Source organism: Mauremys reevesii, linkage group 1 (assembly GCF_016161935.1).
Source record: "Mauremys reevesii isolate NIE-2019 linkage group 1, ASM1616193v1, whole genome shotgun sequence".
In the NCBI taxonomy this organism is placed as follows: domain Eukaryota; kingdom Metazoa; phylum Chordata; order Testudines; family Geoemydidae; genus Mauremys; species Mauremys reevesii.
In genome coordinates, this window is record NC_052623.1 from 4249203 (window position 1) to 4307511 (window position 58309).

Sequence of the window (58309 nt, forward strand, 5' to 3'; positions counted from 1 at the left end):
TCAGGGGTCGTTTTATATCCTCTGCCCTGTGAATGGAATTTTACTGTCCCAAAGAAAGACGACTTTCTGTTTGTGGAAAGTGCCATGAACACAGAGCTGTCTGGCCTTAGTGTAAATTTTACCTGCGGAAGTTACCCAAAAATAAAACACTTGTATACGATTCTGTGTTCATAGATCAAGATGATAGTGGTGAGGGAATAAACTGCTAGCTTGCAAAAGTTTCTCTGGAGTCATCCAAACAGCTTGGGGGTCATCAATCCTCCTGATGTCTCTTCCAACCCTAATCTTCTATGATTCTACAAGAGCTTCCTTGAGAGAAATCCAGACCAGAGAAATGAAGCAGGAAATGAAGACAAGATGGAGATGTCTCAGGTGTTGTTGCATATCCTCTGTCCTGTGCAAGGAATTTTACTGTTCCAAACAAAGTCCACAGCCAAGGGGCCTGGAAAATTACTGGTCCAAGTGGAAGTTCAACATCACATGATCATGTCACATGTCAGAACAAGAGAGAATAAGAAAGGTCAAGACTCAGAGTCCAGGTCCATCCCAGCCCCCCATATGCCCAGCATCTGTTGCCATGCCAGGTGCCCCAGCAGGTGGACCAGAGGGAACAGCAAGTGTCATCTCTCTCTGCCTCCCATCCCATCCTCTCTCTCACAGAGGCAGAGGACACCATTCATTACATTTCCCATCCTGGCCATTTTTATGGACAGCCACTTTATGAATTTTTCCATATCCCTTCCCTTTTATTTATATAGTCCTATAGCAGCCTCCTCTCCCACCTCCTCAGAGTTCCAGTTGAACTGTGCGCTGTGTGAAGAGAAGAACTTTTGTATTTTTTTTTGTTTTAAACCCTTATTAATTTCATTTGGTGACCCCTAGTTTGTGTATTAGTATAATAAGAATAAAACTTTTCCTTAGCCTTTTTCTCAATCACACTCATATTTTTATATATATCCCTCCCCTCCCTCTTCTCTCTTTTCCAAGCTGAAGAGTCCTCCCTAGCCTAATTAATCGTTCGGGACCCCCTCTCCAAACCCCCCCTAATTTTTTAGCTTTCTTTTCTGAAACTTTTCTAGTGCTAGATTTTTTTTTTGAGAGGTGAGGAGACATCTACACACGGTAGTCGAGTAGGCGTGCACCCATGGATTTTATATAAATAATATAATATATATTCTCTCTCTCTCTATCCCCTTTTTAATTTCCTAACATCCTTTTTTTTTTTTTTTGCACTCTCTGCACACTGCGTGGACATCTTCAGAGAACTATCACGATGACGCAAGATCTTTTTTTTCCTGACTCGTTGTAGCTAAATTAGCCCCCATCATGTTGTATGTATAGTTGGGGTTATTTTTTCCAATGTGCATTACTTTACATTTATCCACATTAAATTTCATTTGCCATTTTGTTGCCCAATAAGTTAGTTTTGTGAGATCTTACTTGCTTTGATGACTCACAAAGGCAGCTACTGATCCTATTCTTAAAGAGGTTTGTTTCTTCTATGGCCCATTTCTTGATGGTCCATCTACACAGCTATCTGGCCTTATCCATCTGAGGGATGTTACCCAGGAACACAACACATGTGAACATTGCCAATAATCATAACTTCAGACACAACGTTGATACATGCATATAAACAGGATAATCATACTTAACAAATCGTGACTTTCCCATTGACACCTGGCAGCACATACTTTGTTCAAGATTTGTAGCAATTGTACAACAGTGGTAGCAACAATGATACACATGGTCATATTCAATCACTCAGCATCACACTGTGTTCTTCTCCCACAACGTTGCTTTACAGCTGCTAGCCACCTAAGGAAGGGGCATTGCCCGGGTTCTAGCAGAGCAAGCAGTGGGGACGCTAGAGCCACTGGAGGACGGGAAGAGCAGATAAAAACCTCTTTTGCCGCAGGGAGCCTGTACCTTGTACATAGAAAGGAGGAAAGGGTTCTTTAAAAGTGAGAGGTGGTCGTTCATTAACTTGACTGATTCCACCAAGATAGAGAGCCAGCCCCTTTGCCTTTGAACAACCTTAACTTGTGTTTGACTAAAACATCTTCCAGAAAGGCGTCCAGGGCTAGATCCACAAAGGCACTTAGGTAGATACTGACCTTAGGGCACCACTGCCCTTCTCAAACCCCGACTCATCTCCTGCCTGACCCTGCAGTTGCCTAAGGTTCTGCCAATAGCCTGCACAAGTAACTTGAGCACTGACTCTTCTGCACCTCTAATGAGCTTCTCAGAGTCTTCACTCAGACCTCAGTTCTGGTGGGATTCTCCAATGAGGTGTTCAACACCTAGCTCTCACAATTAGTATTGAACAAACTCAGGCATAACAGGGAGACCTATGGGGATACTGTTTCTCAGCTAACACCTGTAAACAGGCTCAAAGCTTGTCACAGAAGGGAAACCATAATAAACCTGGTATGTTGTGTGGAAAGGGAACTGAGGCACACCATCTCATGGTCTTGATCAATATCTGTGTTGTGTTATAACCAGCTGGAAAAGCACAAGGGTTGAGAATGCTGCACAGGTACAAAGATAATTTTTCTAGTGACCTAGAGAGGGCACATTTCCTGACTTGTGAGATCACTAGTTTGAACAACAAAGTTTTAAAAGGTATACAAGAAGTTTGCAAGAACACCTGTGGATAACACTACAATGTTTGCAACACTTGGGAGTTGTATTGTCAAAACCTAAAGAGAGCCTTGGGTAAGCTGCCTCCTCATTAGTCAGTGATTAACACTCCTGCAGTAAAATGAGGGGAGAGGTGTGACATTCTATGCTCCAAAGAAACACCCTGGCACCCTTTAATTACCATGGTGATATGATTGTGTTGTGTTTTATACAAAGTATATCATGTAAGTTACCAATGGAAAAGTTATGTTTTGCTGAATATGATCACCCTATCTCTATGCATGTATCTTTTTTGTACCTAAAGTTATGAATATTGGCTATGTACCAGTATTTAAAATGTATTTGCTCCTGGGTAACATCGACAGTAGTTTACATGCAGTTTTGCCAGCATGTTGTAGATGAACCATTCAAGGTAATGGGCCATTAAGAAACATGATAGGCCTTGGAGGAAACTATCCCACCCTGATGAGCATTCTAGGCAGAATATGGGTAACATTTCCTGCTATGAATTATCAAAGCAGGCAAGGGCATGTGACCAGACAAGATACCCTGTATCACCTCTTATAATTGGAGATATTCCTATCTCATAGAGCTGGAAGGGACTTTGAAAGGTCATCAAGTCCAGCCCCCTGCCTTCACTAGCAGAACCAAGTACTGATTATGCCCCAGATTCCTACATGGCCTCCTCAGGATTGAACTCACAACTCCGGATTTAGCAGGTCAATGCGCAAACCACTGAGCATTACTCTCTGTACTTTTCCACTAACTGTGCTGGGGGCTTTTGCTTGGAAAAATGAAGCTCCCGCTACATGGCAGAAGCTATAAAGGGTGGACGCGACATCATCATTTGGCCTCACTCTCCCCCAAAACTCAACACCTGGAAGCACCTTAGGAACAAGGACTGAACTGGGGCTTTTTCCCAATCTGAGTGGACTTTTAACTGGGTATGGAAGATTGGTGGACTGTTTGTACCAGGGTCAGACACTGCATGATTCAAATCCTGTCTAGGGTATAATACTTAGATTGAAGTTTCGCTTATTTCTAAGGTAATAACTTTGATCTGTTACTTATAATGACTTAAAGCCTAACTTCTATACTTAATATATCTGTTTTATATTTATATTTTCAAATGCAAAAGGGAATCTTCTCATGAACAGGGTCTGATACATTGTCCTGTCCACGATGAGGGAGGAGTGGATTGGGGAATAAACTTACACTGCTCAGGCTTTTGACCATAGAAAGACGTTCAGCTTCCCAGGCTAGGAACCAGGAGCTCCAGCTGGGTATGTCTCTACCTGTGTATGGCTGTGTAAGTACAAGACCTGGCGAGAACTGCAGCTTGTCACAGTCTCATAGTGTGAAAGGGAACCCAGTTTGGGATGCCAGAGGGCTCAGGGGTACCCCAATTTCAGGTTGCACTCCAGGGAAATCCATCATGTATACCAAACAAACAGGCCCTGCTAGACCCTGAGTCCATTTCCTTCTCATCGTGTGCAGTGTTACTGAGACTCTGGTTTAAAGTCAGGAATTCAGGACTCCTGTCATTCTCTGTGTGACCTTGGCCAAGTCAGATCCCCCATGCCTCAGTTTACCTAGCTGTATAATGGGGATAAGTTCATAGCGACTTTCCTTTCCTAGGTGTTTTGAAGATCCTTCAATGAAAGGTGTTGTGCAGTATGATGATAGTTACTGATGAAAATTATTGATTGGTGATACCAAAACAATAGCCCTGTATATCTGCAGAAATGCTCACTTCTCCCCTCAGGCATCTTTCTCCAGATCTGTCTGTCTACTATCTACCCATCCCACTTGTGCATTTACAGGGTATCAGACCCTATGGAGGTCTAGACATTATCCCCAGCTTTCTTACTAATCAACTATAACATTTAAATATACATAAATACACAAAACAGCCAATTCCTCTCTGACTCAGCACAGAGCCCAGCAGTTCTCATCTCCCTTTGGGAAGATCCTTTAATTACTATTTATTCCTAAAGCTGGAAAAAAAACACAGAAGCACAGAGATGGAAAAAGAGACATTAGCTAGAGTGTCTCCAGTCTCTAGCTTGTTTACATCCAGATGCTGCTTCTCCCCTAGAGGCTGAGCGAACCCCACTGGGATTGCACAGAGCTATATTATAAACAGTGCACACCCCTGGGTCAGCTCTTGGCATGGGATGCTGCTGCAGATGCTGGGGTGAGAGAAAGGTGGGACACAGTTACCTGAAGGGGATTCCCAGGGAAGTCACTTCGGTCTCAGAAATCACAGGTACCCATCTCCTGCTGAGGAGCTCACCTGTTCGACAAATGCAGTGCAACATGTGTGTCATGGGATAGAAAGTAAGTCTGTGTCCTTTCCACTCTGAACAACCATTAAAAACCCCAAGGCCCTTGTCAAAGAGGATGAGTTTGCTCCAGTATCATGGGCCAAAATATCACTCTTGGCTATGCACCCTTGTCCGGCTGAATGCCTCTAGCCCTGAGGTTTCACCATTTATGAGTGTGTGGCACATAGTTTGCTCAGGCTCCACTGAGGCAAAACTCCTCTTGGAGTCAGAACTGAGTAAAGACCTCAGGACCCAGCTTTTTGTGAATGCACAGAGACTGTCACCTCCTCCTTTTGCATTTAAGGGCTCTGGCTGTTAACATTTATCTGTTGGAAAGCATGGAGGTGCAAGGGTTCCTCTCTGGAATAATTAAAATGATTTTTCAACATGGGCAAGATCCCTTCTGTGATAGATTAATTTGAGAAGTTGGCTAAATTCTTATATCTGAAACTTTCAAAAAACAATTCAGCCAGAAGTAAACAACCAATGTGTTGGAAATTTCTTTCCAAACCCTTGGAGTTTGGAAAACTTATAAATAACTGAAAATCAGGTCTTCTCCAATGGCCAATCGATATGTGAATCTCATTAGCTTAGCTCTTCACTCTAATAATGACTGTGTCAAGGAGTTCCACAAGCAAAATATCATGAAATCATAGAATCATAGAAGATGAGGGTTGGAAGAGACCTCAGGAGATCATCCAGTCCAATCCCCTGCTCAAAGCAGGACCAACCCCAAATAAATCATCTTTTGCTTTGACTACTGGCACAGTCCCTATTGTGATACAAACACCTCACTCTCCCCTGAAGTATATTTTATAAGGGAAATTGCAGGGGAAGAAGTACCAAATACTAGGATCTTTTCTTGGGTGGGTGGAGGTGAGTCCCCACTAGAAGTCATACTGCAGAGACCATTGCCAAAAACGTTGTGGGAAGTAGTGTTTAGTAAATATGGGACGCCAAGAATAATGGGCCACATTTTTTAGGAGAAGTTATTAAAAGTTTATTAAAAAGCTTTAGGAGTAAACCAATGACTGCCTATCCCCTATCATCTTCAATCGTCACGGACAGTAGAAAGGATGAATCAAACTAATAAACAAGTTCTACGCAAAGTAGTGCAAGAAACTGGCAAAGATTGAGATGATAAATTGTCAATGGTGTTGGCAGCCATCCAGAGTAGTGATCGATTGCGCACTGGCTACCAGCCTTATCAAATTCTCTCTGGAGCCCTTTATTATATCCAGGAGAAGAAGAAGCAGAAGAGGAGGTGTCACTTCTTAATGAGTAAGGGAGTTACTGACAGAACTTAAGAAAATAGAGTTAAACTGACTGATGCCATTGGAAATGCAAGCGACTATGTGGATTCTCATGTGCCTGAGAACAGTAAATTATGGAGAATTGGAGATTGAATAATGTATTTGAAATTAATATAGAAAAAACATGTCCTGGTGTCTTGGTGGGTTGGAACATTTTCTATCATGAATACAATTTCTCCTACTGTAGTGCAGATTAATAAGCGGGAAAGGGGTCAGTGGGCCTACACACCACAATTTCCTTGCTTTTTCTTTTAGTTTATCTTACAGAAGGAGTAGATACATTGCTACAATATTTGTAATTGGCTTATTGCTTACAATTGCTTTGCTTTGCACTTTTTGCTTAGTAGAAGAATTGTGTTGTGTGCGCTATATTTCAGGAAGAAAACATAATATCAGAGCTTGGGAGAAGAGAGAAGAGGTTAGTATAAGTATTTAGAATAACACAGCTGGAAGCATCGGACATTATTTCTATGTAATAATAGTCATAGCTTCAAAATTGAGGATCCTCATAATTCAAAAAGGGTGGAAATATGCTTTTTGGCATTTATGTTTTTTGAATATTTGGGGAAGTTTAGGGGTACACTGATATCCTCTAAGATGGAGATATGAATCAAAGGGGATAATATATTTGACTGCTCATGGGACAGAATGGGAAAAACAGGATGAAACAAAACCAAATGTGAAGAAAAATCTTTTGAGGTAAAATTTGAAATATGGTGCAAATGTGACAAAAATGTAACATGGGAATATGTAAAGCCAAAAGATTTGGAAGAGCAACGGAGGTATTTTTACATAGTAAGAGAAGGTCATCTGATGTTTAGATGTAATTATGATGAGAATAAGCTGAATATTTGTACTCTGAATTTTACCTTTTTGAGTTTGGGATTTGATGTAGTCACCCTAGATGTGAATAATGAACAAGAATTGGCTAATACTCATGTGAGATAAAAAGAGTCAATGTCTCTCATATTATGGAAATATGGTGGAATGGATTGAGTTGGTTCAAGAAAATTAATGGTGGAATATATTTTCAGGAATATGGTATTTTTATGTTTATTAATCAGATATCAGTAAACAAAACTGCACCAAGAATCATGGCAGACAAGCACCCATCTAGGAGGGGAGAAGTAATTGAAGCCCCAACTATTGTGGATCAAACAATCTGCTTGGAAGGAGCACAAGTAAACATAAGTGCACAACAACCGGAGTGTATGTCATATGCCTGACCTCTTTTACAAGTGTGGCAACAACAATGGGGAGATGGTACTATACAAAATAATAGAAGTAAAGAGGAATATATTGTAGATGGCATTGGTGCTGGAGGTGAACTTTAAATTAATTTGATATTGAGACATAACAAGGGAAAATGTCAGCCTTGGGTAAGATTTTGGGGGCTATACAGACATATGTGACATATAATTTTGGTGCATTATCAGAACAAGGAATAAGAAGTGTGGAACTCCAATTGAAACAAGGGCAAGCCATGAAAATGTCTCTAAATCTTAATCTATTTGGTGTATCTGATGTTGACAACAAAACTATACTAGCAATAGGATGTGTACAGATGCAAACGTATGGTATACAATACATAGAGAGAATGGTTAATCTGTTAAGGCAATTGCGTTTTGAGTGGTTCAAAGATCCTCATATATGGAATCAACAAATTTCAGGATGGAAGAAATATATGGAGTTTAACTGGAATCAAGCAATCACGAGGGGAGAGTGGAAAGGCACAATGATGTTACACAACACAGGGAAGCAAAGAAAAGCAGCAGTGGCTTGGGTGTTGCCAAAATTATTAATGGAGAGTTATGGCAAATTGAAATAAGTGGGACACACTTGATTCAAGAAGAAAGGGATTATAAATTAGTAGAATTAAGGGAACATTGTGAAGAGTGGGGACAAAGTAAATGGGTGTGCCCACAACTAACTTGGTCCCTGGAGGGATGCTATTTGAACCATTCAAGTGGACAATGTACCATGCAATATTTAGCCTCTGGTGGCACAAAAGTGTTTGATTTAGGCAATGGGCATATTTGTGTGGTAACCACTGAGAAACATGTATTTTGGGGAAGTATGACAGAAAAAGGCAGAATTCAGTCATGTAATTGTGACGTAACAGACGTCATTATTAATGGATTATTTACCGAGGTCCTATCTTAAAAAAAAATAGTTTGGGAACCAAAAGATGTAGACTGGTTCTTTGATTTGGGGATACGTTGGGAACAATGGGAAAAATTGATTGATGAAAGTGAAAAAGATATGTAAAAGATATATCTAAGTCTGCTCAGCTGGGAAAAATAAACATTCTGATCCACAATGGTCAAATATTAAAATTAGGGGAAGAAGGAGAAGAACTGGCTATTTTTCATTGGTATGTTTTTAAAGGATCGTCTCCCAGTTTCACAGCTCTTCTACATTTAATTTTACATCCTATCATCATATTATTTGCATTAATGATTTTGTTAAAATGTATTATGCTACCGAATTAGAAGTAACAAAAAGTTGTGGACCAAGTGATATATAAAATTGAATTGTTTGTAAAATTATAGGTGATACAATAATTAATGGTATTAATCATATATGAAGGGGGTGAATGTTGGTATCTATCTATCTATCTATCTATCTATCTATCTATCTATCTATCTATCTATCTATCTATCTATCCACACAAATAATATGTTATAGGTCATCGAGGCCTGCTATAAATAATGCATGCTTGATATGAATACATGCATTGTGACTTGGCAACTGAAGCAAGAACTTAAGGTCAAGAACTATTAGAACTATGTGTGCAAAAACAATCTTATTATGTTCTGGGGAAAATATGGAGAATCAGTAGAAAAGGAAACAACAGCAGCTGGACTGATATAAAATTGTATAAGAATTGGAGGAAATGGCACCCCTTGGATCATGGCAGCCTGCACAGGATTGTCTCTTTGGAATTGTGTGCATAGAAGGCCTAGTATACAAAAGCAAAGAACTGATGAAGAGACAGAATGGACTATAAATGGTTACCTATGATTTCTGCAAAACCGAGCTGTTTATTGATCCAGGGCCTTGTGTGGATATAGATGACGTTTAGCCGGCCTCCCACATGTTATGATTGGAAAGAATCTCAACTGGCCATCTGTGGACTCTGTTTTTGGGTATAAATGTGCAGTGAGTCCAGTTTGTTTTTTGATCAATAATGCATTTAGAGTATTATATACCAACACTGCTCCCCATTCCATAGGGAGATCTCTATTGAGAATCTAACATTGGTAGAGTGTCTCATTCACATTCTCTTTCCATCCAGGCATTTGTATTGCGACCATCAGCCTAAACCCTGGGCATATACAGGAAGTCAGGGGAACATACGATACATGCAAGAGACCTTGGACCAGGAGAGTTGACACCTTCTCCCCTACTCCATGTCAGATTTGAACACCACCGGCTTCACCAGCCCCTCCACCTTCATCCTGCAGGGCATTCCTGGCCTGGAAGCGGCCCATGTCTGGATCTCCATCCCCTTCTGCGCCATGTACATCATAGCCATCTTGGGGAATGTCATCATCCTGTTCATCGTGAAGAGGGAGCCGAGTCTCCATGCCCCTATGTACTATTTCCTCTGCATGCTGGCTGTCACCGACTTGGTCTTGTGCATGTGCACCCTTCCCAAAACACTGAGCATCTTCTGGTTCAATTCCAGGGAGGTAGATTTCAGTGCCTGCCTCACTCAAATGTTTTTCATTCACTGCTTCTTTGTGTTGGAGTCTGGCATCTTAATGGCCATGGCTTTTGATCGCTATGTGGCCATCTGCAACCCCCTGAGACATTCCACCATCTTGACAAACTCTGTGGTTGCCAAGATCAGCGTGGTCGTGGTGCTGCGTGGCTGCATGATCGTACTGCCCTGTCCCTTGCTGGCGAGGCAGTTGCCATATTGCAGAACCAACATCATCCCCCACTTGTTCTGTGAGCACATGGCCGTGGTGAAGCTGGCCTGCACGGACATCCGCATCAACAGTTATTATGGCCTCTTTGTGGCAATCTTGGTGATTGGTCTAGATGTGTTCTTTCTGGCTGTGTCCTATATCCAGATACTAAGGGCCATCTTCAGACTCCCCACAAAGGATGCCCGGCTCAAGACTTTTGGGACCTGTGGCTCCCACCTCTGTGCCATTTTAGCCTTTTATATCCCAGGTCTGTTCTCCGGCCTCACATACCGGATTGGCCACAAGGTGGCCCTGCATTTCCATGTTCTCTTTACTAATGTGTGCCTCCTGGTGCCCCCCATGCTAAACCCCATCATTTTTGGTGTGAGGACCAAACAGATCCAGGACAGGCTGCTCCGACTCTTTACTCATAAAGGGACCTAAAGTTTTCTCCGGGTGCTCTGGCTCTCAGACCGAGCTCCAGGCAGAACTGGCTGGTGACATGGTGTTGGGTCCCCTTCCTTGAATCCCTGACTTAACGAAGTGAGGTTTTTTTATCCACAAAAGCTTATGCCCAAATAAATCTGCTAGTCTTTAAGGTGCCACTGGACTCCTTGTTGTTTTTACAGTCAGAGAGACATTAATCCCTTTTGTGACTTTACTGTGTAGTGTCAGTATGACAAACTGGGGACTCAGTCTATGTGCAACTCATTGAATTGACACCTTTCTAATTGCTGGTAACTGGACCCTCAAGGCCCCACCCCATCCCTACCTCCTCCACCAAGGCCCTGCCCATGTCACTTACTCCTCTACTTTCCTCCCAGTACCTATACAAAAGAAAGAAATATAAATAAATATTAGATCCACTCAGTTCTGGTACTAACATGCTCTGGCATCCTGGGGCAAGCAGGGACAAGGGGAAGAGAGTACAGGGGTGCATAGTGGGGATGTATTCACAGATTGTTGGAGGGTTTTTTTGGCCTGTTTTGGCCTTGTTTTGAAATGGGAATAGCTTCATTTTTGGCTAATTGTTAAATTCAGGGTGCTTATTTACAGCATGAAGAAAATCAGAAGAACACCAGAATGAAGAACATCAGAATCAACATACTGGGTAAGAGCAATGGTCCATCTAGCCCAGTATCCTGTTTTTTGACAGTGACCAATATCACATGCTTCAGAAGGAATGAAAAGAACAGGCAATCATCAAGTGATTCATTCCCTGTTACCCTCTCCCAGGTTCCAGAAAATAGACCCCGTGGACATGCAGAACATGGTGTTGGATTCCTACCCATCCTGGCTAATAGCCATTGATGGGCCTATTGTCCATGACCTTATATAGTTCTTATTGGAATCCTGTTATAGTTTGGGCCTTCACATAGTCCCCTGGGAAAGAGTTCTGCAGGTTCACTGTGAAGAAATTATATCTTCTGTTTGTTTTAAATCTGCTGCCTAATCATTTCACTGGTTGAACCCTAGTTTTTGTGTTATGTGAAGGAGTGACTAATATTTCCTTATTCAATTTTTCCACACTAGTCATGATTTTATATCATATCCCTCCTTCGTCATCCCTTTTCCAAGCTGAAAAGTCCCCATCTTTTTAATGTCTCCTCATATGAACGCCATTTCATACCTCTAACCATATCTGTTGCCCTTCTCTGTACCTTTTTAAAATCCAATATATCTTTTTTGAGATGGGGCAATAAGATCTGAATACAGTATTCAAGATGTGGACATACCATGGATTTATAAAGGCAATATGATATTTTCTGTCTTATTATCTGTCCCTTTCCTAATAATTCCCAACATTCTGTTTGCTTTTCTGGTTGCCAGTATATATTGCACACATGTTTCCAGAGAACTATCCACAATGACTCAAAGATCTCTTTCTTGATGGGTAACATCTTATGTAAGCCCTATAGTTTTGTATATATAATTGGGATTACATTTTTCCATGTGCATTACATTGCATTTATCAACACTGAATTTCATCTGCCATTGTGTTGCCCAATCACCCAGTTTTCTGAGATCCCTTTGTAGCTCTTTGCAGTCTCCTCTGGACTGAAAAATCTTGAGTAGTTTTGTTTCATCTGCAAATGTCACTTGCCTCTGGATCCTTTCCAGGTGGTCTACATCTTTCCCGACCAGTACCCTCTAGACTGGTACTGTCACCTCCCATGACTCCTTATGGCTCTGATAATGCAATCAAAAATTGCATTTACTTTTTTTTGAAACAGTAAAAACTCCTAAGAGATCTAGCTATACCAACCCAACCCTGGGGTAGACAGCATGAGGTCAGTGGAAAAATTCTTCCATCGACCTCGCTGCCACTTCTTGAGGAGTTGGATTACCTGCGCTGACAGGAGAACCGCTGCCGTCATTGTAACTACATTGAAGTGCAAGTGGAGCACTGCTGCTGTGTTTTAAGTGTAGACAACCCCTCAAGCTGATCTTCCAGAAAAGCATCCAGTCTGGCTCTGCAGACATGGGGAGTTGGAGAATCCACCATTTCCCTGTGCAGTTTGTTCCAATGGCTAATCATCCTCAATGTTAAATATTTGGCTCTTATATCCAACTGGAATTTGTCTGGCTTCAGTTTCCAGACATTGCACCTTGCTCTGCCTTTCTTCACTATGTTAGTACACATAGCTTTCTGCCCAGTGAAGTCTCCTCTTGAGAGTTTTTTTTAGATAAGAATAATAGATGAAGCTCTTCAAGTCTTTCTCTCTCTATCAGGCATTTTTTCCAGGCCCAAATAATTTTTGTGGCTCTTTTCTGCACTCTCTCCAATATTTCACTATCCTGTTTGAAATGTGCACCCTGGAACTGCACACAATCGGTTTCACCAATGCCATTGGCAGAGGTAAAATCTTTCCCCTGCTCCAACTCAACACTTCCCTGTGTATATACCCAAAGATCTCATTAATCCTTTTGGCCACAGTATTGCACTGGGAGCTCACGATGGGTTGGTTGTCCACAATGACCCCTAAATTCTTTGCAGGGTCCCTGCGTTCCATATACAGTGCTATCGTTTGTAGGTCAGGGCTGCATTCCCTGTTCCAAGAGGACAACTTTGCATCTGACTGTATTAAAACATGTGTTTGTATGGACCAAGCTCACGAAATGCTCCGCATCAATCAGTGAGTTCTCTGCAAATTTTATCTGCAATGGTTTTCTCTTTGCTTCTAGATCATTGATGGAAATATTGAAGAGCATAAGGGCTAGATCTGATCCCTGAAGAACCCCACTAGAAACAACATCATTCACTGACAATGGCCAATTGACAGCAGCTTTCTGAAATCTGCCAGTTTTTAGTCCATTTTACGTGGACTAAAATGTTATTTTACAGTGTTCATTGTTTTTATCTGCATGTTTTCCCCTACTTAATCAGACAAATCAAAGTCTTTTGAATCTGCTCAGTTTCCATGATCAACCAAATGTGTAGTCTCATTAAAGGATGAAATTGTGTTTATTTGACAAGCCCTGTTTTCCATAAACTATATGGTTGACTGGCATTCATTATATTCCTAGACTTTTTTTTAACTAACCCTATATCTGTTTTTCCATTGTTTCCTTACCTAGACAAATATTTTTTTATACTTTCCTTGCATTTGCCCTTATTTTTTTTTCTTTTTTTGGCTCTGCTGCTGCCTGATTGCCTACTTGTTCGTACCTCTAAGGTTCTACTATAGCTGCTACTTAACATCTTCCTTGACAGCTAATGGACTGGAAAGTATTTCATCACCTCATGTGGTATGAGTACCTCATACTGATTCTTTCCAAATACAGAATGAAAATGTTTCTTAAACAATTCTACTTTTTCTGAACATTAACCATTTTCTTCTCTCCCTCTAGTAATTGGCCTAAATATTTTCCATAATTTATTTTGTTCTCAATATGCTGAATAACCTCCTTTTTGTTTAACATCCTTAGCCCCACCAAAGCATGGATTTTTCCCTTCATGTCTTTAATGTCCCTTATCAATATTCATAAATTCCAATTTGTATTTTTCTGCCCTCCCTCCACCCATTGCTGCCTTCACTTTGCTACTGAACTGGATTTTGTCCAAAGCTGTCAACTTTCTTCACTGTGGGATCACGGCTTTTCGGTTGTCTAATAACCTCTTATTAAAGAACTCCCAAATTTCCTTCCCATTTTTTCTGTCTAAATTATTCCTCCCAATCAGTTTTGCTGATAATGTTCTTGACCTTTGAGCAATTAGCCATTTTGAATGACGAAGTGTCTACATATACTATTGGTTGGGAACTGTTCTCTGTTTGTCCATTTGAATGCAATCAGTTCCATTCTTTATTTTGCTCTCCCCTATCATATCCCCCTCGTTTGTCTTTTCTTTAAAATAAACAATCCCAGACTTTTCAGTCTCTCTGCATATGGCAGCCTCCCCCACTATCATAACCTGCCTTGGAAACTCCTTTATAGAAACTGGGAAACCGATTGAATTTCCAGAGAAAGTTATTCTCCATCCCATTCCTTAGACAGCCAAACATTGCCTTTGATTTGGCCTCTGCTTTGTGTTAGAGGAAGGAGCAGGCTGACCCAGAGGCAAATTTGAGTAGGGCTTCTTTATTGCGATACATGTTGCCCTCGAACCAATTGTCGAGTAAGCACTGGATTAGTTACAGCACACTCTTTTTATCTAAATTATATGTAAATGCCTACATCCGTCACAACCCCCCAAATCCTTATTAAGTAATAGAAACACCCATACGAAACTACCGCTTTAGAGGGTCAGAAGGTCATCCCATCCAGTATCTCTCAGCCACCAAGTGCAGGTGCGAGCCAGGTGCCCTAACAAGACATGAAAGGCAGATCTGATCTCTCTATCTCTCTCCCATCATCCATCCTAACAGAGGGTAGGGACACCATTAGGGACACCCCTGACATAGCCATTTATAATAGCCATTTATGGACTAGCCACCATCCTTTTCTTTTTTTTTATTTTAAACATTCTATAGTCCACAACCTCCCTCAGGTAAGGAGTTCCAGTTGTTGAATGTGCTGTGCTGAAGAGAGAACTCCTTTTATTTTTTTTAAACCTGCTGTCTATTAATTTCATTTGTTGACCCTTGTTCTTGTATTATGGGAATATAAGTAAATAACTTTTTTATCCCACTTTCTCAACATCACTCATGATTTTATATACCTCTATCATGTCCCCTTAGTCTTCTCTTTTCCAAGCTGAATCCTTTAATCTTTCCTCATATAGGACCCCTAAAAAAACCCCTAATCATTTTAGTTGTTTTTCTGAACCTTTCTAGTAGCTAGAATATCTTTTTTTTTTTGAGGTGAGAGACCACATACACACACAGTATTGTATTCAAGATATGGGATTTATATAATATTATATATAATATCTCAATCTCCTCTTCCATCCCCCTTAAATATTCCTACATCCTGTTTGCTTTTTTGCGCCTCTTGCACACTGTGTGACATCTTCAGAAGAGAACTATCAATAACTCCAAGATCTTTTTCCTGACACGTTAGAAGCAGCCCCCCCCCTCATCATGTTGTATAGTAGTTAGTTATTTTTTCCAATGTGTGCATTATTATTTACATTTATCCACATTAAATTTCATTTGCCATTTTGTTGCTTCACTTAGTTTTTTTTTGATTTTTTTTGTTCTTTCACAAATCTCTCTTTCTCTCTTAACTATCTTGGAGTTAGTATCATCTGCAAACAACTTGCCACCTCACTGTTTACCCTTTCTCCAGATCATTTATGAATAAATTGAATCTGAGAACCCTGGGAACACACACCCCTCTCTACTTACCCATCCTTTACCATTAATTCCCCCTCCTTTGTTCCCTGTCTGTTTAACCAGTTCTCAATCATGAAAGGACCCTCTTTTATCCCCATGATGACTTAATTATAAGAGAGCCTTTGGGAGAGGACCTCAAAGGCTTCTGGAAATCTAAATCTACACTATGTCCACTGGATCCCCTCCCCACATGTGTTTTGACCCCCAAGAACTCTAATAGATTAGTAAGACACGATTTCCTTACTTTACAGAAACCATGTTGACTATTGCTCAAGAGTTTTTTTTTTCTATGTATCTGACAATTTTTTTCTTATTGTTTTTTTCTATTTTGCCCGGTACCGACGTTAGACTTACCGGTCTGTAATTGCCGGGATCACCCCTAGAGCCCTTTTTAAATATTGGGTTACTAGTATACCCACCCTTATCTATTGGTCACAATATTACACATGTTATACAGGCATTTTTACCTAGAAAATACATTTCTTTTCAGTAATTTGTTGCTACAAGTTCCCTTAATCAACAGTTCTCAGGGACAGGAGGAAGAGGCCATGACCCAGGGCTCGCTTGTGTAGCTGGGAAAGGAAGGGAGGGGGAGATGATATATTTGTCATACAGCTGCAAGGCTAAACAATTCTCAACAAAAAACAGGGAAGGGAAAAGGATGGCAACTTATTTATCAAACAAAGAAACACTGCCTGCTTATGCCTTTATCCCCTAATGCCAGGTCAGCACACCAGCAGCCTCCTAGGTTTTTACTTAACCCTAACATCTCCCAACACTTTGAAGGAGCAGGTGTTTCTGGTGAGTTACTATCACTGTCACCCAGATCTTACCCATCAGGTGTATACTACTTGGGATGTTTCCCCCTTGCACATATCTTTGCAAAGCTTTGGGTATTTTTTTCCACTCAGATTTCCCTGCGTGAATGGGAAATTCCTTACAGCATGGACTCTCTAACTTGGCATTCATTGCATTAATGAACAATGATGGAGGTACTCAATGCTTTTTTGCCTCTGTCTTCATGAACAAGGTCAGCTTCCAGACTGCTGCACCGGGCAGCACAGTATGGGGAGGAGATGACCATCTCTCTGTGGAGAAAGAAGTGGTTCAGTACTATTTAGAAACACTGGACAAGCACAAGTCCATGGGGCCAGATGCGCTGCACCCGAGGGTGCTAAAGGAGTTGGCGGATGTGACAGCAGAGCCATTGGCACACCCAGCTGAGTTACATGAATGCTTTCACCAGCCACTCAGGAGCCAATAATATAGACGCTCTAGCCAATTCCCTCCAGCTCCCCAGCATAGGGCACCAGAGCTGTGTCATCTTGTCCTGATGAGAAGCCTGACCAGTGAGAGTGTGTTACTCAGTCTGCTCATCCCTCAGTTTGGATAGTACAATGCACCAGTCCCTGCAGCTGAGCAGATTTTTCTTTACACTTCAAACAATTGTTAAGGGTAATTAGCATGAGCGACTCCATTTTGTAAGTTCCCTTATTTTGTATCTATCATTAACTAAAAGCGAGCATATCACGTACACGGCTCCCAAGGGCAACATTAAAGAAAGATAAAGCCAGAAACAGGAAAGAAGGTAGGAAAACAGCTGCAACAGCATAATTAAGGAAAAATTCTAGTATGCAAGGTAATGGCTGAACTGTGCACTATCCAGCACGAGGACAATGATTAGCTGTAATAGGTGTGGAAGCCAGTAAATATTTTGAGAGATGAATGAATGTTAGTTATGCATAGAGTTTTTAACTGTGACCCCCCTGGTGTGTGAGGAAGCAAGATAATGTAAAGAGTGAATTGTGTGAAAGTTATTACGACCTTGCAATATGAGTGAGATAAGCAGAAATTATAAAAAAAAAAAATGTTTTGTTTTTTTTTTCTCTGTATTATTTTTAGAAATTGTCTGAAAAAAAAATAATATAAAAGATGATGTAATTGTTTACCAGTTGAGAGACCTGTCCAGGACCCTGTGTCCTATGGCTCTCTCTCTCCATTGTAATTACTGGAGAAATAATAAAGTATTTAATTTCCAAACAAGGTCTTCGTTTTCTTGGGGCTCAGGGGGATGTGAACGCCCAATACCCCGGACCCACCTCCCACCCCACCCATCACCCCACTACGGAGGTATGAGACCCACTGATGACTGTTATGATGAGTATGAGGGAGGAGATGAGGATCGGAGGTCTCTCTTCTGTGACGCCATCCATCTGAACTGATCTGCTGTGAGGATCAGATGCAAAGGCAGACTGGGAGGGGGAGAGTGGAATTGGTAGTTAAAGACTGCTGAGTACTGTTACTTTTGAGCAGGAAATGCAAAAGGTAATGCATAGAGTAATGCAATAAATGCATATAAGCAAAATGAATAATGGTGCTGGAGGGTTTTACCTCAAGAGTGGAGGGGTTGCAGGGGCCCTCATCAGGGTGTCCGACGGTAAAGAGATGTCATGGTTTAAAAAAAAAAAAAAAAAAAAAAAAAAAAAAAAAAAAAAAAAAAAAAAAAAAAAAAAAAAAAAAAAAAAGAAAAAAAGAGTGTGTGTGTGTGTGTACACCAGTGTGTGTGGTGTGGCTGGGCTAGCCCGTAGTGGTGTGGATCTCTAGGAGAGATCCCTCCACGGGTGGCTGACTCAGCCTGGCGGTAGTCCCCGGGTGAGGAAGCTGCCTGGGGAACTGGTGTGAACTTCCCTCCCCTCCCCTTTCCTTGTGTCTCCTCTGTGAAGTGGTGGAAATGGATAGACTGTCTGAATAATATTCCACCCCCCCCCCCTAAACCCCCCCAGCATATTACATGTACGTATGGTCCTAAAACCTGCAGGTATTTAAATTGGAATCTGTACTGTACACGAAAAAAAAAATTTTAACCAATCATATTAGAGAAGGTACCTTCAATCTAGATAAGATCATATATCTCAAGCTACAATCACAAAAAACTGCTGTCACAGTGTGAGCATTTGTCTAGGGATGGTTAATTTGAAATTCTGGCTTAGCTGAGATAAAAAGAGAAGTTGTTTTGTGTTCATTATTTAGTACGGACTATGCTATGCAAAGGAAAACTGTTTTCTACCAGAAGGGTGGGGGCTAGTTGAGTGGCCCACCCTCCTAGCTAAGAACTGATAAGAAAATGGCTTGTTTATTGGCTAAGGCTTCCGATCCACGAGGGTAGCATGCACTCCTAAAAGGTATATAACTTCTATGTAACCTGCAGCCTTGGTCTCTGACTAGCAGGGAGACACCACGTTCGAACCAAACGGTGCGTGGCCTACAGGTATAATTCACAACACAATGCATTGATTTAGGTAAAATAATATAAAAGAGATGTATTAACTACAGAAATATTTTAAGTGGTTATAAGTAATAAGTGTACAGATCAAAGAAGATTACCTAAGAAATAAAACTAAATCATAATCTGAGTTCTATAAACTAGACAGGGTGTGAATCAACCAGTATCTAACCCTCGGTGCAAAAAATTCACCAGTCTTCCATACACAGGCCACAAATTCGCCTTTCCAGCCTCAGACAATCTCCCCATTCAAAGTCTTTTCCCTCTAACTGTGATTTCAGGTGTTGACTTCTGTGAGGCCAAGTGGTGATGTATCTTCCCCGTTTTGGGAACTTCATTGTCCCACACTAATCCCCAAGCACACTTAGTGGAAAATTTCAGGCACAAAAGATGGAGTCCAGTGTCACATGAGCTGGTCACATGCCCATGCCTGCTTCGATGAGTCATAGCAGGGGCTATAACCCGTATTCTGGTTAGAATCATAGAAGATTAGGGTTGGAAGAGACCTCAGGAGGTCATCTAGTCCAACCCCCTGCTCAAAGCAGGACCAACCTCAACTAAATCATCCCAGTCAGGGCTTTGTCAAGTGGGCCATATAAAGCTCTATGAATGGAGATTCCTCCACCTCCCTATGTTCACAATAGTCCATGTGCTGGATAGATTGTGTATAAACTACTTTTTGGAAATTACCATAGAAGGCAAACCAATTTAAATACAGATAGAAAGTCAATATTCATAACTTCAGATAGAAAAAGAGACATTCATACTAATAGGATAATCATATTCAACAACCATCGAACTTTTTAACTGGCACCTCACATGACATATTTTGTACAAGATTTGTTGCAACGATATAGTAGTGGCAACTATGCGGTGCCAGGGTGTTGTTTTGTGGTACAGAATGTCTTAGTAATATGTCTATAGAACTAGATCTAATTTTGTATGTTTATATAAGACATTCATCCATATCCTCAAAAAGCACTGCATTCTAGACTGTACCTCAGGGGGAAAGCAAGTGGAGAGACAGAGCAGAAGACCATGAAAGAATGTTTTCCCTGCTACCCATTATACACCCAATACCGGACTGCTACCCATTATACACCCAATGTCCTTCTCATTTTCCTTGTTTAGTGAGTGTCACCTGCACTTTCTGTTTTTCAGACCTCAGCTTCACACACATTACTGGATTATCAGATGTTTTGCCACAGTATCTGGGCAGCCATTCATCCCATCAGTCATCATCATCATCTTCCTGGCAAATCCCAAAGGAATGTAGCCTCAATGCAAACTGAGCACGAGCAATATTCATAAGGTGGTCTGGTTGTATATTTGTGCAGTGGCAGTCGTGTAGCACTGCTGCAGCTTTTGGCAAGCATGTGGTCATAGAATCATAGAATATCAGGGTTGAAAGGGACCTCAGGAGGTATCTAGTCCAACCCCCTGCTCAAAGCAGGACCAATCCCCAACTAAATCATCCCACCCAGGGCTTTGTCAAGATGGGCCTTAAAAACTTCTAAGGAAGGAAATTCCACCACCTCCCTAGGGAACCCATTCCAGTGCTTCACCACCCTCCTAGTGAAATAATGTTTCCTAATATGATTGGCTCTGTAGTAGCATTCCTTAATATGACCATTTCAGAATTTGCTGGTCTTTCACTCTAGTAATGTGTCCCCATCAAGAAAGCGGCCAAAACTTTCTCAGTGCTGATATGGAAGGTTGCTGGTTTCAGCTTTGAATATACTCACTCCTGATCTTGGGCTGGTCCTTTATACGTAACAGCTGCTGGAGACCATGAGCATTAAAAATGTCAGCCTGGAGTTCCTCAGCCTTCCTCAGCCCCACATTTTGAATCCATCCACTGGAGCTGGGGTATCCCTTGTTCTGTAGATCTGCAGCTTGGTAGCAACCCTGCTGCCACGGCATCCCCACGAAGGCCATGGAAAAGAACAGGGCAGCAGCTGCTGCTTTATGAATGCCTGTATCTTTCAAGCAGCCTCCAGCCCTATCTGTGAAGCTTCACTTGCCCTGCAATCCCTCCAGACAAGTTAATGCAGAGCTGGTTACAATTTGCAGATGCAGGCTGCTTAATGGTAATGGACAGGACCTTAGCTTTAGCTGGATTAAGAAAAAAATTAATGCGCACTGCATCTTGCCCAGCCAGATCAGCTGTCAGATGCATCAATTCCCAATACTACACCTTCAATTCCCTCTGAAGTTGATGGAAACAGCCTCTTGAGCATTTGTAACTGGCACCTAAACTGGGATGCACTTTAGACGTGGCAGGGTGTATGTGTGTGTGGGGGGAAGAGTGTCAGGTACAAAGGAAAGGGAGAGATGGACCAAAATGCAGATTGTGAGAGCAAGAGGATGAAATCCACTAGAACAGGGATTTCCTGCCTCTGCCATTCTGACCCCAAGTCAGGACTTCATGGTTCAGGAAACATTTCCTTCATGGAAACTGGCTGGATCAGTCCTGGAACCAGAGCACTCAGGGAAACACTGATGGGAGAGGAGCCACATTTGGGTGAAGAGAACATCTTGTGGACTCTTCTGTGACAGCCCCACTCCCCTTCTATTCACAGTCCTCTAGCATCCGAGTAGCAGCTCCAGGTTTGCTGTCACAGCCCTGCTCAAGCTCTTGTGGCTGGACACACACCAGGTGGCTGTGTTTGGGTCACACAAACTGGATCCATGTGCTTTTGAATTGCAGCAGAATTGAGGCCTTGCCTCTGGCTCTGGGTTCTAAGCCCACTCTTGGAATGCAGGTTCCAGTCTAGTGTATTTCTCTGGGAGTGGAGATCTGAGCAAAAAGACACTGAAACTAGCTTGGCTCCTCCAGACTCTCCAGTTGGTTCAGCCCACCGTTCCTGGAGCTCACTTTTGGGCACATGATCCTTAAAGCAAAGAGACCCAGGCCTTGCAAAAGGGGTTGATAAAACAATTCATCTGCTTGAGACAGCACAAGAGATACCCAGATCCAGGTAAACAAAATACAACACCTGCACGCCATTCCCTGCCTCTGTGCCCATACCACTCTGGAGCCTTTATTGGGATTTAGTCAGAGCCCTCCAGGGTGTCCAGGATCCACCTCCTGCAGTTCCTAGCTTCTCCACCTGCTGGACCTGTCTCTGCTGCAGCCATAGCCCTGAAACCAAAGAGTCCCCTCTGATGAAATTGTGCCTCTCTCTTGCCCCAGCTTCTTCTGACTCAACCAGTCTCTGTGTTTTAAAGGGCTGCACCAACCCCTCCTCTCTCTGTTCCCCCTTCTGGGGAGATTCCATTCCTTCCATGTCCACCCCACTGCAGAAACACTGGGGAAAACAGGTTTTATCTAGAATGCAGTTACTCCTCTCTTCTCTCTGGGTGAGATCTCATTAGGAGCCAATAGTCTTTAATGACCAACTTATTTATAGACTGAGGCCTCTGTCTCAGCCTCTGCCTCTGAGCACAAGGCGTGTGAGTGAAGAGTACAGGAAAAGACCAGAGAGATAAGGATAGAGACGGTTGATACAATCAACTGTGAATTAATAGGGTTGCCACCATCTGGGTTTTACCCATACACTCTTCTGTGTCCGGGTGCCATTTAGGGTTGCCCGGTACTCGGTTTTCAACAGAAAAGTTTAGTCAAAAAGGGGACTTTGGTTTGGTGTTTTGTTACTATAGGGCAGGGGTCGGCAACCTATGGCATGCGTGCTGACGGTGGCATGCTAGCCGATTTTTCATGGCACGTGGGGCGGGCTGAGCTGCTCAGCCCACCGCCGCTCTGGGGTTCCTGCTGCTGGCCCTTTACCAGCTGGGGTCGTGCCCGGTCCCACTCAGCACCCGCTGCTGGCCTGGGTGAAGGAACCCCAGGCTGGCGGCAGACTGAGACCCCAGCTGGCAGGAGCCGGTGGTGGAAACCCCAGAGCAGTGGTGGTCAGCCCACAGCTGCTCTGGGGTTCTGGCTGCTGGCCCCTTGCCAGCCGGGGTCCCCGCAGCCCCACTCCCCTTGCTTCCGGTTGGAGTTCCAGCACAGGCCCCCTGCCAGACAGGGTCCAGCCGCTGACCTCCTGCCAGCCGGTTATCAGCTGATAACTCAGAAGCCTGCGTGCAGCTTAAAGTATCTAAATATGAGCCACTAGACACTGGAAAACTCAGCAAGGGAAGGCAAGGGCAAGGATCACACGAAACTGATAAGATCTGCATTTTAATTTTGTAATTTTAAATAAAGCTTCTGAAACATTTTGAAAACCTTGTTTACTTTACATATAACAGTAGTTTGGTTATATATTACAGACTGATAGAGAGATCTTCTAAAAAACGTTCAAATGTCTTACCGGCATGCGAGGCCTTTAATTAGTGTGTGTCCATGAAGACTCGGCACAGCACGGCTGAAAGGCTGCTGAGCCCTGCTGTAGGGCATTAACTCATGGCAGCCCCTGCTCAGCCAGCAAGCAGGGTCCTTGTCATGCTGTAGCAACTCCCGTCCCAGACCCAGAACAGAGAGAATCCAGGTCAGTGGAGGAAGAGGGAGATAAAAGAATGTGTGGTGTAGGAGGGGAGGAGAGAAGTGAGAAACAGGGCTGGAATCTTGGGGCAAGATCTGGGGAAGAGGGCTGGGCCTACAGGGTTGGTGCCTTGTTGGAAGATGTGGAGCAGGGGCTGTCTCTTGTGGGAAGAAGCGGGGCAGAGGTGGGGCCTCAGGGATTCAGTTATCACCAATTACAAAGGTGTCAACCCTATGAGTCAATAAGTTGTGCACGGATGGATTCCCCAGTTTGTCATTCTGGCATGGCACACTAAAGGTAAGAAAGGGTTTAATGTTTTTTTTTTGACAGTCCAGTAGCTGATTCAGGGAAGAGGGTCCAGCACTATGTTACCAGCCAGCTCTGCACGGAGCTCGGTCTGAGAGCCAGGGCACCAGGAGAAAACTTTAGCTCCTTTATGCGTAAAGAGCCAGCGCAGCCTGCCCCGGATCTGTTTGGTCCTCATCCCATAGATGATGGGGTTTAGTGTGGGTGGCACCAATAGGTACACATTGGCAAAGAGAACGCGGAAATGCAGGGCCACATTGAAACCAAAACGGTATGCGAGGGAGGAGAAGATAGTTGGGATGTAAAAGGCTAAGATGGCACAGAGATGGGAGCTGCAAGTTCCAAAGGTCTTGAGCCGGGCGTCCTTTGTGGGGAGGCTGAAGATGGCTCTGAGGATCTGGGTATAGGACATGGTGATCAAAACCACATCCGTACCTGTCACAAAAGATGCCACAAAGAGGCCATAATAACTACTGATGCTGATGTCCGCACAGGCCAGCTTCACCACATATATATGCTCACAGTGCGTGTGGGGGATCATGTTGGTTCTGCAATACGGCCATTGCTTCACCAGGAAGGGATAGGGCAGTGCGAGTATGCAGCCACGCAGCACCACGGCCAGGCCAATCTTGGCCACCACAGAGTTTGTCAGAATGGTGAAATGTCTCAGGGGATCACATATGGCCACATAACGATCCAAAGCCATGGCCACAAATATCCCAGATTCCATCACTGAGAAGCCATGAATGAAGTACAGCTGGATGAGGCAGGCACTGAAATCGATCTCCCTGGAATTGAACCAGAAGATGCTCAGCATTTTGGGCAGGATGGACGTAAACAGGACCAGGTCAGTGACGGCCAGCATGCAGAGGAAATAGTACATGGGCCCATGGAGGCTCGGCTCCCTCTTCACAATGAAAAGGATGGTGAGGTTCCCCAAGATGGCTATGATATACATGGTGCAGAATGGGATGGAGATCCAGACATGGGCCATCTCGAGGCCAGGAATGCCCAGCAGGATGAAGGTGGAGGGATTGGTGAAGTCGGTTGTGTTGGAATCAGACATGGAGTAGGGGAGATGCTGTCCAACGCTGAGGCTGAACGGTGTCTCCTTCATGTATTGTACCTTCCGCTGACTCTCCGAATGTGCCCAGGGCTGGTCTCAGTACAAATGCCTGGATGGAGAGACAATATGAATATGAGACACTACATGCACTACTGAAGGCTGATCTCATGGGTGAAGCAGATTGGTGGCTTGTAATACACTGAAAAATTACATTTTCATTATTCAGACAAATTAATTATGAACCATTGACCCTACTAAAGCCAATTCCATATTTTATTGCGTTCCATGCTTCACCCAGGCTAGAGAATGGTAACAGCTAATTTAGAGCCCATCATATTATATGTTTATTTGAGATTATGCCTTCCAGTGTGAATTACTTTACATTTATCAACATTGATTTTCATCTGCCATTTTGTTGCCAAGTCACCCAGTTTTGAGAGATGCTTTTGTAGCTCTTCACAGTCTGCCTGGGTCCTACCTATCTTTAGTAATTTTGTATCCTTTGAAAATTAGCCCCCTTACTGTTTACTCCTTTTACCAGATCATTTATGAATATGTTGAATAGGACTGGTCCCAGAACAGCCCCACTATTCACCTCCCTCTATTCTGAAAACTGACCATTCATACTTACCCTTTGTTTCCTGTCTTTGAGCCTTTGGTGAGAAACCTTGTCAAAGGCTTTCTGAAAATCTAAGTACACTATATCTACTGGATCCCCTTTGTCCACATGCTTGTTGACCCACTCGAAGAATACTAATAGATTGGTGAGGCATGATCTCCATTTACTGAAACCATGTTGACTCTTCCTCAACAAATTATATTAATCTATATGGCTATAGAGGTTCTAGAAAAAAAGCCACAACAATGATTGGAGACTGGAGAAAATGCTCAAGAGAGGGAGAGAGACTTAAAATATGTCATCTATTTATCTTATCAAAAACAGAATTATGCAGGGAGAAAACTGTGGCTAATAACAGGCTCTGCTTTCTAGTTTAGAAAGGCAGAGCAAGGTCCAGTCATTGGAGCTGAAGCCAGACAAATTCCAGTTGGAAATAAGGGCCAAATTTTTAGTACTGAGAGTGATTAAAAAATTGGACAAACTGCAAAGGGATGTGGTGGATTGTCCAACTCCCCATGTCTGCAGACCCAGACTGGAATCTTTAATAGAAGATCTGTTTAAGGATTTGTCTACACTTAAAATGCTGCTGTAGAGCTTCAGTGTAGACACTTTTTACACCGACGACAGGGGTTCTCCCTTCAGCATAGATAATCCACCCCTCCAAGTGGTGGTAGCTAGGTAGATGGAAGAATACTTGACCTCAATCTGTCTACACAGGGGTTAGATTGATATAGCTACATCTCTCAGGGGTGTGAATTTTTTTGCTGTTGCAAAAGAAGCAGATGCAGTTTTGAGTTCTATTAACATAGGCATACCATGATAGTTCTGGCAGGTGAAACTACCACTCTATTTGGTGCTGGTTAGTCCTCAGCTGGAGTATTGTGACTAGTTTGGGTCACTAATGTCTAGGAAGGATGTAGAGAAACTGGAAAGGATTTAGAGACGACACAAAAATAATCAAAGGAATGGAATAGAAGTCATATGAGGAAGTTGAAGGAACTGGATATGTTTAATCTGGAAAAGAGGAGATTGAGGGTGGACATGACAGTGGTCATCAGATACTTGAAAGGCTGTAATAAACATATGGAGAAAAGTTGTTTTCTCCTGCCACAAAATTAAGGACTAGAGACAAGGGGTTTAACACTCAGCCCTACAGATTTAGGTGAAAACTCAGGAGAAACTTTTGTAACTGTAAGAACTGGGGGACAGTGGAACAGACGCCTCGGTAGGTCATGGAAGCTCCTTCACTGTGGGTTTTCCAAAGGAGGCTGGATAGTCATCTGCCTGGAATGGTATAGATGCAACAAATCCTGAATCTTTACAGGGATTAGGCTAACTGACCCTTGCAGTCCCTTCTCATCCTGTGAGTCTATGATTGTATGAAATAATATCATTGTGCACACCAGGCTTTAGTCAAACACAAATTATGGAGCTCAAGATAGGAGTAACTGTATGAAATGTAATGGCCTGCTTTATCCAGGAATTCAGACTGGATGATCTAATGGTCTTTTCTAACCTGAAACTATATGAATATATCCATAAAGAAAGTAGAAGCATCATTTATATTTACTGTGTCTCATAACAGACGAACAAGGGAATATTCAGTTACACTGAAAGCCTGAACATACAACACTAATAAAAGAAAGTTATTTTCATAATACGTATTTGGCCTGGGGAACTCCTTGACACAGACATATTGGAGCAAAGCACTTAGCTGAATGGGGTTCACAAATGGATTAGCCATTGTAGGTGGTACTGGTGGCATCACCTTTAGGTAAGGCTGTCTGACACCTTCCATTAGGACACCTCATTTTCAGTTTCTTATAAGCCTGCTTCCGACTGATTTTTTTTTTTTTAATTTCAGACAATACAGTTCAACTGACTTCTGAAATGTAATTGGGAGAAAACATGCCTTGCCCATGTTGAAAAATTCTTATACTTGTGCCAGAGAGGAGCCCTATCACCTCCATGTTTTCCAGCAGATAAAAGTCAGGTAACCACCCCATCCCCCGCACCACATTAAGAGATAGAGCCCTGAGATGCAAGTGGAGGTAGTGATAGTCTCTGTGCATTAACACACAGCTGGCTCCTGAAGCCTGTACTTGGTTCTCACTCTAAGGGGAGTTTTGCCTCAGGGGGGTCTGAACAAACAACATGACACAGCTTCAGAATTTAGTCTTGTATTTTACATTTACTAACACCTTTTATCCTGAGGGATCCATTCTGCAAATGAAATGCAGCCACCTCATGGCTCAAAGCTATCAGCTGGTTTGGGCAGGGGTGTACAGTATAGAGTGACATTTTGCTCCATGTTAGCAGAGCAAACTCCTCACCGTCACAAGGGCCTTGGGATGTTTAATGGCCGTGTGGTGAGGACCAAAGACCTATTTTCTATCCCATCACTCACGTATTGCCCTGGGTGTTCAAGCAGGTGAGCTCCTCAGCAAGAGACAGGTACCTATAAATTTTGAGATGAAAGTGTCTTCCCTGGTAATCCTCCTCAGGTAGCCGTGTCCCACACTTCTTTCACCTCAGCATCTGCAGCAGCATCCCACGCTGAGAGCCGACACAGGAGTGTGTTCCATTTATAATATAGCTCAGGGCAATCCCAGGGGGGGTTACCTCAGATTCTAGCATGGAACTGGTATCTGGATGTAAACAGGCTGGAGACAAGCCTGTCTGCACCTCTGTGCTTTTTTATCCAGCTTTAGGAGTAAACAGTATTTAAGGGACGACCTTCCCAGAGGATGATGAGATCTCTTAGGCTCCCCACGGAGTCAGAGAGCAATTGGCTGCTCTGTGCATTTGTGTATATTTAAAAGTTATAGTTGGTTAGTAAGAAAACTAGGGACAATCACTACGTCTCCATAGGGTCTGATACCCTGTAAATGCCCAGGATGGCTGGAAAGATAGTAGACAGATAGATCAGGAGACAGATGACATAGGGGAGACCGAACACTTTCTGCAGGCACATGGTGCTGTCGCTAATCAGAGATCAGTAATTCTCATCACTGTGCAGCACCTTTCATTTAAGGATTTTGAAAACATCTATCAAAGGAAATTCACTATGAACATATCCCCATTATATGGATAGGTAAACTGAGGCACGTGGTGAGATGAGTGGTCCAAGTTCTTACAGAGGTGGGATTCAGAGGAAACACTGGAAGAGGGATCCTGAGCCTTCGCCATCCTCTCAAGTTTTAAGAACTAACTGGAGTTTGTGAGCTCCTCACTCCTGTGAGGTGTGAACTCCGAGACTCCACTTCTGCTCCCTCTCAGAAACCTGCCAAGGTATCACAGTCACTGGGGTCACTTTGGGGGGACAGACTTAGTAAAAGCAACACCAACACAATATTGCTGTGGATAGAGAGCTGCCAGGGGCTTGTTCTGGGGACAGAGGCCTTCCCCTCCCCCAGAGCTCCCATGGAAGAATGAGTGATGCCCTGTAGGCAGGACAGAGAGTGGACTAATGTTTGCATTGGATTAATTCTCTCCCTCTTGGTTCATTTCCCCCTAGTCTCTCAAAGGTGGAATTGAAATCGAATGTTCCAGGCTGTGTCAGACTTTCCAGCACTGCCCCAACTGGAATCACTTGGATTCCCACAGCTGAATTCTCTGCCTGCTCCTCGAGGGAATGAGAGTGAATGAATTCTCCTATCCAAGCCAAACAGGGGCACCATTTCCACCTATATTCAAGTTACTAACACTCTGTAGCTGGCAAAAATGGTCTTCCCTTCATCTGTAGTTAAAAACGAAAGGGGTGGCAGGGGGCTAGGCCCTGATTTGGCTGGATTATTTTGTTTATTAACTATCATCTTTATTTGTATTGTGGAAGCTCCAGAGGCTCTGCTGCAGTTAAGGGCCCTTTGTGCTGGGCCCTTTACAAATGCAGGAGAAACAGCCCCTGCTCCAAGAAACTCACAAATCAAATTAAGATGATGATAATCAAATGGAAGGGGTCAACAAGCATGTGGACAAGGGGGATCCAATGGACATAGTGTACTTAGATTTCCAGAAAGCCTCTGGCAGGGTCCCTCACCAAAAGCTCTTACATAAATTAAGCTGTCATGGGATAAAAGGGAAGGTCCTTTCATGCACTGAGAACTGGTTAAAAGACAAGAAACAAAGGTTAGGAATAAATGGTAAATTTTCAAAATGGAGAGGGGTAAATAGTGGTGTTCCCCAAGGGTCAGTCCTAGGACCAATCCTATTCAACTTATTCAAAAATGATCTGGAGAAAGGGGTAAACAGAGAGGTGCCAAAGTTTGCAGATGAAACTAAACTGCTCAAGATAGATAAGACCAAAGCAGACTGTGAAGAACTTCAAAAAGACCTCACAAAACTAAGGGATTAGTGCAACAAAATGGCAAATGAAATTTAATGTGGCTAAATGTAAAGTAATGCACAGTGGAAAAAAAATAACCCCAACTATACATACAATATGATGGGGGCTAATTTAGCTACAACGAATCAGGAAAAAGATCTTGGAGTCATCGTGGATAGTTCTCTGAAGATGTCCACGCAGTGTGCAAAGGTGGTCAAAAAAGCAAACAGGATGTTAGGAATAATTAAAAAGGGGATAGAGAATAAGACTGAGAATATATTATTGCCCTTATATAAATCCATGGTATGCCCACATCTCAAATACTGTGTACAGATGTGGTCTCCTCACCTCAAAAAAGATATTCTGGCACTAGAAAAGGTTCAGAGAAGGGCAACTAAAATGATTAGGGGTTTGGAATGGGTCCCATATGAGGAGAGATTAAAGAGGCTAGGAAAGGAGGAGACTAAGGGGAGATATGATAGAGGTATTTAAAATCATGAGTGGTGTGGAGAAAGCAAATAAGGAAAAGTTATTTACTTGTTCCCATAATACAAGAACTAGGGGTCACCAAATGAAATTAATGGGCAGCAGGTTTAAAACAAATAAAAAGAAGTTCTTCTTCACGCAGCACACAGTCAACCTGTGGAACTCCTTGCCTGAGGTCAACCTGTGGAACTCCTTGCCTGAGGAGGTTGTGAAGGCTAGGACTATAACAGGGTTTAAAAGAGAACTAGATAAATTCATGGAGGTTAAGTCCATTAGCCTGGATGGATAAGGAAGGGTGAGCCTGATCTATGAACAGACTGGCTCTGGAAGTGGCCACAGTATGACCGTTCTTATGTTCTTAAGATAGGACACAGCTATTGTGTGTCTCAAACCAGAAAGAGGGAAGGTGGGGAAGTAGGGGAGTAAAAGCATACAGAATAGGTTGTTACATGGGCTGCTGGGTGGGTGTAAGAGAGGTAAAATCACAGCCCTGCCCTTTCTGTTAAAAGTATGTGCTGGGCCTTTAAGAACAGAGGATATGTTCAGGGGAACTGTATTGGGCCTAGTGAGAACAGGTCCCAGCAGATCGAGAGAAGTGATTATTCCCCACTCTTCAGCACTGGTGAGGCCACATGTCTCAGGCTCTAGGTGGCAGGGCCCTTTTCCCAGCGTCAGTCTCACTTAACAGGGTTACGATTCCCCTCCAATGATGGCCTGCAAGGTGTTTTGTCTGGGGACACCAGTCTGCTTCGGTCCCTCTGCCCAGGGTCTCCCTTGCTCTCCCCAGCTGTACACTGAACCCAGCTCCAGACTGCTCCAGCCCTGACCCCAATGCTGCTGCTGCTGCTCGGCCTCCAGCTGCCTGGGCTGCTTCTCTGGCCCCTCTGGTTAGGGCTTCTGCAGCTCTGCTCCCAGCTCAGCTCTCTGGGCTGCTTCTCTGGCTCTGGCCGGCGTGTCTCTGCTCTCAGCTCTGCCCAGGCCCCTGCTGTCTCCTTAGCTCAACCCGCTCTGGCTCAGGCAGTCCCAGCTCACACAGAGGGTGGGAGCCTCCTGATCCCCAGACTTCCTCATTGGCCTGCCCACCCTGTCAATCAGCTGGCCCTATAAAAGGCCAGTGAGCCAGGAGCTGGCAGAGACTCTTTCTAGCTTTGAGGGGGAAGGGCCTGGCTGCAGGGAGCTGAGAAGGTACCTGGAGTGGAGCAGGGCTGGGGGAAGGCCAAGGGAGCTGGGAAGCTCTGGCCTGGAAAACCCCCAGGCTGCAGCCTAGTGGAAGGTCAATTAGGTCCTGGGGTTGCAGGGCGCAGCCCACGGGTAGGCAGAGACAGCAGATCCAACCCTCACTTGCCTATGATGAGTGGCTTTTACACTGCAGTCTGCCCCAGTAATCGAGGGCAAAATGGTGACTGGCAGTAGCCCATGACTGAGGCAAGGTGGGGACAGAGGGGTGGCAGTTCCCCTGGGTGGGGAGACCCTGAGACTGTGGGGGTACTGCCAGGGGAAGCCCCCCCAAAGACAAGGGGCACTGGGTCTGTTAGGGATGGGAGGCCAGTGGCAGTGGGACACCAGCCTGCAGAGGGCGCTGCAGAGGCTGGAAACGCTAATTCCCTGAGACGACCAGCAGGCGGTGCTGCGGGGGTACGTGCTGCACCTTCACAGCGTAGCATACATTCCTATACAGGCAATGTGATATTTTTGTCCTAATTTATGCATACTCTTTCTGTGTGAAATATTGAATATTGGCCATGGACTTTTATCAAACACGTGTTGTGTTCCTGGGTAACTCCCATCTGGTAGATAAGGCCACGGAGATATGTGTTGATGGACCATCAATGACACTTACCTCACGCAATGGGTCATAGAAGAAATACACCCCTCTAAGAATATGATCAATGGCTGTTCTTGGGTGTCAGCAAAGCATGTAAGGACATGTGATATGCTCATGTGACCCTGGACTCCAACTCGCGAGAATAATTTTCCAGGCACGTGGACTGTGGGTTTTGTTTGGGACTGTAAAATTCCATGCAAGAGCAGAAGATATGGAAGGACCCCTGAGACATCTCCATCTTGTCTTTATTTCTCTGGACTGGGTTTCTAAAGAGGAAGCTCTGATCAAGGATTTTCAGACAGACTTTTGCAAGCTGCCAGTTTATTCCATCACTGCTATGACCCTGATCTATAAACACTGAAAAATCACTTGTATGTATCCCATTTATTAACCATTTTTATCTCTTCTTCTTTTCTTTTATTATTTAATCTTGTGTTTAGTTACTAATGGATTGGCAACAGTGTGATTATTGGTAAGATCTGAATCATATATTGGCCTGTCCAAGTGGCTGATCTCTTGAGAATAGAAGGACTCTAAATGTGCTGAAATTGGTTTTCACTTGCTGCTCATCCGGGTGTCCAGTGTTCAAGTGGTGAGCCAAGGGCTGGGATGCCTAAGGAGACTGTATTTTTGCTTCCAGTTAACCCGTGCGGTGAGACAGAAGTTTACATTTGTTACTGGCTTGGTATAATCTAATGATAGAATAACCACCATTCTGTGGTGAGTCTGCCCTATTTCTCAGCTCTTTGTCCTGAATTTGGCATCCTCTGCTTTGTCGCACGGAGACACGGTGTCACATGGAAACCACAGATAGGTGCTTTACAGACTATTGCTCACTACTTCCAGGAGGTATCCCCCTTTTACAGCTGGGAAAACTGAGGCACCAGAAGGGGAAGTGTCTTGAGCCAGGAACATCGCCCATGAGTCCCTAGCTGCCAATCCATTGCTTTGTGTCTCCCAGACCTGTCTTTTATGGTCCATGCAGCAGCACAGAGGTGTGATGTTCTCTCTCCCTTCATTTCTCTAGTGAGGGAATTTCCCCTGACTTCCATGGGGCTGCACCCACTTACACCAGCTGAGGATTTGGCTCAAGTCAATGAGCTAGAGACAAAGCATCACAGAGAGCAGTGAGCTGGGAGCAAAGAGTCCCTGCTCTGCCATGGATTTGCTGGGTGATCTTGTCACTGGCTGACCAGAGTCACTTCCTCACTCTGAACCACAAACTCTACATGCATTAAATGAAGATTATTATTAATTATTCATAGTGTGCATCTTTTTCCTGCATTAAATTGAGATGATTATTTATTGTTTCTAGTGTGCTGGTACCAAAAGGCCCTAATCAGGGCTGTAGAATCACACACTGCACTGATTTGATACCCCGCAGGGAACAACTGGGCTCTATGCATTATGTAGAATTCCATCCAGTGTGTGGTCCCTGGTAAACAAGCAAGACAAGGCAGAAGACCGAACTGTGTGGATATCTTTGTGGATGTAGTTTTCAGTTGTTTCTTTAATGAATTCCTCCTGTTTAACAAGGACTGTATCTTCACTGATCACTACACACAAATAGACTCATTGCATCTAATAAAACATCTGCCCACAAGCAGATGGGGTGAAAAGAGATAAGAGATGACTCTAAAGTGTTACAGGGTGTGGTGGTATGTAATATATGAGCATACACTGGAATTTCACCTGGCTCTTCTTACAAAGCAAGGTCAAGCAACTGGTTGGGAGGGGCAAGGGAATATGGGGGGGAAGTATAAAACACTAAAACGCCAAAGAAATGCAGGTCCATCACCATAGCCCAACCTCACTCCTCATCCCTCCCATGAGATACAAAAGAGGTGGGACGGCAACACTAGACTGACGACCCTCGAGACGGGAACATGACAATAAGCTGTAAGGGGTTGGACGGAGGGTGTGCATTGCTGGTATATCTGGAGCCTGCTAAGGAGGAGGAGGAGATGGGAAATGGGATTAGGGAATGGGGATACAGGTGAGGCTTTGCAGCATCAGAGCTAGGAAGGGGGCATGCGGTAAAGGGTCTGAGGCATCAGAGCTGGGAGCGGAGCCTTGGGGAACAGACTCTGCCGGCGTGTAGAGCTGTGGATATGTTTGCTTGGAACTAACCCCAATAAACATCACCTTGCCTGCACTGCAGATTTCTGCTTTCTGTCTGCGCGACAAGAATCAGGGGATGGGGGGAAGGGAAAGCCCTTTAACAAAGAGCCATCCCAGTTCATGGCCATAGCAATAGTGCTGGGGGTTCAGGGTTCCTGGTTCCTATTTTCAGCTCCGGCCCCAACTCATTATGTGATCTTAGGTAAATCAATTTATTGCTGCTGTCATAACTATAAAGGGAAGGGTAACAGCCCTCCTGTGTGCAATACTATAAAATCCCTCCTGGCCAGGGACACCAAAATCCTCTTACCTGTAAAGGGTTAAGAAGCTCAGGTAACCTGGCTGGCACCTGACCCAAAGGACCAATAAGGGGACAAGATACTTTCAAATCTTGGTGGGGGGAAGGCTTTTGTTTGTGCTCTTTGTTTTGGGGGTTGTTCGCTCTTGGGATTAAGAGGGACAGGACATCAATCCAGGCTCTCCAAATCTTTCTGAACAAGTCTCTCATATTTCAACCTTGTAAGTAACAGCCAGGCAAGGCGTGTTCATTTTATCTTTGTTTCCTCAACTTGTAAATGTTCCTTTTACTAGAGGGTTTGCCTTTGTTTGCTGTAACTGTGAACCTAAGGCTAGAGGGGGTTCCTCTGGCCTCTTTGAATCTGATTACCCTGTAAAGTTACTGATTTTACAGAGATGATTTTTACCTTTCTTTCTTTAATTAAAAACCTTCTCTTTAAGAACCTGATTGATTTTTCCTTGTTTTAAGATCCAAGGGGGTTGGATCTGGACTCACCAGGAATTGGTGAGGGGGGACGTGGGAAAGAAGGGGCAATGGTTAATTTCTCCTTGTTTTAAGATCCAAGGATTTGGATTGGTGTTCACCGGGAACCTGGTGGAGAAGGCTCTCAAGGCTACTCAGGGAAGGGTTTTAGTAATGGGGAGGGAGATATTCAGGTAATGGGGAGGTAGACAGAGTTTCCCAAATGACTCAGAAGCTGTGCTGTTTATCTCCCTCCCTGTGAGCTACTGCAGCCACCCCAGCCTCTGCCCAGCATCCTGCCTTCCCAGCAATGCAGGGGCTGATCCTTCTGCCTCTATCAGCTGTTGTCCTCCTACATTCACACATGATCCCTCACCCTGCCCCCAAGGCCTGGCTCAGGGCAAAGGGCTCCCAGCCTGTTCCCATTGCAGGGACTCTGCCTGCTACACATCCCCAGCTGGGAGGAACAAAAGGGAACTGAAAGCTAAAGAAATAAGCCAAACAGGCTTCCACCTTCCCTCAGGACTCGGTAGCTGAGCTTTAGGGCCCACAGACTGTATGATCCACAGCCTCATCCACCTGCTTCCTAACTCTTTGGGGGGAGGGATAGCTTAGTGGTTTGAGCATTAGCCTGCTAAACCCAGAGTTGTGAGCCCAATCCTTGATGGGGCCACTTAGGGAGCTAGAGTAAAAATCTGTCTGGGGATTAGTCCTGCTTTGAGCAGGGGGTTGGACTAGATACCCCCTGAGGTCCCTTCCAACCTTGATATTCTATGATTCTATACCCAAACCTCATCTGCTTTTGTATGGCTTCCCTCTCTGCTCCTGATTGCCCAGTCACCACGTCCTTGCTGCACTCACTGCAGGCTCCTTCTCAGGCTGCAGCAGCTCCTGTCCAAACCTGGAGCAGAGGGAGGGAGCCCCAATGGGGTGGTGGGGGAGAGAGGTGGAGACGATCCAGAGAGTGACAGGGTGGTGAGAGAAGGGAGCAACAGGGATGGGGCCTTGGGGAAGAGTTAGGGGAGAAGGCAGGGCCTTAGCGGTCCAGTTTCCAGATGTTTTTAAGGTCAGGCTTGACAAAGCCCTGGCTGGGATGTTTTAGTGGGAACTGGTCCTGCTTTGAGCAGGGGGTTGGACAAGATGACCTCCTGAGGTCCCTTCCAACCCTGATATTCTATGATTCTATAAATTTGAAAGATAGTAACCCTCTGAGTTAAGGAGTTATACACAGACCAATTCCCTGGTTTGTCATGCAGACATAGCACAGTAAAACTGTCTAGAAGATGACTCAGGAAAGAGAGCCCAGCCCCTTGTTACCAACCAGCTCTGCAGGGAGCTTGATCTGAAAGCCAGAGCACAATGATAAAATATTTAAGTCAATTTATGAGTAAAAAGCCAAAGCAGCCTGTCCCGGATCTGTTTTGTCCTCACCCCGTAGATGATGGGATTTAGCATGGGGGGCACCAGGAGGTAAATATTGGCAATCAGAGAATGGAAATGCAGGGGTACATTCTGACCAAACCGATGTGTGAGGAAGGAGAACAGACGTGGAATATGAAAGGCTAAGATGACACAGAGATGGGAGCTGCAGGTCTCAAAAGTCTTGAGCCGGGCTTCCTTTGTGGGGAGACTGAATATGACCCTTAGGATCTGAGTATATGACATAACAATAAAAAATATATCCAAAAAAGTCACAGACAATGCCACAAAGAGGCTGTAGTAACTACTGACGCGGATGTCGGCACAGGCCAACTTCACCACGGCCATGTGCTCGCAGTTCGTATGGAGAATGATGTTGGTTCTGCAATATGGCCACCTCCTCGCCAGGAAGGGATAGGGCAGTATGAGCATGCTGCCACGCAGCACCACGGCCAAGCCAATCTTGACCACCACGGGGTTTGTCAGGATGGTGAAATGTCTCAGGGGGTCGCAGATGGCCACGTAGCGATCCAAAGCCATGGCCACGAGTATCCCAGACTCCATCACTGAGAAGCCATGAAGGAAGTACATCTGGGTGAAGCAGGCACTGAAATCGATCTCCCTGGAATTGAACCAGAAGATGCTGAGTGTTTTGGGCACGGTGGCCGTGGACAGGACCAGGTCGCTGATGGCCAGCATGCAGAGGAAATAGTACATGGGCACATGGAGGCTCGGCTCCTTCTTCACGATGAACAGGATGGTGAAGTTCCCCAAAATGGCTATGGTGTACATGGTACAGAAGGGGATGGAGATCCAGAGATGGACCATCTCCAGGCCAGGAATGCCCAGCAGAATGAGGGTGGAGGGATTGGTGAAGTCGGTTGTGTTGGAATCTGACATGGAGGAGGTGTTAAACTCTGAGGGAGAATGGTGTCTCCTTCACCTGCAGTAGAATGGTATCTCCTCCCCTGACTTCTTCAATGTGCCCAGGCTCTAGGGTGATGGTTGCAGTACAAATGCCTGGATAGAGAGACAATGTAAGTATGAGACACTGCATGCACTTCTGGTGGATGTTCTCATGGGTGAAGCAGATTGTTCACTCTTTATGCATTGAAAAAATAACATTTATTATTCAAAAAATGAATTATGAACAACTGACCCTTCTAATGCCAATTCCATATCTGCATCAATAATTCCTACATATCGTGGTCTGGTAAACCTTAATAGGCACCAGCAGAAAACATAAGTGTAGATACTGGTTATCCATCGTTGTTCTTTAATGCTGTGTAACCAAGGCTAGAGAATCCATGCTGTAGGGAATTCCTCTTTTACTTGGTTGCTCAAAATCTGAGAATGGAAAAAAAATTCCAAGACATGTGCCAGGGAAACATCTAGAACACTAGAACACACGTCAGGGAAAAGAGCTGGGTGTCATTGATAGCAGCTCTACAGAAACACCTGCTCATTAACAGCAGTGCCCAAAACAAAGACAATGTCCGGATGCCTAAGCAATGGGATGGAGAATACCTGCTCTGGACATGTGCTCAGGTTTGGACACCCAATCTCTATAAATGATGTAGCAGATAGAAAGGGGATTTCTGAGAGAGGCTGTGAGAATGGGGGAGGTTGCCATAAACGGATAGACCAAAAAGTCTGGGACTACTTAGTTTAGAGAAGAGACAAAGAAGGAGGCATAGATAGAGGAGAACAAAATAAATGAATGGAACTGATAATGTTGAAATGAACAAACAGAAAACAGTCCCAACCAGTAAAATCTATAGAGACTGAATGCTGCAGAAGTGCAAATTCCTTAAATCTGAAGCAGATTATCAGGAAAATTGATTGGGAGGAAACATTTAGAGAGAAAAATGGGAATGGAACTTGGGAGTTCTTGAAGAAGAGTTTAATATACATCTAAATGGCCATGATTCCACAGTCAAGAAAGTGAACATCTTTGGCTAAAAACCAGGTTCAGTGGCAAAGAGAAGGCCGCAATTCGGGGTGGAGAGAAAAGCAATATATAATACACTAGGGAAATGGTAAATAGCCAGCAATACAAATTGGAAATTATGAAAATTGATCAGGGATGTTAAACCCATCAGGGAAAAATCCATGCTTGTTAGGGTTAAGGATCACAAAAATGAGGCTGTTAAGAAGATAAAGAACTAAAGAGATTCTAGAAAAGGTTCAGGCCAATTTCTAAATGGAAAAATCAACTTATTAACATTGCAGAAAAGGGGAAAAGGTTCAAGAAATTGTTTTTGCGGGGGGCTGCTTTGGTCAGACACGATCCCTGTCTGGTAAAGTGCAAAGAGTAAATGCTGGCTGGCAAGCCGCTAGCAGAAGGTGCATAACAGGAAGCCCTGTAACCACAAGTTGACAAAAAGCTAAATGTTCAAGTTTGCCTGGTAAGAGCCAGCAGACACAAGCACGGAAAGTCCCTTGGTGAACACACACCTGCAAAAGATCAAATCCAAGTGCTCAAAAACTATCCCCCTAAGGCAAACAGGTCAGGACAGGAATGAACAATAAACAGGTGTGAAGAATTGGCAGGGTAATTAAAGAATATTTATTGGGGCAAGACTGAGATTGGTTCTGCCCACCTGGGCAGGGGGAGAGCTAATACTTACAATAAAAGGGTAACACGAATAAACCTCTGGGTTCACTCCTCAGGGTTAGGGAGGAGGGGAATGGGCAGTACCGCTTGCAAGCTTGTAGCAACTCTGATTCAATAAACAGTGGTAACTTGACTAAAAAGTCCAGCATTTCTCTCAATTCGACCCCCAACAGTTTTGTTCTCTTTTGGAAAGAAGTTGTATGGGGTGCTCACATCACCTGAAGTGATAAAATACTTTCCAGTCCATTAGCAGTCAAGGAGGGTGTTAAACAGTATCTACAGTAGAACCTTATAGTTACGAACATCAGAGATACGTACTGACTGATCAGCCATACATCTCATTTTGAACCAGAAGTACAAAATGAGGCAGCAGCAGTGAATAAAAAAATACAGGAGACTACTGAGTTAAATGTAAATAATTAAAAGAATAAAGGGAAAGTTTAAAAAAAATGACAAGGTTAGGGAATAATGGTAAAAGCTGGATTTATTTTTAAAGCCTAGAAATATAATTAATACTAACCAAAAAAGGGGTTAATGGAAAACCGGTCTTGCCAAATGAACCCCATTTCATCCTTTACTCTGAGTACACATATGGTTGATCAAGGGAACCAAGGAAAATGCAATAGACTTTGATTTCTTGATGATATTTGTTTAGTATGGGAAAACATTCCGATAAAAATAAACACTAAACAATATCAATACAGCACACGTAAAATGGACTAAAAACTGGTTAACTGATAGATCTCAGAAAACAGTTGCCAATGGGCCATTGTCAGCGAAAGGAGATGTATCCACTGGGGTTCTATGTAGATCAGTTTTAGGCCAGATGCTATTCAATATTTTAATCAATGACCTGGGAGCAAAAAGATCACTGCAGATAAAATTTGGGATGACCCAAAGATCGGCAGAGTGGTAACAATGAGAACACCACTGCAGGCCTAATGATTGATCTGGAGTGTTTGGTGAGCTGGGCCCATACATACACTTCATTGTGGAACGCAGGGACCCTGAAAAGAATTTTGGGGTCACTGTTGACATCATGAGCTCCCAGTGCTATGCTGTGGCAAAAAGGGCTGATGAGATATTTGAATGCCTGATGAACTTGATTGCCTTCTCTGATGAGACAACTGGCTCCGTGGATATGGGGAAAGTGGTGGATGTGATATATCTTGACTTTAGCAAAGGTTTTTTATACATTCTCCCATGGTATTCTTGCCAACAAGTTAAAGAAGTATACACTGGATGAATGGATAATAAGGTGGGTAGAAAGCTGGCTAGTCATCAGTCTCAACAGGTAGAGATCAACGTCTTGATGTCTAACTGACAGACGGTATCAAGCAGAGTGCCCAAATGAATGTTCCTGTGCTGGTATTGTTCAACATCTTCATTAATGATCTCGATGATGGGATGAATTGCACCCTCAGTAAGTTCACGGATGACACTAAGCTAGGAGGAGAGGTAGATGCACTGGACGATTGGGACAGGGTCAAGAGTGATCTATTCAAATTGGAGGATTGGGGCAAAATGAAATCTGATGAGCTATAACAAGGATAACTGCAGAGTCCTGCACTTAGGACGGAAGAATCCCATGCACTGCTACAGGCTGGGGACCGACTGGATAAGTGACAGCTCTGCAGAAAAGGACCTGGGGATTACAGTGGACAAGAAGCTGGATATGAGTTAGCAGTGTGCCCTCATTGCCAAGAAGGCTAACAGCATTTTGGGCTGCATTAGTAGGAGCATTGCCAGCAGATTGAGGGAAGTGATTATTCCCCTCTATCTGGCCCTGGTGAGGCTACATCTGGAGCATTGCGTCCAGTTTTGAGCCTCCCAATAGAGGAAGTATGTGGACAAACTGGAGAGAGTCCAGCAGAGGGCAACAGAAATGACTGGGGGCTCAGGTACATAGAATCATAGGAGATTAGGGTTGGAAGAGACCCCAGGAGGTATCTAGTCCAACCCACTGCTCAAAGCAGGACCAACCCCAACTAAATCATCCAGCCAGGGTTTTGTCAAGCAGGGCCTTAAAAACTCTAAGAATGGAGATTCCACCATGTTCCTAGGTAACCCATTCCAGTGCTTCACCACCCTCCTAGTGAAATAATGACTTACGAGGAGACGCTGAGGGAATTGGGCTTATTTAGTATTCAGAAGAGAAGGGTGCAGGGGGATTTCATAGCAGCCTTCAGTTACCTGAAGGGGGTCCAAAGAGGATGGAACTCAGCTGTTCTCAGTGGTACCTGATGACAGAACAAGGAGCAATGGTCTCAAGTTGCAGTGGGGGAGGTCTAGGTTGGATATTAGGAAACACTATTTCACTAGGAGGGTGGTGAAGCACTGGAATGGGTTATCTAGGGAGGTGGTGGAATCTCCATCCGTATATGTTTTTAAGACCCAGCTTGACAAAGCCCTGTCTGGGCTGATTTAGTTGGCATTGGTCCTGCTTTGAGCAGGGTTTGGACTAGATGACCTCCTGAGATCTCTTCCAATCTTTATCTTCTATGACTCTCTGGTTATTGGAACAAAGAGCTTAGCTGAATGGGACTCAAAAATGGATTCGGCATTGTAGGTTGCAGTGGTGGCACCATCGTTAGTTGAGGCTGTCTGACATCTTAAATTAGAAAAACTGATTTTCAGTTGCCTGACTTTAATGCTTTGGTCTAACATTTGCCACACATATTCCAGCTGAATAGGTTTTTGGTTTTTTTTGTTTTGTTTTTGTATTTTGTTTCAGGCATAACAGTTCAGAACATAAGACCATAAGAAAGGCCGTACCAGGTCAGACCAACGGTCCATCTAGCCCAGTATCTGTCTACCGACAGTGGCCAATGCCAGGTGCCCCAGAGGGAGTGAACCTAACAGGCAATGATCAAGTGATCTCTCTCCTGCCATCCATCTCCATCCTCTGACAAACAGAGGCTAGGGACACCATTCTTACCCATTCTGGCTAATAGCCATTTATGGACTTAGCCACCATGAATTTATCCAGTCCCCTATTAAACATTGTTATAGTCCTAGCCTTCACAACCTCCTCAGGTAAGGAGTTCCACCAGTTGACTGTGCGCTGCGTGAAGAAGAACTTCCTTTTATTTGTTTTAAACCTGCTGCCTATTAATTTCATTTGGTGACCCCTAGTTCTTGTATTATGGGAATAAGTAAATAACTTTTCCTTATCCACTTTCTCAACATCACTCATGATTTTATATACCTCTATCATGTCCCCCCTTAGTCTTCTCTTTTCCAAGCTGAATAGTCCTAGCCTCTTTAATCTTTCCTTGTATGGGACCCTCTCTAAACCCCTAATCATTTTAGTTGCCCTTTTCTGAACCTTTTCTAGTGCTAGAATATCTTTTTTGAGGTGAGGAGACCACATCTGTACACAGTATTCGAGATGTGGGCGTACCATGGATTTATATAAGGGCAATAATATATTTTCAGTCTTATTCTCTATCCCCTTTTTAATGATTCCTAACATCCTGTTTGCTTTTTTGACCGCTTCTGCACACTGCGTGGACATCTTCAGAGAACTATCCACGATGACTCCAAGATCTTTTTCCTGACTCGTTGTAGCTAACTTAGCCCCCATCATGTTGTATGTATAGTTGGGGTTATTTTTTCCAATGTGCATTACTTTACATTTATCCACATTAAATTTCATTTGCCATTTTGTTGCCCAATAAGTTAGTTTTGTGAGATCTTTTTGAAGTTCTTCACAATTTGCTTTGGTCTTAACTATCTTGAGAAGTTTAGTATCATCTGCAAACTTGGCCACCTCACTGTTTACCCCTTTCTCCAGATCATTTATGAATAAATTGAATAGGATTGGTCCGAGGACTGACCCTTGGGGAACACCACTAGTTACCCCTCTCCATTCTGAGAATTTACCATTAATTCCTACCCTTTGTTCCCTGTCCTTTAACCAGTTCTCAATCCATGAAAGGACCTTCCCCTTTATCCCATGACAGCTTAATTTACGTAAGAGCCTTTGGTGAGGGACCTTGTCAAAGGCTTTCTGGAAATCCAAGTACACTATGTCCACCGGATCCCCCTTGTCCACATGTTTGTTGACCCCTTCAAAGAACTCTAATAGATTAGTAAGACACAATTTCCCTTTACAGAAACCATGTTGACTACTGCTCAATAATTTATGTTTTTCTATGTGTCTGACAATTTTATTCTTTACTATTGTTTCAACTAATTTGCCCGGTACCGATGTTAGACTTACCGGTCTGTAATTGCCGGGATCACCCCTAGAGCCCTTTTTAAATATTTGCATTACATTAGCTAACTTCCAGTCATTGGGTACCGAAGCCGATTTAAAGGATAGGTTACAAACCTTAGTTAATAGTTCCACAACTTCACATTTGAGTTCTTTTAGAACTCTTGGGTGAATGCCATCTGGTCCCGGTGACTTGTTAATTTTGAGGTTATCAATTAATTCCAAAACCTCCTCTAGTGACACTTCAATCTGTGACAGTTCCTCAGATTTGTCACCTACAAAAGCCAGCTCAGGTTTGGGAATCTCCCTAACATCCTCAGCCGACTTCTCGAATAAAGCTTGGAGACAAAATGTCTTTCTCATGTTGAAAAATTATTATAACTATTTCAGTTAGGATTCCTAGTACCTCCATGCTTTCCAGCAGGTAAAAGTCAGGTAACGCCCCCCCACACACACACCTCTCCACCTCCGTTAACAGCCAGAACTCTGAGATGCAAGAAGAGGAGGTGACAGTCTTGGTACATCTACTAACACCTTTAAACCTGAAGGATCCCCTGTGCTACTGATGTGCAGCCACCTTGTCACTGGAGGCCATCAGCTGGGTTGCGCAGGGGTGCACAGAAAGGAATGACATTTTGTCCAGTGATACTGGAGCAAACTCAAACCTTCTGGCAAGGTCCCTGGGATGTTTAATGGCTGTGCAGAGCAGAAAAGACCACAGACTTACACTCTATCCGATGATGTCCGTGTTGCACGATGTTTGTTGAGCAGGTGAGCTCCTCCTCAAGAGATGTGTACCTACAAATTCTGGGATGGAAGTGTCTTTCCTGGGAATCCCTCTCAGATAGCCGTGTCCCACACCTCTCTCACCACAGCATCTGCAGCAGTATCCCACACTGTGAGTCAACACAGGTGTGTGCACCATTCATAGTATAGCTCTGTGTAATCCCACTGGGATTCACTCAGCCTCTAGTGGATAAGCAAGCATCTGAGATAAGCTGGAGACCAGCCTGTCTGCATTTCTGCACTTTAGGAGTAAACACTTATTAAGGGACCTTCCCAAAGGGAGATGGGAACTCTTGGGCTCTCTGCTGAGTCAGAGAGGAATTGGCTGCTCTGTGCATTTGTGTGTATTTAAAAATGATAGTTGATTATTAAGAAAACTAGGCATAATGCCTAGCTCTTTATAGGATCTGACACCCTGTACATTCCCAGCATGGATTTGTAGATAGTAGACAAAGATATCTGGAGAAAGATCAGGGGAGACAGGAACACTTTCTGCAGACACACAGGGCAATCATTACGGTATCAGAGATGAGTAATTCTCATCAGTAACTTTCACGGAGTGTGTCGGAGTCAGGCCCTGCACTCCCCACTTCCTGTGATTCACCATGTCTGTCAGCCAGCCAGGAAAACAGAGGTTTATTAGACAACAGGAACACAGTCTAAAACAGAGCTTGTAGGTACAGAAAACAGGACCCCTCAGTCAGGTCCACCTTGGGGGGTGGGGAGCCCAGACCCACGATCTGGGCCTCCCCCTGTCTCCCCAGCCAGCTCCAAACTGAAACTTCCCCCCAGCCCCTCCTCTGGCCCTTATCTCTTTCCCAGGTAAGGAGGCCACCTGATCTCTTTGTTCTCTAACACCTTCAGTTGGCACCTTGAAGGAGAGGGGCTCAGGCCATCAGGAGACAGGGTATCGGCCACTCTCTGTGCAAATGGCATCACAGTGGCCCTCTAGGGCTCTTCAGCAATCACACCCCCTTATCCCACCACCTAGATACTTAAGAAGTGCATAAGGGAAACTGAGGCACCCATACAGTAGGCAGAGAAAAGATTAAGAGCATTCCCACTTTGTCACTGTAATTATCATTATACTTTGCAGCACCGTTCAGTGAAAGCTCCTTAAAACACCTGGCAAAGGCAAGTCGTTATGAACACATCCCCATTATGCAGATAGGTAAACTGAAGCAAATGGAAACATGACTTGGGGCGAGGACACAGAGAAAATGACAGCGAGAACACAGGAGTCCTGCCATCCCTTCCATAACCACGGACTTTCGATCAGTAATTGAGTGCAAGACAACAAAGAAATACACTCATGATCTACCAGGACCTGTTCATTGTGTGTGTGTGAGATGGAATTCCCTGGCATGGAACCTGGAATTGGGGGACCGCCAAGCCCTCTGGCTACCAATCTGGGCCCCCTCTCACACATGAAGCTGTGACAAGCTGTAAAACTCTGCAGGTCTTGCACTTACACAGCTACAGACAGACAGGGACACACCTGCTGCAGTTACATGAATGCTTTATCCAGCCAGTCACAAACCAACAACTCATGAGAGTCTGAAGCCAGTTTCCCCAAGCTCCCAGCTGAGGACACCAGAGCTGTACTGTCTTGCCCTGCTCAGAAGCCTGACCGGTGTAACTTTATTGTCCAGCCTCGTCTCCCTCAATGTGGAGAGGACAATGCACCAACCCCGGTTCCTGAGCATTTCTCTTGTGCATTTCAAACAACACGCTGTTACAGGTAATAAATAAATAAATAAATAAATAACGATGGAAAGATGGATTTTAAGTGATTATAAATAATAGAGAACACATCAAAGTTGGCTTCCTAAGAAATATACAAAATTGCAATCTCTATTTGATACAGTAGACAGAATTTGAATCAAGGATTGCCTCACCCTGATGGTACAAACAGTCAAAAAAATCTTTCATACACAGACTAGAAATCCCTTCAGCCTGGGACACCAGCCCCAGTTCAGTCCTTTGTTCCAATGGTGTTTCCAGGTGTTGAGTTGTGGGGGAATGACACCAGGTGATGATGTCCATTTTCCCTGTTATAACTTCTGCCATGTGGAGGGAATTTTGGCCAAAACAAAGCCCCCGCACAGTTAGTGGATAAGGTCAGACACAAGAGGGAGTCCAGATTCCCATGAGGTGGTCTCATTCCATTGCATGCTTCAGTGAGTCATATCAGGAGCCATTACCCTTATCCTGATTAGAACATTCACAGGAAAGTCCATCAGGCGGGGACAAGCTTCTTCAAATGCTTATTGTGTTTCTTAATGGGCCATTACCTTGAATGGTTCATCCACAATGTGCTGCCTATATTGGATGTAAAGTACCTTGTGGGAATTACCAAAGGAGCAAACACATTTGAAATACAGAGCCAGAATAAATATACATAACTTCAGATATAACAATGGTACATGCATACAGATGGGATTATCATATTCAGCAAAGCATAACTTTTCCACTGACACGTCACATGACAGATTTTGGACAAGATTTGTTGCAATGTATAACACAGGTGAATATGGGGGTGCCAGGGTGTTGCTTTGAGGCGCAGCATATCACAGCAATATATCTATAAAACGAGAGCTCTGTGAGATCTATTATTTGTATTTTTACATAAAACATAAATCCATGTCCTGAAAAAGACTGCATTCTGGTCTATACCACACACACACACACACACACACACACACACACACACACACACATGCACGCAAGCCAAAATAGAAACAAATGGAAAATGTAAGTATGATTTAAATTCTACCCTTCACAGGTGCAATAAGAGACCTTTTAAAATGTCCCTCTCATATTCCTTCTTCAGCAAGTGGCACCTGAGCTTTCTTTTTGTCAGACCTTAGCTTCACAAACATTACTGGGTCAACAGACCTTTTGAAACAGAATCTTTGGAGCCATTCTTCCCATCAGCCACCATCTCCATCTTCATGGCAAATCCCCAAAGAAGTTAGCACCCTTTCAAACCAAGCACTATCTGGATCAATCTCTGGGAAGGTGTTTAAGGGTCCGGTTATATATCCATGCTGTGATAACGGGCCACGTAGTGGCATTCTATGTAGTAGTCTTTCACTCTAGTAATGTGTCCTCAGAAAGAAAACTACCAAAATGGACACAGCGCTGATGGAGGCGGTTGCTGGGCTCAGCTTCGAATATCCTCCTGATCTTGTGCTGGTCCTTGATATGGAGCAGCTGCTGGAGAGAATGAACACTGAAAATATCAGTCTTGAGTTCCAAAGCCTTCCTCAGCCACCAGATTTTGCATCCATCCATGGGAGTTGGGGTACCCATTGTTCTACAGAGCTGCAGATTTGTAGCAAGCCCGCTGCCACAACATCCCCATAAAGGCTACGGAAGAAAACAGGGCAGAAGCTACCGTTGTACAACCACACACATCTTTCAAACAGCCTCCAGTCCTGTCTACAGAGCTGCCACCTGATCAGCAATTCCTTCGAACAGGTTAATACTGAGCTGGTGGTAGTAGCTGCAGGCTGCTTGATGATAATGGCCAGGGACTTTGTTTAACCTGGATTAATAACCAGATTAATGTGCACTACTTTCTGTCCAGCCAGATCAGATCTCAGTTGCAGCAATTCCCAGTGCTACAACTGCAATTGCAACTGAAGTCAGTGGCACAGCAATCTCTTGAGCATTGTTGAACCTCACCAGATTTCTTTTGCCCAGTCCTCCAATTTGTCTAGGACCCTATCCTAGCCTCAGGACCCTATCCTTACAGTAGTATAGCAGGTTGCCATCAATCAAATGTTGGCCCTGCCCCATGATACTTTAAGACCCGCCCACCTGTCACCAGAAGTCCCGCCACTGAGGGTATCCCTTCTGGAGTCAAGATGGATACGTGACCAGAAGCAAAGGTAATCATGTGATCCCTCCTAGAACTCACACCACCGTCTACCAATCAGGATTTTGCTCTCCATAGGACCATCATGAGAGGTGATTTGACCAATTGGGGCATGTTCCAGAGTGGGGTGATCTGTCCAGAGGTGTGCTGTATGATCCCTCTTAGAACTCCTCCCACTGCCCTCTACCAATCAGGAGGGGTTTCAGCCACTGGGGACCACTCTCAGGAGGAGATTAGACCAATCGAGGTGGGTGGGGATCTGGGGCAGGCTGACCCATCGAGAAGTTGGTCGTATAACCCCTCAAAGAATTCCTCCTGCTGCCATCTACCAGTCGGGAGGGGTTTTGGCCACAGATGAGCTTCCCAAGAGTGGGTTTGACCAAATGGGGTAGGTTCTGTGGCAGGATGAACCCCTCAGAACAGGGTTGTATAATCCTTCTAAGAACTCCTCCCACTGCCCTCTGCCAATCAGAGTGCAGCACCAACACCCTGTAAGTCCCAGTGCCAGGAAGAAGAGGCTATCTCTTACCAAGAATGCGTGTTTTAGAAATCATGGAAATGCTAAGAGGAAACACGGACTCCTTCACCACCCCCATGAGAACTTTGGACTTTGTTTTAGCTCTGAGGGCCTTCAACCATCCACAATGAAAGTTCTACATTAGTGACAGTTGCGAGGAGAAGGAGGGAGTGACCGAGGGGGCCCTTTGGTCCAGCTGTTGATGGATATGCCAGTATATGACCCTGAAACCCAGCCATTTGGATACACCACAATGAGGGTTACGGCCTCTCGTTGTCCATCCCAATGGAAGAAGGCAAACGTGACTCATTGAAGTACCTGGCAGACAAGGGGAACAGAAGAGACGTCACTCGGGTAAATGAATGATTTAGAAGTAACAGTCGAGGATGGGGTGTAATGGGGTTAGGTAATGATCTGAGGTTTCATAAATCTAAAAATGAGCAGTGAGGGGGCTTACTGTTGTTTCTTTTCTGAAAATCTCTCAACAGCTTGATGATGCCTTTCTAGAGGATACAGAGGCCCTGGAGAGCATTGCATCAAACAGTGAAGATGAACCAGGCCCACCTTGTTTTTGCTCAATGCCGATACAAATTGTCGAAGAGGACACCAAGGATGAAAGCTATGAGGAGTTTAGGAGGAGGCTTGGCATGAAACTAATTGAGCCAGTGCCACGTCATGAGTGTGAAAAAGTCACACGGACTATTGTGCGTGTTGCTATTTATGCTGTCCTTAAAAACTGCCTTAGGGAAAAGCTTTTTGAAAATTGTGAGATGTGTGCCATAGATGTGCCAGGCCAGTGGACCCATAACTGTGTGACTTGGACTTCAGTGGATATGAACTGCAAGCTCCGGGGCCTGTGTGCTGAACTGTGTTATTAAACACTGTTATTGCAATATGTTATATTATGCAATGTCTGTGCTTCACTCAAGAACATTTTGCGCAAGGGGTGACCTTGATAAATACTGTGCAAATCAATGGCGACCCTGACCACATTTTAAAGAAAATGACCAAACTGGAAGATGCCTGCTTAGAGCGTTATATTGACCATCTGATCTTCACTAAATGTTAGAGAACCCTGCTTAAGAAAAAGACTATTTGTAAGAAATCTAAAGGGATTAAGTCAGAGAATGGTGAGAGGACAAACGTGATATAACTTGATAGCTGTAAATAAAGAAAGAAATCTATTGAAAAGGGCTTTGTGACTATCTGTTTCTGTTAGAAGTTTTCTGTGGCCCACAAGTGAGCTAAAAGTTTTCATGGAGCATCTTGGTTTGCTTTCAAGCAGCTGTATGTCTATTAAATAAAACAAAAGGAGTTTGTGAGAACCTAGCTTTTGTGTCTTTGTGTAAAAGCGACCCATTTACAGCAAAAAGCTGAAATGTATGTTGTAGAATCTTGTGGGGGGAAAAGCCCTAAAAATGTGTTTACAATTAAAAAAACCAAACAGGGATGTTTCAGATGTGTTTGAGAACAATAGAGCTGACTCACCCTGTTGAACTGAATGGTTTTATCCACATCCCCACTTAATAGCAAGAAGGACTGTGATTACTCACCCTTGTTGCCATCAGGGATAATCGTATTAGTGACCAGTAATTAAATTTGATGGGTGTTACACCCACAGTAATGCAGGTGGGTGAGGATGGTGAGCTCTGAGTAATATGAAATGAAATCAGGACCACCGGCGCGGGGAGGCAGGCAAGTGGGGCAATTTGCCCCAGGCCCCACAGAGGCCCCCACAAGAATATAGTATTCTATAATATTGCAACGTTTTTTTTATGGAAGAGGCCCCCAAAATTGCTTTGCCCCAGGCCTCCTGAATCCTCTGGGCGGCCCTGGACCTCACTACCCTGGAGTATCTTTGGGATTTGGTCAGAACCCTCTAGGGTGTCCAGGAGCCACATCTGAGTCCCCTCAGCCACCCTTGTGCCTTTGTCCTGCCCCGCTTCTTCTGACTCGTCCAGTCTCTGTTTTTAAAGGGCTGGACCAACACCTCTTCGCTCTGTTCCCTGTTCTGGGGAAGTTCCATTCCTTCCATGTCCACCCCTCTGCAGAGACGCTGGATAAACCTGTTTTTATCTAGAATGCAGTTACTCCTTTCTTCTGTCCGGGCGAGATCTCATTAGGGGCTGATAGTCTGTAGTGATCAACCTATTTATAGACACATAGCTCTGCCCCAGCCTCCTACTTCTGAGCGCAAGGCACATGAGCGAAGAGTACAGGAAAAGTACAAAACCATAAGGATAGAGACTGTTTATATAATTAAATGTCAGTTAATAGTGTACCATATGGTCAGAAAGGTTAATGCAACTTGCAGGCTAATTGACCTAAATTCAACCTTTAAAGACATATTACAGAAGTATATAAATGTTAATTAGGGATATTCCTTATAAATAGCTAACATAGCTGTGGTAAATGGACTAGACCTTTGAATTGCAGACCTCTATTGTTAGAGACTTAGAGGTATTACTAACTGCACGTGTTTACTTATATCTTGTTAGATGTTAACCATGTAAACAAATTTCAGAGTTGCAGCCATGTTAGTCTGTATCAGCAAAAAGAACGAGGAGACCTTGTGGCACCTTAGAGACTAACAAATTTATTTGGGCACAAGCTTTCTTGGGCTAGAAACCACTTCATCAGATGCATGGAGTGGAAAATACAGTAGCAGGTATATATACAGAGTACATGAAAACATGGGAGTTGCCTTACCAAGTGTGTGTGTGCGGGGGCGGTCGGTCTAATGAGACAATTCAATTAACAGTAGAATACCAAGGGAGGAAAAATCACCTTTGTGGTGGAAATGAGGGTGGCCCATTTCAGACAGTTGACAAGAAGGTGTGAGTAGCAGGACGGGCAAATTAGTGTGGGGAAATTAGGTTTTGTAATGACCATCCACTCCCAGTCTTTATTCAGGCCTAATCTGATGGTGTCCAATTTGCAAATTAATTCCAGTTCTGCAGTTTCACACTGGAGTTTGTTTTTGAAGTTTTTTTTGTTGAAGAATTGCCACTTGTAAGTCTGTTATTGAGTGACCAGAGAGGCTGATGCTACTGTATTTTCCAATCCGTACATCTGATGAAGTGGATTTTAGCCCACAAATGCTTATGCCCAAATAAATTTGTTAGTCTCTAAGGTGCCACAACAACTCCTCATTGTTTTTATGTAAACAAATGGTTCCTATCTGTTGCTATATCTGTTGATTCAAAGATCAAAAGGGAGTATTAATATTTAAATGAAACTTGGGTATAATAATTTCATTGTCTTGACTTCTTTTTGAACTTTGTAGTATACTGCCTATGAAACATTTAATGGATTATTACCTTATGCTGATTAATGGAAACTGTTACAGGTAATTCTACTTCAAAGCAATTATTCTTCACTATCATATCCTGCCAGTGGTCTGTAAAATTATGCTTGGGCCTGATCCTGTCATCTCAAATGTACTTAAGTTTCATCAGGGGAAGCTCGACCCCACTAACACAGGTCTCCACTTCCATTCTGGATGACCCTGATATTGTATTTTGGACTTCAAGCTATGGGCTAATTCTGAAAGAACTCTTTGCAATGATAAATCTCATAATCGCTGCCATGAAACTGACTTAAGAATGATATTAATGTCTGTATGTATAATGATCTTCTAACTGTCAATAAAGATTAGCTGCAAGCATGTAGTTGTATTTGGTAAGATCTGAAATATTTATTCACCTGGAAGGTAATGTGTGCGAGTCTTTGCAACTGGTAGAACTTGTTATATGATGAACAAGATTGTCAGTAATCCTCATCATACTTTACTTGGCTGTCTGAGAGGAAGCCCAAGACTGGGTTACTTTAAGGGATCTGGCAGTGTCTGGTTACTGCCGGTCTTAGGGAGGTGTTAGGTCATTAACCAGGGCTGCCTCCTACCCGCAGGCAGGCTCTTGTCATGCTGCAGCAGCTCCTTTCCAAGCCCTGGAGCAGAGGGAGCCCAGATGGTGTGGGTGGGAGGTGGAGATTGTGTTGTGATGTGCCCAGGGGTGAAGCCTGGAAGCTGTTGGAAATGCTGTGCCCCCTAACTATTCAGCTGGATTGGCTTCTCCTCCTAGGGTGACCAGATGTCCCAATTTTATAGGGACAGTCCCGATTTTGGGGTCTTTTTCTTATATAGGCTCCTATTACTCCCAACCCCCATCCCGATTTTTCACATTGTCTGGTCACTCTATCTTCCCCTGCTCTGCTGGTGACACACAGCCAGCCCCTCCCGGCCCTGTTACCACCCAACACAACAGCAGGTGGAGCCACACACCCAACAGAGTTACTCGAGTGCTTTCCTCAGCTACTCATGCACCAAGAATCGAGGCCCCAACCAATTTCCCAGCTCCACGGCCTTTCAACCCTGCAGGAGCATAAACCCAGAATTATACCGTCTTTCCCTGCACAGGGATAGGGAAGGATGCAAACTCATTAAACAATCTGCTCCACCCTCTATGGGGGAAGATATGAACCAGCCTTTGCTAACAGAGCTAGGATGCCCAAACACTTCACTCAAAACCACACTGGTTAAGATAACACATAAAACAGGGTTATTAACAATGGTAGGATGGATTTTAAGAGATTATAAGTGATAAGAAATAGATCAGTTACCTAGGAAATCAAACAAGTCACAATCTAAGACTTGTGTAACCTAAATAGGATTTGAATCAGTAACATCTCACACTCTGACTGATGATACAAGCAGGCTTACAGATTCCTGAGGCACAGGCTGCATCTGCTTTGCAGCTTGGATTTCCCTCCCCCATTCCAAGTCCTTTGTCTTCCAGAGGTTCTTATAGGTATTGAGTTGTGGGGGAGAGAAGACAAGAGATGGTTTCACTCTGCACCTTGTATAGTCTTTTTCCTGCTTGCTGGAAAGTTTATGCATGTGATGTGAGCGGTCCACCCCCCGCTGGCCAAACACTGTCCATTGTCTCCATGCTCTTTATACAAAGTCCCTTATACAGAGTTAGTGGATTCGTCCCTGGAGGGGTGTTGACAACAGCAGTTAACACTGTCTGGCTAGTCTACTCTTGTACCTGAAAGGTTGGTTGTGGGTGTTCCCAGCCTCACACAATATTTTAGTAACTTACATATAGAAAGATTCCATAACTTCACATACAATGAAAGCACATACAACCCAATGAGGTATTCATATTTAGGAGATCAAGACTTTGAGCATGATACTTCACAAGACATACTTTGAACAAAACATACCATAATTACATCACCATGGTAAATGACAGATGCTTTGAGGTGCAGAGATGATCCGATGAGTGACAAGGGAAGGGGAGGAGAGTAGCAAGTGACAGGGGTGGGGACTGGAGCGGAAGAGGCAGAGCTGGGGAGGGGCCATGGAGAAAGAGGGGGGGAAGGGTGGTGAGGCTTCAGGCATCCAGTTTCCAGCAATTAGAAAAGTGGTCAGTTGTATATAGATGGAGTCCCCAGTTTGTCACGCTGACAGAATAGGGTACGGTCAGGAAAGAATTTAATCTCTCTTTGATTGTCCAGCAACAAGTGATGCAGGGAAGAGGGTCCAGCACCATTTCACCAGCCAGCTCTGTACGGAGTTTGGTGTGAGAGCCAGAGCACAATGAGAAAATTTAGGTCTCTTTATGAGAAAAGAGCCGGAGCAGCCTGTCCCGGATCTGTTTGGTCCTCACCCCGTAGATGATGGGGTTCAGCGTGGGTGGCACCAGGAGATACACATTGGCAGTGAGAACATGGAAATTCAGGGCCACATTCTGGACAAACCGGTACATGAGGGAGGAGAAGAGACCGGGGATGTAAAAGGCTGAGATGGCACAGAGGTGTGAGACACATGTTCCAAAAGTCTTCAGTCTGGCATCCTTTGTGGGGAGCCTGAAGATGGCCCTGAGGATCTGTGTATATGACACTGTGATAAAAAACACATCAAGAGCAAGCACACAGAATACCACAAAGAGGCCATAGTAATTACTGACGTGGGTGTCGGCGCAGGCCAGCTTCACCACAGCCATGTGCTCACAGTGTGTATGGGAGATGACGTTGGTCCTGCAATACGGCCAACGCCTTGCCAGGAGAATATAGGGCAATATGAGCATCCCACCACGCAGTACCACGGTCAGGCCAATCTTGGCCACCACAGGGTTTGTCAGGATGCTGGAATGTCTCAGGGGGTTGCAAATGGCCACATAGCGATCAAAAGCCATGGCCACGAAGATCCCAGACTCCATCATGAAGAAGCAGTGAATGAAGTACATCTGGGTGAGGCAGGCACTGAAATTGATCTCCCTGGAATTGAACCAGAAGATGCTCAGTGTTTTGGGCAGGATGGATGTAGGCAGGACCAGATCAGTGACGGCCAGCATGCAGAGGAAATAGTACATGGGGCCATGGAGGCTCAGCTCCCTCTTCACTATGATCAGGACGGTGAAGTTCCCCAAGATGGCTATGATGTACATGGTGCAGAAGGGGATGGAGATCCAGATGTGGGCAGCCTCCAGGCCAGGAGTGCCCAGCAGGATGAAGGTGGAGGGGTTGGTGAAGTCAGTTTTGTTGGAATCTGACATGGAGTAGGGGAGAAGGTGTCCAACTTGAAGGCTGAACAGTGTCTCCTGCATATACCCGTACGTTCCCCTGACTTCTTATACGTTCCCAGTGTCTAGTGTGATGGCCACAGTTCAAATGCCTGGATGGAGAGACAATGTCAATGTGAGACACTACATGTACTACTGGAAGATGTTATCTTGGGTGACACAAATTGGTTGCTCTTCACACGCTCAAAAATGACATTTTTATTATTCAGAGAAATGAATAATGAACAACTGACCCTAAAAATGCCAATTACATATTTGTGCTTCAAATATTCCTACACATTGTCATGTGGGAAACCTTAATAGGCATCAGCAGAAAACACTGGTGTTGATACTGGTTATCCAGAACTGTTTCTTAATGCAATGAACGTCAACCTAGAGTGCCCATGCTATAGGGAGCTTCCCATTCACCTAGTTTCTCAAAATCCGACAGTGGGAAAAAACCTCTGCCAAGCTTTGCCAAGACATGTGCCAGGGGAAACATCCCAACTAGTATATAACTGAGGGAAAAGACCTGGGTGCCATTGATAGACACTCCATGGAAACACCTAATGATTGTCAGCAGTGGCCAGAACAAAGACAGTATTCGTATGCCTCAGAAATGGGATGGAGAATAACCTGCTCTGGATATGCACTCAGGTTTGCTCACTCAGTCTCTATAAAGGATATAGCAGATGTAAAGGAGAATTCTGAGGCTATGAGAATGGGTAAACCGGGAATAGTTTCCAACCAGTAATATGTAAAAACACTTAGTGTTTCAAAACATCGAATTCCCCAAAACTAGGATAAGTATCACCAAAATTGATTGGGAGGAAAAATTTAGACAGAAAAATTTGTAGCCACAACCCAAGAGTCTAGTGAGGACCCCAAGAATTATTGAAACCAATGGGGTCTGATGCAGATAATGGCCAGCTTAACACTGGTGGTCAATGCCACAGCAATGGATACAGGGACATTCAGCGTAAAATCTTTAAAAGACTGTGCTTCTTCCCTAACCCCCTACTACTCCCAGAGTCTTAACATTTGGCAAAAGGGTCTCCCAGCTACCCTAGGGAACTAAGAGTTTTGGTCCAACAAATAACTGCCCATTTGGGACCCCAGCCCACTATATACAAAAAGAGCTGCCTGTGTAACTGCATTAGAACCAGCAGTTACATACACCAATGAGAGTGACACAAAGGGAATGACAGGACCCTGGGGAGGATACACTAGATGCTGCTCCCCTGGAGAACAGTGAAATGGGGTCCCTACATTAGAACTAGTCAGGGAAGCCACCGAAAGAGGTGGCTAGTGTAACTCCTAGTGCCCCACCCTCTTCTTCCTCGCTGCAATGCTTCCCATACCCACTCTCTTTTCTGGGGCAAAAATAAAGGGGCCTGCTGAATGGAGAACACCCACCACCAGTAGGACCACCGAGGTGGAGGTTCATAGGCAAGGACTCCTGGGATCCCAGGGGACGACCATGCCTGTATGTTCAGGAGGGTGAATATACCCCTACACTAGCATTAATAGATACAGAAGCCACTGTATCCTTAATCAAAACAACCCCAAAGGCAGAAAAAAGATTAAAACAGATAGTTTTAAAATCCTTTCAAGGGAAACGTAGTCTCGGGTGGGAATGGACCCAAGTCCCCTTTTCAGTGCAATGGTTTGAGACATTAAGGGATTTAATCCAAACTCCCGATATGGTTAAAAAATATTCTGGGATCCAACTGGCTGTTGAAAAACAATGTGGCAATGCTGAACACTGCTAAAAAAAGGACAAAACGGGAATGGGGGAAAGCGCAGGACTCCGCTCTAACCCTGCTAAAGCAGAAGGCTCTCACAGCTCCAGCCCTGTGTATCCCTGATGAATCACAGCCTTTTGTTATTCGTTTGGCAGCTAATGATATGGCCTTGGATGCCACACGAGCAAAAATAAATTTTGATCCCTGTGAACGTAAGTTTCTAGCAGCTGTCTGGGCAGTACAATCTTCTGAACCACTCACAGGAATGACCCCTACTACTATCCAAAGCACCCACACCCTCCTCAAGTACATTTTAGCTGGAAGATTAATGTGAGGTAAAGTCTCAAACACCGAATGGACGCTTATTTTAGTTAACTGGGCGGTGGTCAAAAAACAATGTCCAAGCCGGATATGCCTACACATGCCCTAATTAAAAAGGGGAACTGACATAAATGTCCAGACATCACTCTGGAGTAAAGAATTGCCTTGGTCGAGGCACCCCCACTGAAAAAATTAGATACCATGGGACAAAAAAGCACATCTGGTTTACTGACGGAGTGCAATGGTAGTAAAAGAGAAAAGATGTGTAAATACATGGCCATTAACTTCGAAGAGGAAGTTATTCAGGCACAGTTAGACCATGGATCGGCTCAGCATGCCGAGCTCCACGCAATTTATCAGGTTTTAAGGCAATATAAAAATTATCCACGGCCCGTGTATATTTATGCTGACAGTGAATTTTGTGTAAAGGGGATACAGTTTTAAATACATAGAATCATAGAATCATAGAATCTCAGGGTTGGAAGGGACCTCAGGAGGTATCTAGTCTAACCCCCTGCTCAAAGCAGGACCAAACCCAACTAAATCATCCCAGCCAGGGCTTTGTCAAGCCAGGCCTTAAAAACCTCTAAGGATGGAGATTCCACCACCTCCCTAGGGAACCCATTCCAGTGCTTCACCACCCTCCTAGAGAAAAAGTTTTTCCTAATATTCAACCTAAACCTCCCCCACTGCAACTTGAGACCATTACTCCTTGTTCTCTAATCTAGTACCACTGAGAACAGTCTAGATCCATCCTCTTTGGAACCCCCTTTCAAGTAGTTGAAAGCAGCTAACAAATCCCCCCTCATTCTTCTCTTCTGCAGACAAAATAATCCCAGTTTCCTCAGCCTCTCCTCATAAGTCATGTGCTCCAGCCCCCTTACCATTTTTGTTGCCCTCCACTGGACTCTTTCCAATTTTTCCACATCCTTCTAGTGTGGCGCCCAAAACTGGACACAGTACTCCAGATGAGGCCTCACCA

General features: G+C 44.1%; 3 protein-coding genes across 3 annotated transcripts; 1 reads left to right on the forward strand and 2 right to left on the reverse strand.

Annotated features, from left to right (window-relative positions):
* Nucleotides 1-9696: 9696 nt before the first annotated feature.
* On the forward strand, nt 9697-10644 carry LOC120397842 (olfactory receptor 52H1-like). Its single transcript, XM_039524398.1, has one exon. The coding sequence runs from the start codon at nt 9697-9699 to the stop codon at nt 10642-10644; it is 948 nt and encodes a 315-aa protein (XP_039380332.1).
* A 25981-nt stretch (nt 10645-36625) lies between these two features.
* Nucleotides 36626-37573, reverse strand: LOC120384886 (olfactory receptor 52E2-like). Its single transcript, XM_039504005.1, has one exon. The coding sequence runs from the start codon at nt 37571-37573 to the stop codon at nt 36626-36628; it is 948 nt and encodes a 315-aa protein (XP_039359939.1).
* Nucleotides 37574-54307: 16734 nt separating this feature from the next.
* LOC120397550 (olfactory receptor 52M1-like) lies at nt 54308-55255 on the reverse strand. Its single transcript, XM_039523550.1, has one exon. It carries the CDS (start codon nt 55253-55255, stop codon nt 54308-54310), a length of 948 nt encoding a protein of 315 aa, XP_039379484.1.
* Between the last annotated feature and the right edge of the window lie 3054 nt (nt 55256-58309).

Bases quoted from the DNA above. Each gene is read 5' to 3' on its own strand.
- LOC120397842 (XM_039524398.1), top strand. From the start codon at position 9,697: ATGTCAGATTTGAACACCACCGGCTTCACCAGCCCCTCCACCTTCATC.
- LOC120384886 (XM_039504005.1), bottom strand. From the start codon at position 37,573: ATGTCAGATTCCAACACAACCGACTTCACCAATCCCTCCACCCTCATT.
- LOC120397550 (XM_039523550.1), bottom strand. From the start codon at position 55,255: ATGTCAGATTCCAACAAAACTGACTTCACCAACCCCTCCACCTTCATC.